At 33.6% G+C, this 72,089-nt stretch overlaps 1 protein-coding gene across 2 annotated transcripts; it reads right to left on the bottom strand.

Moving 5' to 3' along the window:
* Positions 1-19,513: 19,513 nt before the first annotated feature.
* LOC126858207 (Y+L amino acid transporter 2) lies at positions 19,514-48,802 on the bottom strand. Of its 2 annotated transcripts, XM_050608354.1 has the most exons (11): positions 48,714-48,802; positions 48,246-48,442; positions 47,860-48,082; positions 47,675-47,790; positions 33,153-33,278; positions 30,688-30,832; positions 27,957-28,080; positions 27,672-27,872; positions 27,336-27,485; positions 27,078-27,255; positions 19,514-20,085 (listed from the first exon to the last, which is right to left on the bottom strand). In XM_050608354.1, exons 2-11 carry the CDS (start codon positions 48,424-48,426, stop codon positions 20,021-20,023), a joined length of 1,509 nt encoding a protein of 502 aa, XP_050464311.1. In that variant the 5' UTR covers positions 48,427-48,442; positions 48,714-48,802; the 3' UTR covers positions 19,514-20,020. The 2 variants fall into 2 exon arrangements, with proteins under 2 accessions (XP_050464311.1, XP_050464310.1); XM_050608353.1 differs by lacking the exon at positions 48,714-48,802 and having other exon boundaries at positions 48,246-48,673.
* Positions 48,803-72,089: the final 23,287 nt, after the last annotated feature.

The raw sequence follows: 72,089 nt of genomic DNA, 5'->3' as shown, positions 1-72,089 counted from the left end.
TCACAGCTATGTTCCTAGTCAGAACAGCCGAGACGCCTTTGCTATGATGCAGGTTAATCTGGATGAATTTCACCGTCGCCTTGCTCACTTTATTGAGAGATTACGCTGGCTGGGACTCTCCCTGCCCTGTTGCCTCGCTACGAGCCCCAAGCAGATTCATACTGACTTGCTCGAGCCCATAGCTAAGCCTATAGTCTCGTGCCTTCAGCTTGAGGACACTAAACTCCGGGATTCCAAAAATGAAGTTCCTCCCCTCTGGGAAAGCCCCTCAGACTATCATTATTAGTAGAAATATTCATTTTTATCCCACGCGAAGCTAGGAAACGGAGGTCTGCCCGGGCAAAATCCCGCATGCCCGGGTAAGGCTAGATACTTTGGAGTTTCGTCCAAAGCTCCAGAGACATCGTTTAAGACCCCCAGTACCACGCAGCACTCGCTACATTCCCAACTTGGCTTGGGGAGTCTGTCCGCAGTAGTAGCCTTTCTCCCAGACAGGATTTTACGCCCGTGAGGCCAGTTATAGCCACAGCTACACAGGAGTACACTACTCGAGTCATAAAGACCAACTCGGAGGCAACCTGGGCGTCCTCCTATCCGCCGTCCGGAGAAAACTCAATCCACAGGAAAATTAAAAATAACATATCACCGATTTTATCGCCATTTAAATCTGTTATAGGGGAAGTTTTTCTATGTAATTCCTCCCAAGAAAGAAGTGGGGGACAGCATTGGTTTAGAAGATATAACAAATTTAAATTTGACATTAAAGTTTATGCTATAATAATCTGTTATGTTTTTATTTAAAAAAACTGTTTACATTTATATGTGGGAAAATGGTTCGTCCCTTCTCCTGTATCCCCATCCCGAAAGAATTTTAATTTAACCCAAATCTATTTTTAGTTTTAAAAGTTAGATTGGATTAAGTTGAAATTTTTTCGGGGAGGGTGTGCAAAAGGAAGGACGGAGCCCCTCCCGCGCTCACGCATTCAGTGAATAATATTTTTCAAAACAAGACTCAGAAATTCATGTAGTCATATATTAAAAGCTATTAATAAACTACAAGAAGTAGGTGAACAATAATTAACAAAAAATTCGTGTACTTATCTCGTAAATATAAACAAAAACTTTTTCTACGTCTACTCTACAATAAATGCAACGTTCACACACTTCACTTTTCCTAATGTTGTTCTAATATAATAACAGAGAAGAAGCATCAAAACTGTGGAAAAAAAAATTTTATGTTATATATCCTAAACAAAGGCTGTTCTTTACTTCTTACTTGCGGGGAATTACTAAAAAGAATCTCCAACATATTTAAGTGGTAATAGAATTTCTGCTTTACATACAGAAAGTGAAAATCTATATACTCATGGTGTAAGTTTTAAAAATACTTATAATTTTTTATATACTTCATATATTTAAAAAATATACAGCAATACATTTGTTGCATATATTGTGCCCTTGGAAAGGCACGGATAATTTTGGGATCATTATCCGATTGAGAACTAGGAAGTACAAGGATAGTCAGGGTGTCCAGCTGATTTGTTGTAATAATTGTAGCCTCCCTTTAGTTATTTTATATATTTTCACTATTTCACTAAGCAATAACTGTTTAAAATTGAATAAAGATTGAGTAAGTTAGTAAGTTAGTAAACTGCCCAATATTGACCGATGTTCGTGACTAATATAATTCATCCGATATAATTCGATAATAATGACTGCTCGACATCAATCAATGTTAATAACTGCCTGGTATTAATTTATCTTAGTGACTGCCCGATATAAATCGGTAGTAATGTCTGCCCGATATAATACTTGATTAATGGCTGCCCATTGCTTATTAATGATGATTCTTTTTATTGCTTCCCCTTTGATCAATTTTTCAGGAGGGACTCGCTCGGTACCGTGACCATATTTGGTCACAGCATCATTTTGAGCGGCAAGGTCCAAGTGTAAACTAAGGGAGTTCAAAGTCAAACTCCTTTGCTTGCACCTTCGCAATTTCCTTTTGTAAATTTATCGCGTTCTTATCTCCGCATTCTTTTCGCAATCAGATGATTGCGCTGCCGCGATGACTCGGGCTTCGCGTGTGGCTCGCCGTATCAGCGTTTCGCGCGGTCAACGCTCGTAATATGATACGTATTTGCGTTAAGGCTTGAGCAATGATATATTTAATTTAATTGGACTTCCGTTTCCGGTGTCGAGTGGTGTGTGGAGAAGTGGTTGACGTGTGTATCTTGTGGGTAGTAAGGAGTTAGAGTGAGGAGGGAAAGAGGAGTGAGTGTGTTGGTGGGAAAGCGTGTGTGAGAAAGAGCGCGGGGAAGTGAAGAGCAAAAGTGGAGGCGCGGTGTAAGGGCGGATATAAGAGCATAAAGGGAGGCGTGGAGCAGTGGCAATAAGCCATAGAATATAGATATCGGAGAGCGTAGATGGACTCAGTGAGGTGACGGGAGTCGGCATAGAGGGCGGGGAATTAAGATGGCACAGTTCGCTTGTAAAGAAGGTAAAGAAAGAAGAGGGAGCATGGAATGTGGAGGAGCCATGAAAGGAAGAGAGGAGTCGATTATAGGGAAGGAGGAGGAAGAGCTGAAGAAGTAGGAAAGTCAGGATTAATGAAAGATGGATAGGATGGATAGAAGGAGAAGGGAGCTAAAGAAGGATTGGAAGGAAATGAAGAAGGATGGAAGGAGGTGGAAGGGATGGAAGAATGAAGGAGGAAGGAGGGAGGATGGAAAGGATGGAAGGAGAGGAGGTATGGAAGGAGATGGAATGGAAGAGATGGAAGGAAGGAAGGAAGAAGATGGAAAGAGAAATGGAATGGAAGGAGGGGAAATGGAAAGATGGAAAGGAATGGAAGGAAGGAATGGAATGGAATGGAAGGAATGGAAAGGAAGGAGGAAGGAGAAATGGAAGAAGGAAGGAGGAAGGAGGAAGGATGGATGGAAGGAAGAGATTGGAAGGAAGGATGGAGGTGGAGAGGAGGAAGGAATGGAGGAAGATGGAAAATGAGGAGGAAAGATGGAGGTTTGGAATGAAAGAAACTGTTGAAAGTGGAAGGAAAGAATGGAGGATTGGACGTGGAAGGAAAGGAATGGAGATGAGAAAGGATAGTGAAGGAGGAAGAAGGAAGGAAGGAAGGTATGGAAGATAATGATAGATGGAAATGGTGGAGATGGATGGAGGAAGAAGGATGGAAATGGAAATGGAAAGGGGAAGAGATATGGAGGAAAGGATGGAGATATGGATGGATGGAAAGGAATGGAGGGAATGGATGGAATGGATGGAAGGATGGAATGGAATGGAATGGAAGGGAATGGAATGGAAGAGGAGGAGGGAATGGAGGGATGGATAGGAATAAGGAAGGGTGGAAAGGTGAAGGCAAAAGAGATGGGGATTGGATAGAAGAATGAAAAGTGGAGGATAGGAAATGGAATGGATAGGATAGTAGAGGAGATATGAGAGGAATGGAATGGAATGGATGGAGGAATAGGGAGGAAATGATAGAATATGGATTGGGGAATGGAACAGGTGGAAGAGTTGGAAGGGAGGGATTGGGAAGGTGAAGGACAAGAGAATCAAGGAGGAGGGAGTGGAGGATGGAAAGGGTGGACAATGGAATGGATGGAATAGAGGGGGAATGGACGAAGAATGGGGGTGGACTGGATAGACATGGATGGAGACGAAGAGGTGAGGATGGATAAGCAGGTGGATAGGATAATGGACCGGATCACCATCCATAGCATGGATAAAAGGGGAGAAGAGAAAGAAAGAAGGAGGACGGATGGAAAGTGGTGGACGAGAGGAAAGAGGAATTAGGAAATGGATGAAGGGAGGGGGGATGGATGGAAATATGAGACAAGATAAAGGAGGTGGAGGATGGAATGAAGGGAAAGGAAGGGATGGATGGAGAGGAGGAAGATGGAAGGAAGAGGAAGATGGAAAGAAGGAAAGGAAAGAGAAAGGAAAGAAAGAAGAGAGGAATGGAAGGAATGGAAAGAAGGAGAAGGAAGGTGAAGGAAGGAACAATGGAAGAGTGGGATGGATATTTCAGAAGTCTGCTGGGGGGGGTGGATGGCAGAGTGGTGATGGGGCAGAGAGCAGGAATTTGGATGGATGAGGAGATGGACATAGATAGAAATGAGATAAGATCAGCAATAGGAAGATTGAAAGATAATAAAGCGGTGGGTTTGGATGGAATTCGGCGGAGGTGGAAATATGGAGGAGAGGCCTGGAGGAATGGGTATGGAAAATATGCAATAGGGTTTGGAAGGAGAAGGATGGATAGAGAGGAGGAGGGAGCAATGAAGGATATTAAAGAAGGGGAGGGGGAGAGTGGAAGAGTATAGGGGTGGCCAATGGACTTGGACGATGCTGGCAAGGTAGACTAAATGAGAGATGGAGAAGAAGAGTGGAATGCAGAATCAGACCGGATGGAAAGGTTAGGACAATGGACAACATTTTCATACTAAACTATTTAGTGAATAGACAGTTAGGGAAGAAAAAAGGGAAACTAGTGGCATTTTTTATAGATTTGAAAGCAGCGTTCGACTCGGTGGATAGGAGGAAATTGATGGAAGCGATGAGGGAGAGGGGGGTGAGGGAAGGACTGGTCAGAAGGAGCGAGGATGTTTTAAGGGAGACTAGGAACAGAGTGAGGAGGGGAGAGGATTTAGGAACAGGTTTTTGGACAGGGAGAGGAGTAAGGCAAGGATGCCCTCTGAGCCCTCACCTATTCAATTTGGTAACGGCCGATTTGGAGGAGGTAATGAGAAGAGGAGGATGGGGAGGGGTTAATCTAGGAGGGATGAAGATATTTACCTTGGCATACGCGGATGATGTGGTTTTGATAGCGGAGGAGGAGGACGGGATGAGGAGTATGATTGGAAGGTTAGAGGACTATTTGGAGAAGAAAGGATTGGAGCTAAATATAGGAAAGTCAAAAATATTAAGGTTTAGGAAAGGAGGAGGGAGAGTAAGGACGGTAAACTGGAGGTGGAAGGGGAGGAGGATAGAGGAGGTTAAAGAATTCGCTTATCTGGGGTATATAATGCAGAGAAATGGAGGACAGGAGGCGCAGATAAGAGATAGGTTAAGGAAGGGCGCGGCTGTAATGGGTCAGGTATGGGGATTGGGAAAAAGGAAATTTAAGGACGATTGGGGAAGAAGATTATGGCCTCGATAAACTGGTGGACGGTGATGGGCATGGGGTAGAAATTGGAGTGGAAAGAGGAGTCTGAGGGGTTACAGGAAAGGCATTCAAGATGGCGTTAGGAGTGGAATGGGAACGCCGGGATATATGGTGAGGGAGGAGTTGCAGAGAGAAGCAAGAGGAAGGGCAGGGAGAAGGGCGTGGGGGTTGAGAAAAGGTTGGAGGAAGGTAGGGGAGTGGACAGGAGGAGGTGTGGAAGAGTGAGAGAGGAGTACGAAGAAGAGAGATTTATCGAAGTGGGAAGAGGAAAGATGTGGGTACTTCGAAGATAGAGGTATGGGAATGAGGGAGGTGGAGGAGAGAAGGGAGGAAGGAGTGTTAGATTTTGGTTATTTTGTGGAGAAGGATATGGAGAGGGATAGGAAGGAACGATGGGAAAGGATAGATAGGTCGAGATACAATAGGTTCTATGGAAAAATCAAGGGAGGGATCCAGAGAATGGAAGAATGAGTGGGGAAAGTAGGAATGGAATGGAATGGAAGGAATAGGATGGAAGGAATGGAGGAATGAAATGGAAGGAGGATGGAAGTGGAAGGAATGGGAGGAGGAATGGAGAGATGTGAGGAAAGTGAGGAGGGAGATGGAAGGAATGGAGAGGAATGAGATGGAAGGAATGGAGATGGAAGAGAGGAGAGAGAGAGAGAAAGAGAGAGAGAGAGAGAGAGAGGGAGAGAGAGAGAGAGAGAGAGAGAGAGGGAGAGGAGTGTTGTGGATGTGAGATTGAGATGTATGAGAGGAATGGAAACATGAACCGGAAGCGGAGGTCCCAAATAAGAGTAGGATAATAGCGTGTGTGTGTGTAGGTAGGTTAGGAATTGATAGGGATTAAGTTAAGATAAGTTAGAGATAAGTAGTGGTAAGCTAGAGTTAAGATAGTGTAAGTGTTAAATGTAAGAGATTGTAACCCCAAGGGGAACCAATAAATTTCTATCTATCTATCTATCTATCTATCTATCTATTTAATTTAATTAATAATTATTAAATAAAAAGGTATAGCCTTTTGGACTATAACACATGATATATAATGTTGTGCCTCGCGGGGAGGCACTGGAATTTTGGGATTTCGCCATCAAAGGCTTAGGAGCCGAGGACCGGGTCGGGAGCCGGTTTATTGAAAGTTCTATAATTTTCCGTCGGAATAAATCAGTTTTATTCTTATATATTGAGTCACTTTCTTTTCGTTCCCCTTCACAGTTGTGCGGTATAGCGTTACGTCAGCGCGAATCGAATATCGCAGTCACGATCGCAAGATCAGTTGTGGCTTCGTTCGCGTAATAGTTCGAGTCGCGGCTAGACTTGAGTTGATCGCAGTAATTGTTCGATATTAATCGGTGATAATGACTATATAAATTGATAGTGATGGCTGCCCGCCGCGTATTCGCGGTGATATCTTTTTATTGCCTCCTGTTTGATTGATTTTTGGAGGGGATCCCTTAGCGACACGACCACATGTGATTATGTCGCTCGAATCGTTAGGTCGAAATGCAATTTGAGATCGTTCAAAATTCCTTGCATTTCCGGGTGATTCGATTCTTTTCGCAATCGCTTAGTCTCGGCGCGTGGCTTGTTTCGTCAGCGTTTCGTGTAGCGCTGGTAACGTTATACGCCTTTCGCAATATCTCTCTAACTCGTGTTAAGAAATATTTTTTAAGCTATTTAGTAATTATAATTATTCGGTTATAGCTATTTGGGCTATAACAATAATAATAAATACAGTAGTGATATTTCTAATCATTAACTAAATAATATTAATTTAGATATAGATTTGACACTTAAAAGTATTGATAAGAGATGGAATTACATTGAGAAAAATTCTTCTACTTCATCATGAGGAATTTTTGAATATAGTCCGTTTTGTTCTCAACATTTCTTTCGTTTAATATTTCTTACTATAAATAAACTTTTGGCATACCTATGGGTTCCTCACTGTTACCTATCATTGCGGATATCATTGTACAAAATCTGAGCAAGGTAATTAAGATCCTTCCGTTTAAAATGTCGTTTTATGTCAGATATGTTGACGCCATCACCTTGTTGGTTTCTTCTTCCATGCTTCAATTTACTCAATTTACTCGCGTTTAATTTCATCCATCCGAGATTACAATTTACGCTGGAAGAGAGCATCAACCTTCTGAATTTTTTAGATACTATTATTATCATTAAAGATAATTTGATTGAATTTGATTGGTACCCTAAACCCAGTTTTCCGGTAGATACCTCAATTTTGAGTCTCAACATCTTCTTTGCCAACATCCTCTTTAAAAAAGGCACCATTATGGGTTTATAGATACAATCTGTTTTATCTCATTCAAAGTTTCAACAAAAAAATCTTAAGCATATAATTGAAATTTTGCTTCAGAACAGCTTATTCATTGCCTTTGATCTTTGGGGTTCTCCATTCAAGACTAAAAACACTATTTTTTAACAAAAGAACGACAAAGAAAATTATAATTGACTTTAATGATGACATTAAGGAGAACCGGATAACTTTTTTCAATAGTTCATTCATTGCGGAATTGTCAGAACAATTTAAGCACGTAGTCCGTAATCAGATTGTGCTTTCGTACACAGCCTTAAATAAATTACATTCTATTATTAAAATATACAAAGATCCTATAGACAGTCACGTATGAACATCATATATAAAATTTTCTGTAAAAACTGTGACGCATCATATATAAACCAAACGGGGTAGATTATTAAATAACATTAAAACAGCATTAATAATCACATTGCAATCACATTAAAAGAAATACAACGCAAAATTCAGTGATCATAAATTATCATGAATTTGATTGGGAAAATGTCGATATTTAGGACGAAGAATTTTCTTGATAAAAAATTGATATCTGAAAAAGTGTTTATCAGATGTCGAAAAAATAGTCTTAATCAACAAACGAATACGGAATATCTCCATGATGCATATGACTATCATAATCATAGAAAATTTAACAAAAATTAATATAATTTTAAGGTTTAAATAAATCTAGCGCTTCATATATTGTCCCTGCTTCTGCTAAGTATCGTTCTATGTTTGTCTTGTTTATTATTTAAATTGTTTTGTTATTTTTATGTCCCCATATATCATTTGATTCTGACACCGTGTTCTTACGTTCTCGGCTTTCCGTCTGGTTTTCAACTAATTTGGTGAGTCTCTCTCTCTCTCTCTTCGCTAAATTATTCTTTTTTTTCATCTCAGTGAGACTTTTTTATTAATTTGTGTTCCCTCCGATATTGCGGACTTCATGTTTTCTTTTAACGACTGAAACCGATAAAAGACTTACTGCGGAGATAGGAGGTGAAGCCGAATGTCAGGGATATACGATGATCATATATTCTTTTATGCCGACTTGTTGAAGAGGATCCAAAAAAAGGATCGAAACATCCAGTATTTTAAATAAAAGAATATCTTGCGTTTTTTTGTACAATAATTAATGGTGTATTAATTTTGTACTTGACTCTTATTAGCTTTTTATATAATCCTTTTGTAATATTTATTTCAGAATTTAAGAAAGTTTTGTGTATGTGTAATGTTAAAAAAATTAAACAGAATATTATATAAATTGAATACCATTGAAAATAAATTTGAAATACTTCAAGACAAAAGAAAATATTGGAATTAATCTAATTATACAAAACAATCACATACAATTCCTGATATGTATCATTAAAAAATACATATATAATAACCAAAATTACATACATTTACCAGAATTACATATACATTATCAGAATTAACATTGTTTGAAGAACAATTGTAAGGTATCAGATTCAAGAAAAATGTAATGTGTGTGTATGTGTGTGTGTGTGTGCGTGTATGTGTGTGCACGCACGCGCGTGTGCGTGCGCGTGTGTGTGCGTGTGTGTGTATGTTTGTCCCACTTTAATCTATCACCTCTCGTAATTTTGTAGAGAGTGGTCGGAGAGAAAAATGTTTCAGACAAAAGTTGTATGATTTCGAGGGAAAAATAAGATGGTGTCATTGGTTTGACCTTAAGTGAACGTGCCAAGGTTATATGGAGTTCAACAGTAGTATAGGGCAATGATGTCAGAATATCCACGCTTGCAACCGTAGTGGAAGGGATGACGCACACAAGTGCAAACCGCGTGGGCTCGGCGTTTCGGCTGGCTTCGGACAGCAGAAGAGGACAGATATATTATTTTGTCTCTCCTTCTTATCGAGTCAGCAACGAAAACGAATGGTGGGCCGGGCGGGTGGCACGCGATGCGCAACGCTGCTTGCTTCTCGATTTTCGCTTCTTGCTATGCGTTAAATGTTTTTTTTCAGCCTTTTTGTATAAGATATTATCCATTACATATCTTGTATGTAATATAGTTATTTTATATATAATATTATAGTTATTATACATATGTAATATAGTATTATAATAATATTATGATTAAAAATACGTATATAAATTACTTAAAGTTTTTAATTCACGTAAAAGTGCATTTCAAATCGATAATTTAAAAAAAGGAATATCCGTGTGGAAACAACAAAAACAAAAATCACACATTTTATTGTATGAGAAATTACTCACAAACGTATATACGGATCACATACTTTTAATGTACTATAATATATATTATAATATACGTTTGTGTCAACAATAATAAATAAAATAAAACAATAATGAATGTGGTGACTTTTCACACCACCTATATGAGGTACTATCAATGGCGAGTTAGATTTTTTTAACGTGGATCTTCGCTTGTAGCCATATCATACCACATTATATTATATAATATGCTCTATTGAATCTGTCATTTATAGAATATTTTTTGCCCATTTGCTTTTGCAAATGTGATGTCAATTGGTAACAATAATTTTTTTACACACTTGCTTTTGCAAGTGTGATGTCGATTAGTGACAATAATTTTTTTACACACTTTTGCAAGTGTGATATCGATTAGTGACAACAATTTTTTTACACACTTGTTTTTGCAAGTGTGATGTTAATTAGTGACAACATTTGTTTGCACATTTATATTGCTTTTATAAGTATATGATGTCTATTACAGATAAAATTTGTTTTACAAACTTCTCAGGGAAAAAAGCCATATATAAATATATATAAAATATGCCCATAAATATGATTATATATATATAAATTATAAATATGATTATATATATAAATTATATATGATTATATATAATTATGTGTGATATACGATCATACATAATTATATATAATCACATATAATTTATATATATAATCATATTTGTATATGGACATATTTCATATATATTTATATATAGGCTTTTTTTCTCGGATATAACGCGAGGAAAGCTCTTTATTTTATTATATAAATTATAATGCCCATAAATAATACTATTTATTTAATTTTTAACATTATTATTGCATATTAATGGCCGAGGTATTAGTAATATCATTATCAGCAGCATATAATGTTAAACTGTTTTTTTTCTTAGGACAATTAGCATATAATTTTTCCGACGACATGCGAGACAAATGATTTTCATTTACCTCCATATCTAAAATAGTTTCCTTTTTTGTTTTTAATGCTGATTTTAACACACAACTAGCATTTATACATTCAGACGAAAGTTTATTTCTTTTTTTAGGTTTTTAAATCTGTTAGCAAAGAAAAAGTTCTTTCTGGGTCGGCATTTGAATTTGGAAGTGATCTAATAGCATTCAAAAGAGACTTTATATTGGGATATGTACGTTTTAAAATTTCTTTCCACATCTCATCAAAGTTTAATTTTGAAAGATGTTCTTTTTTTACGCGTGCATGCGTACGTGTGGATGTTGGTGTATGGGTATGTGTGTGTGTGTGTGTATATTACATAAACCATAAAATCTAATAACCCAATTGATGAATAACAGTAATATCAGTCGGCATTTGCGTTACTCTATGTGCACCGCAAGGAGATTGCGCGATCGGATTTTGCACATCATTATGGCCCTGAAAAGGACCGATTTTGTTCTGAATTTTTAGGTTTTATGAGTTATGCAATACATACACACACACACACACATAATCATTATTCTAAATGGGTGGAATCATCTGTGATCGCGTGATAAAATATTCATATTTGAGGTTTCCTGGAGCTAAAATACAGCTTTAAAGAGAATTGTTGCTTTGAGAATTTTTGATGACATGAACAACATTTTTCCAAAGTTTCAGACAAATTCGCCAAGAAACCATTTCCATAGGTTTTGTGCGGGGTTTTTTGTAAAAAAAAATACAAGCTGTTCGTAACTTTCTTGTTTAAATAGATATATAAATTTATGAAAAAGTACAAATTGTTGTAATTTTCTTATTTAAATAAATATAAATTGTTTGTAATTTTCTTATTTTATTTCTTTTTAAATTGTTATGCTTTTCTTAACAATTTCTATTGGTTCCGCCATGTTTAAAAAAATATATTTTTACTTTTCAAAATAGAATTATAAAACTTACCTTTCCCGCTTTATTTATACATTCAATGATAAAGTTAAAAAGCAACAACGATTATTTATTAAAGAATTTAAATATATAGATTGTGAATAATGTATATTTCTGACACACTATTTCTAATTATCCGTTATTCTTAGAATAAGAATAACTAAAAAGTTTGAAAAATCTAGATATCTATGAGTGAATCCCGATTGCACACATATTACATGTAACGATGCATCCTCCCATCGTTCCCGACACGTCGCCCGTCGGAAGTCTGCCGCCCGGCGAACACCAGCCGGGCAGGGGCAGAGGCGCTTAGCGTCCTATTTTTAAAGCAATGACAAACACCAACGGTGTTTGTCATAAACAACCGATCGCCGAACGGCGCCGAACGTTTCCGGCGAACGCCGAACGCCGAACGCTTAACGCCGGAGACCCCACGTCGTTTCCCCCACCCCGAGGGGGATGTAAACGGCGCAGGTGTCGCGACCACTCCAAAAGGATATAAAAAGCCCGACCGACCATCAAACCAGACCAGATCGGCAACTGAATCCGCTCGAGCAGTACGCTCGAGACAATACCAGAAACCGCTCCAAACCGTCGAAAGACAGTGAACCGGAGGTTGACGTGTTCGCAGCCTCCGTCGAGAATTCTCGACTATCTGTTCTCGAGACGAATCCCGTCATAACACCTTCGTAAAGGACCGAGAGTGGACGAGTTCGCCGCTTTCCTCGAATATTCTCGAGCCCTTACGATCTGTACACCTGACCGTACGAACTCCGCGCAATGACGCATCCCACGACTATTATCTGGGAACACGCGCCGCGTCACCGACACCGACGCATAATACCAACTGCAGGCCGCTACCCTGCAGTTCGCGCCGAACACCCGGCCACACATACTGTACGCGCCTTACCGCGCGTATCTATCACGATATCACACGGCGAGATATCGGTAGTACTCTGACATACGGTGTCAACGCATCACGCGCCCGTCTCACCGTCCCGCGCCACGAGCCGGGCCATTTAACGAGACGCACAAAAACACTGTCTAGACCGGCATCACAACATCGCGAATATTATTGTATCGACTCATAGAACATTGTAACAGCTGACCATTGTCATCGAGTGGCAAATAAACGACGTACATACCAACTTACGTACAATTGTGTTTCAACCACTTCACAAATCCTGATCTCGATTGCGCTGTCCACGCACGCGAAATCGCTCGTGAAGCGACCCGTTACAACAGATCGGACACGACAATATTTCTCGATCGGACACAGACCCGATTGGACACAGTCTCAATCGGACACAGGCCCAATTGTTTTCGATGTGAAAAATAAATTGGGCGTGAATCCAACTTCGAAAAATAATAAAAAGTTCATATAAAACAGCACTTATCAATACATAGATTTGAGTTAAACCTCGCGTGAAAAATTGTAAATCCATGTGAAACTTCGCTTCGCAAAAGTTGTAAACCCATGTGGAACCACATTTTGCATTGAAAAGTATACCCGGGTACGCAAAGTAGTTTTTATACCTTGTTTTAGTGTAAGTTTGTCTTATGCGATTTAGAGTTTATGAGAAATTTTCCTTCAATAATCATATCCCAAAGCCTTAGATGTGTGTATATTATGCATTTAGTTATTTATAAAAAAACTTTTATTTTAGCTATATTACTACTACTACTTTAATTATAATGCGATTTATTAAATATAATTTTCTTAATATTGAAAATAATAAATAAAATAAAAATATTTTAAAGCATAAATTTTTATGCTTTTGGCGCAATTTTTGATATATTATTTTTGTAAAAAATTTAAATAATTATTTTATACAAAAATATATTTATTTAAAATGTTATTAATTAAACGCCCACACGGAACAACAACCTCTAATAGATGTCCAGTAGAGATCCATCATAGAGATTCAAAACCTCTATTACACATCTATGTAATCTCTTATAGACATCTATTAGACATCCACAGTTCCGCATTTCTTCCTTCCATTCGATATCTATTAGACGTATTTATAGATGTCACATGGACGTCACATGGTATAATCATACTTATTTCATGAAACTTTGCTGAATAAATCCCTCACAACAGATCAACATTTCAATAAGAAGTTAGAGTCATTTTAAATTGTAAGATGGTAACATTCCACGGAGAAACCTGCCATTAACCTCCCAGCAATATGAAAATGTTCATCATCCAAACTTATTCCATTATCATCCCATAGATCTAACGCGTAACGTTGTATTAATATTCATATAATATGTCACAAATCTCCTAATATTATTTTTATTAAAAAACCCTTACAAAAAAATATTGACAAAAATCGATTAAATTGATTTTCAACCAATCAAGTTTTTTCATCAATAATTGAATAATTCGAATTTTCTTTTCTTCAGTATATGGCATTTCACAAAAATACATAAAATTAAATAAAAATCTTTAAAATCTCTTTAATAATGTATTTTTGGAAAAAAAATATATATATATGTATATAATATATATATATATATAATTTTATATCTTAAATAGAGAAAAAATAATAATAATAATTTTATAATTTTATCGGACGTTTATCTGTCCAATTTTTAAGAAACGATCAGTCCAATATCTGAATTTCCTATGGTAAGAATGTATCAGAAATTAGATTGATAGAAATAGTTACATTTTTAATTTTCGGCCAATTGCTCTTTGCAAGCATTATATAATTCTCATGACTGAATCTCAAATGTGAGATAGATGCATCGCACGTCACATAGCGGTGAACAAATGAACTAGCAATTGAATACTACATATTTTTTTGTAAAGTTTTTGAAATGTTACGTGCAGTAACATTTCTCATGAAATATTAAATGAATGATATTTTTGAATCTATAAAAATATGCACATCAATTATTAATATTAAACAATTTTTCATAGTTTGTAATAGTTTTATAATATTTTCAGCATACGCGAAAAGAGAAATGATTGCGCGTAAGTTCGCTGAAATATTAAAATAAGATTCCATTAATTTTCCAACAATATTATAAAGATTTTATTGTAAAGTAAGTGGTAAATATCAGTAATGTGATCATTAAAATGTGTAAGTTTGTAACCTCCCTATAATTTTATTGCAATGTTCAATGCTGTGAGGGACACATTCCTCAGATATAAATGTTCAAAAAAGTAAGAATAATCCGTGGTCTACTTAAAAAAAAATATATACAATGTATACAATATATAGATCTTATATTTTCAAAAATATATAAATATATAAATATAAATACGCTAATAAAGAGCTTGTTTTATTGGATTTTTTGTGAGATTCCATATACATTAAAACAAAAGTTTGAACTATTCAATTGGTGAAAGAACGATTGAAAATAGTGATTAATCGATTTTTGCCAATGCATTTTAATATAAATAATATTTATATTTAAATTTATATTAAAATTTAAATAATATTTTTGTAAGAGTTTCTTAATAAAAATAATCTTAGGAGGCATGTTATATGAATATTAATATAACATTACGTGCAATATTTCTACTAAGAATATATTAATGAAATGAGTTTTGGATGAATATTTTAATGTCGTTGGGAGATTAATGATAGGTTTGTTAATCGCCGTAGAATGTTATCATTTTATGTACAATTTAAAGTGACCGCATCAATCTTATAATTAATTACATAGATTTATTATAGATGTTTTTCTACAAAAATTAAAAATTAAACTATCATTTATAAATTCATTAAATTAATACTATTTTCTTTTTTTTGTGTACGTACCAATTGTATCAAGAAATCTATTTCATAAAATCAAAAATATTAGTTGTTTTTAATGTAATTATTTAAGCAATTGGATATATTTTATTCATCTATTTATCTATTTTTGTGCGTAAAAAAACAACTAAAAATATATTTTATAAAATGTAAATCAATTATATAATTCAGAAATCTGTAATTTTAATTTATAAATTAAAAATTTTCTTTGTTTAATTTTGTTTGTTAAATTGATATATATTATGTGGATTTTGTAAAATATTTTGATATCAAAGAAATCTTTTATCTTTTATTAGTATAAAAATTTTGCTGATTATTAAAGTATAATAAAATTTTTAATAAATTTTAATTGTCTATAAATTAATATATATGTAACGGGCCGCTTCACGTGCGGTTTCGCGTGCGCGGACAGCGCAATCGGGATCAGGATTCTTGAAGGGGTTGAAACACAATTGTACGTAAGTTGGTATATACGTCGTTTATTTGCCACTCGATGGCAATGGTCAGCTGTTACAGTCTTTATACGAGTCAATACAATAATACGAGCGCACTGTTGTGACGCCGGTCTAGACAGTGTTTTTCACGTCTAGTTAAAGGGCCCGACTTGTGGCGCGGGGCGCGTGCGGTGAGACGGGCGCGTGTTGTCGGTGCGAGCCCGTAGGCGCGAGGTGCGCGCGGTAAGGCGGGCGCGTGTTGACAACGTGTGTCAGTGCTTCGATATCTCGCTGAATGATATCGTGTGAGATACGCGAGGTAAGGCGCGTATCGTATGCGACTGGGTGTTCGGCGCGGACTGCAGGGTGTCAGCCTGCAGTCGGTCTTATGCGTCGGTGTCGGTGACGCGGCGCGTGTTCCCAGATAAGATCGTGGGAGTCGTCTTTGCGCGGAGTTCGGATGTGCGGATCGTAAAGGCTCGAGAATACTCGAGGAAAGCGGCGAACTCGTCCACTCTCGGTCCTGTACGGATGTTTTAAGACGGGATTCGTCTCTAGAACAGATAGTCGAGAATGCTCGACGGAGGCTGCGAACTCGTCAACCTCCGGGTCACTGTCTGTCAACGTTTGGAGCGGTTTCTGGATTTGTCTCGAAGCGTACTGCTTGAGCGGATTCAGGTGCCGGTCTAGTACGGTCTGGTGGTCGGTCGGGCTTCTTATACCCTTCCGGAGCGGTCGCGACACCCGCGCCGTTCACATCTCCCTCGGGGTGAGGGAAACGACGCGGGGCCTCCGGCGTTGAGCGTTCGGCGTTCGCCGGAAACGTTCGGTGCCGTTCGGCGATCGGTTGTTTATGACAAACACCAACGGTGGTGTTTGTCATAAACAATGCTTTTTAAAATAGGGCGCTAAGCGCCTCTGCCCCTGCCCGGCTGGTGTTCGCCGGGCGGCAGACTTCCGACGGGCGACGTGTCGGGAACGATGGGGGGATGCATCGTTACATATATATATATATATATATATATATATATATATATATATATAATATTATTAAGTATTTTCTCAAAACATTAGCTGAAAATTTTAAATAACACTTAAATAAAAATATTTTATTTTGTTAGACATATATGTGTATAAATCTATCATACATCCATAACAAATGTCTAATGGACATCTATGATGGATTTATAGACGACATCTCCACTCTCGTGGAGATAATATGAATTTCTGTTAGAAATCTATACAATATCCACTGTGGAAATAGATGTCGCATGGAGCTATGGAGGCTATATGGACGTCCAATGGATGCCATGTTCCGTGTGGGACATAATATTTTTTTACATAGCGTACAGTGCGTGTCAACTTGGTGCCTTTTCTGTACCTTTTTTTTAAAGAGATAATTTTTTTAGGTTAATGAAACAGAACGATGTGAACAGCGCATTGAATCTATGCACTCAATGTGTAGAATGGAACCATAGACAAAGAATATATATATATATATATATATATATATATATATATATATATATACATTATTTACATGTTTCTATGTCTATGAACGGAACCCAAATAATCACTCGCAACTTGACGATTCGCGTGAAAATATCCGAGTGAATTTCGATTGCGCACATTACCGATCGGACACAGGCTCGATCGGACACAGGCTCGATCGGACACAGGCCCGATCGGACACAGGCTCGATTGCACACAAGCCTGATCGGACACAGACGCTATACTAAAGTACATGCATGGACAGGAAGCACGCGCGTGCGTGCGCATACACACGCAGGTGGGGGCGCAAGGGGGGTCTTCGGCCCCCCTCCCGCACCCGCCCGCCGGTAGGCAGGGTGGATCTCGCTTTACAACTTAAGCGGGGAACACACACTTTTGCATAAGCGCATAACTATAAGTATAAGGAAATTGATTGGTCCACAAACATATGCCTAACGAAATGAACCAATCAATTTCCTTATACTTAAAGCCCCCTTATGGTTATGCGCTTATGCAAAAGTGTGTGCTCCCCGCTTTACAATTAAAGTATATGCTACTGTGTCCGATTGGACCCGTGTCCGATTGGGCCTGTGTCCGATCGAGCCGGTATCCGATCGAGTCTGTGTCCGATTGGAAAATTTTGTCGTGTTCAATCCGTAATGTGCGCAAACGGGACAATCTTAGATATTCGGAGTGCCTCGCTGCTTCGCATTGAACTTGGCGTGAGACATTATACCGTGTCTCTTGATTCATAAAATTACATATGTCAAATTTTTATATATATACATATACAAGGTGTCTGATAATAATCACTCCACCCGTAATGTGCAAGTAGAGCAAACATCGCCTCTCATAAAAAGATATTAATTAGATTAAAAGGATATTTATGGTTATATGATAATTATGGAAAAATGGGTTAAGGATTAACAAAATTTTTAATTTATACAAATTTAAAAACTTCTTAAATTGTTGAAAAGAAATTTGACATCAAAATTAAAAAATTTATATATACAAGATGTCTGATAATAATTGCCCCACCCGTAATGTGCAGATAGAACGGATTAAACCAAGCAGGAAAGTCCTTTACCATTTCTTTTTTTTGTATAACGCTTAATAAAAGAATTATTATTGAGTAAAGTTTGGTAATCATCGCTGATCTTTAGCCGGGCGCACGTCAATGAGCCGCGCTGTGTCAGTGAACGCTCACGCATACTACCTTGGTTTAATCCGCTCTATCTGCATATTACGGGTGGGGCGATTATTATCAGACACCTTGTATATGTCAACTTTTTTAATTTTGATGTCAAATTTCTTTTCAACAATTTAAGAAGTTTTTAAATTTGTATAAATTAAAAATTTTTTTAATCCTTAACTCATCATTTTTCTATAATTATCATATAACCATAAATATCCCTTTAATCTAATTAATATCTTCTTATGAGAGTTTAAAAATGCTGATAACATACTTAACTTTGAATGTAGCAAAACTTTTCATAATATATCGCACATATCTTATAGTTATAGTAAAATATATACAAGATATATCATCAATCACGCCCCATCTCTGAATGAATTGACAAAGTTAAAATAATATATGACAAAAATAAAAAAATTAAATTGAAAAAAATTAAATGAAGAAATTAAAATAATGAAATTACGTTTGAGTCTTCATTAAATAATTGAAAGATTTATTTAAATTATTTTTGTTTGAATTTAAAGTTTGTAATTATTTTGATAACAATGACTAACATTAATTAATTAAGAAATAATACATAATAAAATTAAAAGATAATCTGCCATCCACTTGAGTGCACAAATTAGCACGATTTAAAAGAGAACTTCGCTCGATTTAAAAGAGAACTTCACTCGCTGTATCAATGTGACCTGTCTATTAAAGCAATTGCTTCTGGAATTCGGGAAAGCACCTCTGCCTGATTTTCAATTGGTATCTGATATACATGTTCTTTAATGAATCCTCAAAAAAGAAGAGTTAGTGGTGGGTCGAGTGGTGAGTCAAATCAGGCATTATTTTGATTTTAAAAAAGACTCAAAGCTAATTTCGTTATTCTTTATTTTTTACTTTGTCAAATGTTCATTCTCCAGAAATGAGGCGTGACTTATGATACCTATATATTAAAGTAGCGCATTTTTGCAGTTCTAATTGCGTTTCCTCAAAATTTTGATGTGATGCAACAAGAGAAGTTAGAATTATGTTCAACACCAAAAAATATTCAACATTCAAAAAAAATAAAAATGATTGCTTTTATTTTGTTCAAAAAATTTATTATTTATTGAACTATGCAATTAATCGATATAATATAAAGAATATAATATCAATAATATAATGTACACGAAAGACAATCCTTTGGCAATATTAAGAACAGAGATCACTTATTCATAATACAAATCATAATTAGTTATAACTCCTTTTACACTCTTCATCATGATTAATTACTTTTTTTATACTCTTACGCTCAATCTCATTATTAAATATTAATCTCATCTTAAATATAAACTAAAGATTTTCAAATGGCTTGTATCTTATAACTTTAAAAACTGTGTATTTTCGCCTTCTTTTAATTGTTTTTACAATTTTAGAACTCAAGTGGAATTCTACAATCCACAGATCATCTCAGAGAGAGCATTTTGCAGATCTTTAGTTTCATTTATTCCACCGAATTTGGTTCTGGAATCTTGCTGCTTATTTAGTCGGTTTCGCATTCTTCTCTTGCGGATAGGAATAACTTCTGTATAGTATGCGTAGCTTTAACTAAAATGCAATATATATATATATATATATATATATATATATATATATATAATTTTGTTATTGATCTTTTAAGAAGTTAATTAAGAATTAAATATATCGCACTTGAATCACAGCATTTAAAAATTTATGTTGAACTGATTAAGAATAGGACTAAGACCATTAATTAAGAATATTTAAAGAAGCGAAATTTTATTATATGATCTCTCTGTAATCAATTTTAATTTATATATGCAGGGTGTTCTGCAAAGATTGTGCCAACGCTCGTGAGCAGGTAGAGGACAGTAAACTGAACAGAAAAGTCCTTTACCATTTTGCAATTTTCGTAATAATTATTGAAATATTAATTAAAAAGTATTAACGAATGAGCACGTGTTTCGTGTGGCTATCGCGCGGCTAGACCATGGGACGTACGCTTTAAGCGTGACAGCGGCAAGTTTCATAGCACGTTCATTCGCACGTGTCGCACGTGCGATAACCGCGCGAAACACGTGCTCATTTGCTAATATTTTTTAATTAATATTTCAATAATTATTACGAAAATTGCAAAATGGTAAAGGACTTTTCTGTTCAGTTTACTGTCCTCTACCTGCTCACGAGCGTTGGCACAATCTTTGCAGGACACCCTGCATATATAAATTAAAATTGATTACAGAGAGATCATATAATAAAATTTCGCTTCTTTAAATATTCTTAATTAATGGTCTTAGTCCTATTTTTAATCAGTTCAACATAAATTTTTAAATGCTGTGATTCAAGTGCGATAAATTTAATTCTTAATTAACTTGTTAAAAGATCAATAACAAAATTTCAGACTTTCTATTATATTTCTAGATGAAAAAAACTAGCAAATAAGAGACGAAGTGCAAACTTTTTGTTGTTTAATTTCATCGACAAGTACACAAAAATGTGCGTTTTGGATCGTTTTTTAATCTATCTTCAGCATTGATAACAAATTATAAAAATAAATTTCATATTAAAAACTTTAACTTGCGCAATACTGATTATTACAATTTATACTTCAAATTGAAATCGGTAAATGATAAGAATATTAAGAAACAACTCATCAAAATCGAAAGTCCATACAAGCCAGTCAATAACAATCAATAACATCATCATCATGTATATCCGTCCATTGTCCAAATCAAATTAATGTGATGATTTAATGATATAATGTCAAAACCAGCCAACCATAATCATTCAATTCTTCAGAGGAATAGCCGCAATTAACAAGTTCCAAAACCATGAATGCGATAGTTATTTTTTTTTAATTTTCTCCATTATTAAGGCAAATGCGTATTTTAAATCTTCAAAATTATTTTGCAAATTCAGGCTATTGTTTTGTCGCTTAATGAACATTTCAGAAACATTTAAAAGCTTTTTACCGAGAAAAATTTCATTGTTTAAAATTTCGACTCCATTCTAAGTCAAATTTATGATTGGCTTCAAATATGATATCTATTATGATCGAGAGCTGGGATGTATTCATCTATGGATACACTTAGTTCATCGCGAGCGATCACAAGTATCACTAGACCATGAGATTTGCTCTGAAGACGTACTACAGGTGTCATGGATATGTCGTCCCTAGCAGTCGGTGCTGCATCCATTGAGCGAGATTCCAACATTGCTCCGGAGTCATACTAATAATCATCCCTTCCATGGCAGCGGTGCTATCATATCTGTATAAGACATATGCACATCTTTTTAGCCCGACAAATAATTGTTAAAAAACAATATTTGCCGACCTTGAAAAAATATGCAAGACACGAGTGGCTGTATCAAATCCGAGTCTTTCGTCTTCCGCCAACTCCTCTTATCACTGAGTTATTTAAACTTTACGCCTTATGCTACTTTAACACGTTTATACGACTCTACTTGAGCGATGTTGGATCTGACTCAATGGATGTCAACTATCTGAATGGAGGGACGACATATCCAAGATACTTGCAATACATTTCCAGAGCGAATATGTCATGGTCCAGTAGTACTGGTTGTGATCTTTCGCGATGAATTAAATGCATCCATGTATAATTCTCCTTCGGTAGCCCATCCTAAACCATCTCGCCCAAGCAGCCCCCTTTTCGACTCCCAATAAATACAACTATTTTTCACCGACACTGTACGGATTGGGTTGCTGTAACATAGTTTCGGAGTTCGAATATGTTTCTTTAACTGTCTACAAGTTCGACATAAGATGTAATTCTTGCATAAAGTGTTCTACACTAAATCGCAGCACTCGGCACTTGGCGACTGAAACTAATCTTTTCACTTTGCTGCTTTACAAAAATTTTGTTCTGAATTCTGTTATCGTGTGAATTAGAATTAAATCGATGTTAGTTGCAGAATTCAAATTTTACGACTTAAAAAACTAACCAATTTTTTGGAGAACAATAAAACTTTCTGTTTGAAACACTGCCATTTTTTTATTTTTCAATATTTTTTCTAATTCACACGAGCCACACTTATATAGCTTAAGAATCTTTTTTTTTTATTTTAGACGACTATAACGATTGGAATCATTAGCCCAGTCGAAGAAAAAATAAAAAAAATAATTCCAAAAGTTTTGAAAATTTATAGAGATGTTTATTTAGGCTTATTCATAAACGTCTAAAAAGTCCTGAAAGGTTGAAGATAAGCTCTTGCCGCTGTCTTGAAAAATAAGTGAATTTTTTCAGTTTTTTGCATATATCTCGTAAAATATTGACTTAATTAAAAAAACAGTTATTATCAAAATAAGAATTTATTAAATTGTTCGGGACTCCGAAGAATGTTCATCCTTAAGGTCCTCATCGTTATATTATCTGTACAGAACAAAAATGTTTATTGTAAATATATAACCTAGAAAAAGAATATTTAATTTTTATACATTTTTTACTCAGTTTTTGTTATTGACACTCTTGTTAGCACGGCTAGTACAGGGAATTTCCTCATTTGCCATAAAAAAATCTGATCGATTGTGTAGATCTTCGAAATCTTTTACTAGTTCGTCTATTATCCTCTTCAAATTCATATATTTGCAATAAACATTTTTGTTCTGTACGGATAATATAACGATGAAGACTTCAAGGACGAACATTCTGAAGAATCGTATCCCACTATAATACACATATAGGACGTGTCTACTTGTATACAATTCACTGATCGACTCACGCGACATTTGCAGCTTATTTTCTCGCAAACTATTACAATTAAAAAAATTAAATCATACCTTTTTTGACAATTTAATTATCTTTTTAGACAATTTAATGAACTCTCATTTTGACGATACTATTTTTTTCAATTAAGTCAATATTTTACGAAATATATGCAAAAAACCGAAAAAGTGCACCTATTTTTCAAAATGGCAGTGACAGCTTCAATCTTTCAAGACTTTTTAGACGTTCATTCAGTAAGCCTAAATGAACATCTCTATAAATTTTCATTACTTTTGGAATTATTTTTTTTATTTGCTTAAAACGGGTCTTTGTTGACTGGACTACATGTTCATCACGAACAATAATTTTTTTAGCACTCTGATTAAAGTACTATAACTCATAAACAAATTAATATTTTTTGAAAAGAATTAGAAATATATTTAAAATGTTATTCAATAAATACGCTATTGATTACAACCATTCGCTGATGAAAGTAATTACAAATCGATATGTAGTAAACACGGAAACTAATTTTTCTCGCGAATGTTTGAGAATTGCATCGAGTGGTTTTATCAGTGATTTGAGAGGATAATATAATAACATATATAAAGCTCGTCAAAATCGAAGAGAGCAAACCGTGGTTCTTCCCTTGTTAAAATTAGTAATAAAATTTCGTGCAAGGATTGCGATATGTTTTATGTCTGACAAATTTAGACTTGTAGATGAAGAAACAAATTTTTGAAATCATATGTGAAAATATATCACAACCTTCTGTTATAATAAATCATAGAACCAAGGTTAATCGTGAATTTGACTAAGATGGAGACAAAATTTTAGAATTTAGACAATGAAACTTCGCTGGGTAAAAGGCTCGGCTTCAAAATGTTGTTCATTTAGCGGCAAAAGAATGGCTCGTGTGTAAACCTGCAAAATAATGCGGAAGATTTACACCACGTATTTGCGATAAGTGGGAAACTTATAAATTAAAAAAAAACTACCTATCGCATTAATCCCAAATAGCCAAGTCCGTTCAAACAGATATTGTTAAGTGTCTGCTACAAATTTTCAGCAGAAAGACTACATACAGACTGTATAAAATCTTTTATATCAAATAACGATAGCAGAATATCAGCAGAAATATTACAACACCTGTTGACATATTTGACAACAGATCAGTAACAGAAACCAAGCAGAATTTGTACAGAATTATTATAGCAAATTGGCAGCAGAAATTGAGCAGGATCTGCGCAATGCAATTTGATGTCAGATTGGCGGCAGAAACTGAGCAAATCTGCGCGTACGCAGATGGCTTTTGATGGCATATTGGTAACAGAAATCGAGCAGGGTCTACTAACATGACATGATATCAGATTAGCAGCAAAATCCGAGCAAGATCTGCGCACGCGCAATCTGGCAGCAAATTGGCAGCAGAAATCGAGCAGAATCTGCAATAATTTTTTGAAACAGTAGTTTATTTGCTTATCGCTTTGCGACGCAGTATTCACTTTCTATACCTCGTATTCAAGTTCTTGTCATCAGCGCATATGAAGCCTGCAAAATGCGGCTAACAACATATATAATTATTCCTATCGGTTCAATTTTTTATACGTTTCCCATACAGGGAATTCAAATATTGAGCTGATTTTTGAAAAATCGACAGATAAATGTCTGATTTCACTTATTCGGACAATTTCTGTTCGAATAAGCAAAATTATTTAGTTATTATTTATGATATAAAATAAAAATTTAAGATATAAAGTAGAAATTCCTTTAAATAAAATCTTTAATTGTATAAATTAAATTATTTAAATTTTCCTATATTTATTACATTAATATAGGAATTGATGTCAGTTTGCTAATAGATTTTGATTAAATCTGTTGCCAATCTGCCGTCATATTGCTAACAGCTTTTGCTTAAGGAGATGATTTTGGAATTGACCAATAGCAATTATTTCTCCAAAGAATTGAATGACTGTGTTTGGACGGTTTTAAAATTATATAATTACATTATTACATCATCAGTATAGTTTGGATCATCCTTGAATATATGTGTATTATATATGTGTGCGTGCGTGCGTGCGTGTACATATATGTATATGACGATGATGTTATAGACTAACTTGCATAACTCTACTCTAGGTTTAGTGAGTCGTTTATGTCACTTATCACTTATCGATTTCAATTTTGATTTTCGATTATAACAACTAATATTGCGCATGTTAAGATTTAAATACAAATTTTATTTTTAGATATTGTTACCTATGCTAAAAATCAAAAAAAAAGGTCCAAAACATATATTTAATACATATTTGCCAATTGAGCAACAAAAAATTTGCATACTAATAAGTGCCTCGGTTCTTATTTATCAGTTTCCTCACCTGGTATCATTAGTATTTTGAACCTTATTATTATTGTTCTTATTATGTATGCAATAATTATATCATTAAAAATTTTGACATTAATTTTGCAAATTTTATCAACAATTAAGTTAATCAAAATAGCACTAAGGTCTTTCTGTGTTTCTTCCACTCTCTCCATTTCATATTTATTACTTGCACACATAAAATATAAGCACAAAATAAAAATGTCTATCACATATACATAAAATAAAAATGGTCACATAATTAAAACGGGAGCCAATTAAAGCCTAGACGTAATAAGTATTGCGTAATAAAATAATATTTTCATTTCAATTAAATGTCATTTGCCAAATGTTTTAATCCCCTTCGGATCTTTCTCAATGATGACAAATAATAAAGTCAAATATAAAAAAAATTCATAACAATAGTTATCAGTAGTATTTAAGTTATTATGTATATTAGATGTTGAATGTATCACAAAGCAGATGATGCGCACACATGAACTCATTCATATAATGAAATCAATGATAAAACAAATAAATTAAATAAAGATAGACGCAGCTGCAAAAATCATCTTTATTAGAGTCTTTGAAATATCGAACTAACACCGCATTCCTGTATCAAACAAAGTCTCATAATAATCTGATGTGTCCTTACAAAACAAAAGATGAAGCAAACTTGAAAACATAACAATCGTTCAAATGATTGTTGGTGTATGCCGTAAGCTCAACATGTAATGCAAAAAAAATATCCTCTATATTTTTTATCACAATTTTTATTTTATTTATCTAACTTTATTATTTGTCACTATTGAGAAAGATCCGAAGAGGATCGAAACGTTTGGCAAATGACATTTATTTGAAATAAAAATGTTATTTTATTATGCACCATTTACAGCGTCTAAATTCTAATTGATCTTTCTTTATTATTTGATTTGTATCATTTGAATCTTTTTTATATTAACTTCTATTATTTTAAAACAGGAACGTTTGATTATGTTATAATTAATAACATCACTCACAGCAATCGATATTTGGAGTTTTTTTCATTATGATACAATTAATCAAAAAACTCGGTATTGAAATAATTAATTCTAAATGTGAACAATCGGGTGCCACACATTAAAAGATATTTTTATTCCATACATATAATTGAAATGAAAATGAAAATTGAATAAAAAATTTAAAATAAAGCTCTTCTAATCAAGCTTTCAATAACAATTTTTCATCAATAAATAAAAAAGAGAGAGAGAGAGAGAGGGAGAGATGAGAAAAAAAAGGAGTGAGAAGAGAATGAAAGAGAAAGGAATGAGGAAAAGAAGGAAAAAAGGGAAAAAAAGGTGAGTAGAAGAAAAAAGAAAAAAGAAAGTGCAAAAGAAAACAAATAAAGAAGGGAGGGAAAAACAAAAAAAAAGGGAGAGAAAGAGAGAAAATAAAGAAAATATAGTTTAAATATCACATACAACTTATTTTTAGTCATATTTGTGGAAATTACGTACTGTTAATTTTCTGAAACCATATCGGTTTGTTTTTCCAAGCGACACCAAAGAAATATGCCGGTATACCAGACATGGTGATAAGAATGCCCATGCCGAGTTCATATGGTCTTTCGTAACACGGTACGATAACCAGAAAGGCACATAATGCTACGAATACTATAGGTATCCATAATGGTACCTAAACAGATTTTTATTAAACATATAGATACACAAAACTCGTATTTCATATCTGTAAAATAATACATGTGAAGTAATTACTTTGATTGGTCGTTCCATATTAGGTCTTTTATAACGCAACCACAAAATTCCAGCCACCGAGATCATAATAAAAAATGATTCTACTATGCTGCAATATGGAATCAGTACAAATATATCACTCGTACATAACATTATAAGGGATAAAATGCACTGTAAATATAAAAAGAATTAAGTTACAATATGAAAAACAAAAACTTAATTTATCTAGTTATTTAACATAAAAAATATTTTATTTTTTGCTTCTAACGTCATATTCAGAAAAATAATTGCTTTAAGTCATAGCTATAAAGCGAGAATTTTAAAATTTTAACAGATTTAATTAGAAAATGTATATACCAGAAATATTAAGGCAGGTGTAGGTGTGAGTCTAGACATGTTAATATGACTCAGCATTGAGGGAAAATGGCCATTTCTGGCGCCGACAAAGCACATCCTAGATGATGTCATAATATGAACGCTCAATCCTCCAAAAGCGGATACAGCCACCATTACAGGTATCGTCCATGCCATATATCCAAGAAGTTGATTGCCGAAAGTCTAATGTAAATACTGAATTCTATAAAGTATCTGATAATGCAGCTCTAACTCATATATTGTCATATGTATAAAAATATTGCTTACCACTGCGATGGCATTAGAAGCAATCATAGCAGTTGGTGTTACAACTGTTAAATAAGCAACATTCGCCATAACATATATCAAGGTCACTAATGGTAGTGATATATATATAGCGCGAGGTAGATTCCTAACAATACGAAATCATTCAATTGTTAACTTTTACAAGAATACAATTAATAGTATGTAAGTTAAAAAGGAATAGGGCTAATAGAAGCCGAGCGCAATAAATATATGCACTATTGTGTATATATGTATCTGACACTACAGCTCGTGGTGAGCATGGGCCTCGCTCAAAATTCTTCTCCATTTCTTTCATTTCTCGCACGCCCTCTCCCTCCAATCTCTAAAGCTTAGCGTCTTCTCAAGTTCTTCTCTACTTCATCTTTCCATCTCAGATTCGGCCTCACAGCATATGGTGGGTTGTTTTCAAAAAATTTTTTTGTGGGATTATTGTTTACCATTCGATTGATGTCCCGTCCAGTGCAGCTTTTGAAGTTTGATTCTTTGCATTATATTAACATCCTAAAGATGATATGTTAATGCTTGAAAAAGATTATATGATTTTTAAAAACCATTTTTATCTATTAATAACGATAAAATAACATGTATCTCAATCAAAGGCCGTTGCTGTCCAACTTTTTGCCACTTTTGGATAATAGTTTAATTCCACATCGATAAAATGACACATCTTTTGAAGCAATTCATTCATTGATTTATTTTTACATTCCAGCATTTCAGAACCGAATATCTCGGATAGATCGTGCTGCATCAGTAGCTAAAAATCAGATGAGGTGATGTCTGGAGAATATACTGAGTGCGGCAGGACTTTCCAATCCAATATCTTTTTCATTGCAATAGCAATATGCGGCTTGGCATTATGGCGTGAAGCAGGATAACTTTGCATTCTTTTCGGATCTTTTCCATTGTTTTCAAATAACGAAATACTGTTCATCAACTTTAAGCTGCCTTGCAAGCTCTTTTAACTGACTGGACTGACTCTCTGGACTGACAATGAGTTTTTATTGAGCAATCTAATTCTTCCAATTCGTTATTCTGCATTTCGTTTGGATCAAAACATGATTTGTCATCGTAATCTTCATTTCTAAATCTCTTAAAGAGATAAACTTCTCAAAGACAAATACAATTCTCCCCATAAATCTCATAAATTAATCTTTTGATTGTTGCAGCGGTTTCATCTCGATTAAAATGGTAAAATATACAGAGACAAAGATGAATTTTATTTGATTCATCGATATATTCCATTGGTATATTCAATTGCATTAAATATGAAATTATATTCCAAATTACGATTTGTCAACCATCAATTCTGATCGAGTTTGATCAACATTTAAAAACTAAAAAATAATTTAAATAAAAACAATTATTAAGTGACTGCTATAGTCATCTATTTGTGACATTATGTATTTTTGCAAGCACCTAATAATTCATGATTGTACTTTGTTCTCCATATGTCCCCTATTCATACAAATCCATATATCCTTTCTAAAAATCTGTCTTTCAAAAGCTCTCAGGATTACTGAATTTCTGTCGCTCAATCCACTCACATCTATATAGTAATATCAAAATAATGAGCGTTATATAGAGTATCATTTTGTTCTTTTATTCCTTATCTTGGAACCAAATATTTTGCCAAATGCAAAATATATTTTATCGGTTAGTATAATTCTTCTTTTTATCTCCAAGCTGATATTAATATGAGAGCTGATTATTGTCCCTAAATATATAAAATGCTTAACAACCTCATAATTGGGTGTTGCCTTCATACTTTTTCTTGGATATCTAGACTGGTTACTTTTTTGTTGAGAAGATTATCTTGATTTTATCTTTATTTATCATTAAACTCATGACATAGACATAGACAATTTCCTCTAATCACTTAAGGGATTCGCTGATTGCATGCTGATTTCTCCCAATAAGAACAACGGTGTATGCTAGTATTCGTGTATGCTAGTATTTGCAATGACTTTTGTTGAATATGTGCAATTGTATTAATACCTACATTTCTTATTATCTTCTCCAGAAATAAATTAAAACAGTTACAAGATAGCCCATCATCCTATTGGAAGCTAATCTTCATTCTAAGTTTCAGATGTTTCGTCTTCAATTTTCACATTCCAAATTCTTCAATATCATCCTGTAACTTAATCTATTGTTGAGGAACCTTATGCACTTATGCTCTTACTAATTGCACTATTATATTGTATAAAAATTCTCTTTAATAATAATAAAGATTTTTTTTATCCTCTGCTGTAGACTGTTTTCAGCATACAAAGGTACAAATAACATACTGACGTTGATGTTAAATACGAACAAACTAAGATGAGTAATCATTAAATCGCATATGGGCTGAGGGGAAGGGGGAGGAGAAAAAAATAAATATTTAAAAATGGAGAATATTTAAAGTTTCGGTAACTTTTCAATAACCGTTGCACATGGTAAAAATATTTGGTACCTGTTTGTTGATTGTAACTATTTTTCTGACGATTAATAAATAATGAAAATGGTTCAAAGAAAGGACCAAAATGTTTAATATTATTAAAGAGAACTTTTAACAATATGCATTTATTTACACTCGGCTCTTATTAACTTTATTCCATCTTGATATTTTATATACAATATATCAAAGCTTTATTGATTTGAAATCAATATATTTCAACTTTTTTTTATAGTATAGGAAAAAACTATCTATTTTTTCATAAAAAAAATAGCTTACACATAAGGTTCTCTCAATTCCTCTGTCATAAAATTCAAATAATTCCATCCCGAGTAAGAAAATATTCCAGAATAAAAGGCCACAGCAATTTTACCAGGATCGGTATTTGTATTTTCAAAAGTATTTTCAAAATTTTTTGTATGTCCTAATATAATAAACTTTAATTAACAAAAGATGTCAGAATATAAATTATGTATTTTTGACACTTTATATAGGGTATCCGAAAACTTTTGACACACCCAAAGTATAAAGGTAGATTGGACCAAACTGAGTCGAAAAGTCCTGTACCATTTTGCAAAATTCGCAATAGTTATTGAGCAATCTGCCTTCACACTTCGGGTGTATCAAAGTTTCCGAATATCCTGTATACAGGGTGAATCATTTTAATCAATACATGCAAATATCTCGTAAAATAGGCAAGATAAAAAAAATGTTTTAATTCTATTTCTACTTTTAGCACTACCCAGGAACAATGACGTGGATGTAGTAGTTTTCTATTCCCTTTGAGGTGCTTGATTAGCGTGAGTTCCCTTCCTAGCATCTCACGTCTGCAGTTATTTACGCAGCATACTATTTTTCAAATCTCATAACTCAAAAAGTACTTTATGAGAAAATATTTTATTATAGTGTTTTGAAAAGGTCTTGACGCCAGCTACAAGAATATGATATGAGAAATTGATAGTTCTATTTGAGAAAATCAAGTTGATTTTAAAATGACCCCTAAACTTGACTCCAAGGTCAGGATGAAAGTCACCATCAGGTGTTCTCCTCTGAACTCTACAGCTTTTGTATAAAACATTTTTTTCCCTCTCGCTTACTTTACGAGATATTTGCGTGTATTGATTAAAATGACATCCAGCATATATATATATATATATACAGGGTGTCCTAGACCACCCGTACACCCCTTTTCTTTCAAAAACTAAGCATTTTAGAGAAAAACGTTTTTAACAAAAATTGTATGGTATTGAGGAGAACATAAGATGGTGTCATTGGTTTGACCTTGGATGGCATCGTTAAGGTTAAGTCAAGGACACCTTTAATTTCTTAAATGGAATTCCCTATTTTTGAATGCATATTTTTATAGCTTATGTCGAGAGCTTTCCAAAACTATAATAAACTATTTTTTTATTAAGAATTTTTTGAATTATTTTGTATCTTATTCTGACATATTTTAGTATAAAATATAAAATATCTCGAAAATTATTTAGTGTTCGATAATTGTATCGTAATACTTTTATGTACAGAATAATAAGATGAATCGAAGGTATAAAGAAAAAATAAATAATTGTTATAAAAAAATATATTGCAAATAATTGCATACTTTTTTTAAAAACAATTATTTTCTGTACACCATTTGATTCATCTTATTATTCTGTACATAAAAGTATTACGAATTATCGAACACTAAATAATTTTCGAGATATTTTATATTTTATACTAAAATATGACAGATTAAGATACAAAATAACTCAAAAAATTCTTAATGAAAAATAGTTTATTATAGTGTTTTGGAAAGCTCTCGACATAAGCTATAAGAATATGCAATAAAAAATAGGAGATTCCATTTAAGAAATTAAAGGTGTCTTTGACTAGACCTTAACGATGCCATGCACAAGGTCAAACCAATAACACCATCTTATGTTTCTCTCACAACCATACAATTTTGTTCAAAACGTTTTTCTCTAAAATACTTAGTTTTTGAAAGAAAAGGGGTGTACGGGTGATCTAGGACACCCTGTATATATATATATATATATATATATATATATATATATATATACACAGGGTGTCCTGCAAAGTTGTGTCAACGCTCGTGAGCGGGTAAAGGACAGTAAACTGAACAGAAAAGTCCTGTATCATTTTGCAATTTTTCCAATAATTATTGAAATATTAATTTAAAAGTATTGGCGAATGAGTGCGCGTTTCGTGCAGCTATCGCGCGACTAGACCATGGGACGTACGCTTTAAGGTGCGAATTCATGAGACGCTCGTTGCATGTGGTCACATGACTTCGACTCGACGCTAGCCGCGCTAGCGTCAAGAAAAAAAGAAGTTGGATTATCTCAACTTCAACATCAAGCGTCAAGCCATACTGTTGGCCAGATATTGACGCTATAAATTGACTCTTTTCATGCGTTTTTCACAATATAGCGTTAATTTTAATGATATGATTTTGACGCTAAAAATGAGCGTCGAGCGTTAGCGTGAAAAGGCACCTTTAGGCGTGACAGCGGCGAGTTTCATAGTGTTACATGCCAACGAAAAGTTTGGCATCGCGACATGAGCGATACGCGAGACAATCTTTGCAGGGCACCTGTATACCGTTTTATATATACCGACACACACCACACACACCACCCACCCACACACACACACACACGCACACACACACACACATATATATATCGTTTGCATATATAATATAAATATAATATATGCCAACAATTTATTTAAAAACTTACCCATGCAAAGCCAAATTAACCCAGCTATAATAATAATCGCCAGTGCCCCAATTTTAGCAAACATAAATATATTCTGCATTTTAGAAGTTTCTTTTACATCGTAACAATTGATGAATGTAAGGAAGCCTAAAAAAAATATATAACATTACTAAAAAAAATAAGGAACCCTTTTCATATCTTAAAAATTGGAGTGAGTTTCAATTGCAGACATTACAGATTGGACACGACAATATTTCCCGATTGGACACAGGCATGATCGGACGTAGTCCCGATTGGACACAGGCCTAGTTGTTTTCGATGTGAGAAATAAATTGCGCGTGAACCCAATTTCGGGAAATAAAAGAAAAGTTCATATAAGACAGCACTTATCAATACATAGATTTGAGTTGAATCTCGCGTGAAAAATTGTAAACCTACGTGGAATCTCATTTCGCATTAAAGTGGAAACAGCGTATTCCGCCCCTGCCTGCAGGAGGAGCTCCACTATCAGAAAACTAGATACATAGGTTTGAGTTCAACTATCGGCCTGTGTCCGGTAAGGTTTGCGTCCGATCGGGTCTGTGTCAGATCGGGTCTATGTCCGATCGGATCGTGTCCGATCTGTAATGTGCGCAAACGGGACGATCCCAAAAATTGTACTATTTGCAAATCGCTGAAACTCGGTAAAAAATCATCGCAGATGAGAAATTGGAAAAGCATTTTGAAGCTTGAAATTTTAATTGTAATGTGATATCAACAGTTTAAAAAATTTTTTTGTTTTCTTATTTCCAGAAAATACAGGTTTAGTTTCAAAATCATGTAATTAGATAAAAAAAAAAATTGTAGGAAAATTTGACAAAATGTTTGTACTTTGTGGAACTTAAGTTGAATTTTTCGAGAAATTTTTTTATTAAAAAGAAAATTACAACGTGTCAAAAATACATCATTTTAAAAAATAAACAATTTTTTTTTAAACAGAACAAAGAAAATAAAAAATTTTTTTTAGATCACTGATAGCGTGTTAAAGTTGAAACTTGAAGCTTCAAAATGCTTTTTTAGTTTTGGTAAATGTTCAAATTAACTTACACCTCAAATCCTCTTTTTCATTTTGACGTATATTGTAGAGGATACATTCCTAAATAATATACACTTTGAATTCTGAGATGCTCTCTTCTGGTTCCACAGATTTTAAAGTTTCACATATTCATTTTAATGCATTTCTATTATAAAATAAGAAAAAATAAAATTTGTTTACGTTCTATTTGTGTAAAGCAGATATGAAAAAAGTGTTTACATTTACAAAGATGGAACCTCTCCTATTTCTAATTTAAAACTAAAATTTGGATAGGGTTAGGTTATACAGGATGTATGAAAACAAGATAGTGTCCTTAAAGGATCGAATTTCTGAATGAAATCTAAAACGATTTTTCTTTTACGAAAATTTGATCTGAAGCTTAGTTTTTAAATTATAAAAGGAAATAGTGAGCGAATTACGGGACGGATACATATGGTAGGCAGAGGCAGCGCAACTTACCATTCGATGCAGACGCTTACGCGAGGCGCTCGCTACAGCTGACTCGAGCGCTACAGCGTACTCATCCCGTAAATCGCTCACTATTTCCTTTTATAATTTAAAAACTAAGCTTCAGACAAAATTTTCGTAAAGGAAAAATGATCTTAGAAATCATTCAAGAATACGATCCTTTAAAAACGAATGATTGTTCTAAATCACCCAGCACTCGATCAGCTGTTTGCTATACGCGATGAGTGTGTGTGTGCGTGCGTGTGCGTGCGTGTGCGTGCATGTGCGTGCGTGCGCGTGCGTGTGCGCGTGTGTGCGCGTGTGGGTGCCTATGTATGAGAACGTGTACGCGTATTACATACATACATACACGTTTACACACACAACACACACACACTCTCTCTCTCTCTCTCTCTCCCTTTCTCTCTTACTCACTCACTCTTTCACGATCTCTAATGCTGTTTGCTTGCTCGCTCGCTCGCTCGCTCACTCACTCATTCGCCCTCCCACTCGTTCACTCACACACTTATTCTTACCTTGTAGAGATTCTTCATAAATAAAATAATTAAACAAATAATTATTGCACAGTCGCGTATAGCACGAGTTTTTTATTGATTATTTTGTATCGATACTTTTACACTCACGCACTGAATCGATAAATTAATTAACGATTATAACGATTATGACGATCGCGATTATTCACAATGAAAATCGGCAGTGGGCAGCGCTAGTATCGACATAACCCGCTTGTGTCGTCGCGCGCTTTCTGTGTCAAATAATACGTACATGTATAACGCGTTTTTTCACGCGATTAAGTGAATCGGTAGTGATCTATTGTGAATTAACGCGATCGTTATAATCGTTATAATCGTTAATCAATTTATCGATTCAGTGCGTGAGTATAAAAGTGTAAAAGTACAAAATAATCGATACAAAATAATCGATAAAAAACTCATGCTATCCGCGACCGTGCAGCAATTATTTGTTTAATTATTTTATTTAGGAAGAATCTCTACAAGGTAAGAATAAGTGAGTGAGTGAATGAGTGAGAGGGTGACTGAGTGAGTCACCCTTTCACTCATTCGCTCTCTCTCTCTCTCTCTCTCTCTCTTACTCACACAAGGTGAGAGAGAGAGAGAGAGAGAGAGAGTTGTGTGTGTATGTGTGTGTAAACGCGGATGTATGTATGTAATACGCGTACACGTTCTCATACATACACACACACACACACATACACACTCATCGCGTATAGCAAACAGCTGATCGAGCGCTGTAGCGGAGTGATTTAGAACAATCGTTCGTCTTTAAAGGATCGTATTTTTGAATGATTTCTAAGATCATTTTTCCTTTACGAAAATTTCGTCTAAAGTTTAGTTTGTAAGTTATAAATGGAAATAGTGATCGAATTACGGGACGGATACGCTGTTGCGCTCGATCAGCTATAGCGAGCGCCTCGTGTAAGCGCCTGCATCGGATGGTGAGTTGCGCCGCCCCTGCCTACCATATGTATCCATCCCGTAATTCGCTCACTATTTCCTTTTATAATTAAAAAACTAAAACTAAGCTTCAAATCAAATTTTCGTAAAGGAAAAATCGTCTTAGAAATCATTCAGGAATATGACCCTTTAAGGACACTATACTTGTTTTGATACACCCTGTATCTTCGGGGGCAGTAAAGTTCCCCCGTAGAGGAGGGGAGACAAAACTCACATGTGCTCATGCGTAGACTTTTCCATCTATACAATAATTGTGGGATGGACCTCGCTTCACGTTGTAAAGTATATGCGTGAACACAGTGGGTTCCGACCTTCCTCCTCTACGGAGGAGCTCCACTTCCAAAAGATATAAACTAACTCAAATCTATTTCTGATTTAAAACTAAAATTTATGCTTCTATTTTCCTTAGTAAATTTTTAGCAAAACAATACAGTAATTTAGAAGCGTATTACATTGACGCAATAAGGAGCGAATATAAACAAAAAAATATAAACACGCAAGTGGGATATAACAAAAAAATAATACAAGTAAATACAAAAATTATGATAATTTAAAATCGTAAATCTCTGACTAGAAACTACTAAGAACTAGAAAAGAACGTCACAAAATTCAAAGCGTATATTACTTAAAAATGCACCCTCTACAATATATGTAAAAATGAAAATAATCCGTGGGATGTACGCTAATTCGATCATTTATCTTAATTTTTTCTTACTCTTATTTTTTTCGTCAAGGTAAATATGCTGATAAAGGGAGACAGTCCCGATGACCTTGACCTTGATATATGTTGTCAAGGACATTATTCTGAGTAACTTTTTCTTCTAATTTAATCGTCGTTCGTTGCTTATTAAAAAGTTATTAGCAAAAAAATTTGAAATATACCGAAGTATATGCATAGACAGGAAGCACGCGCGCGCGCGCGCGCGCACACACACACACACACACACACGTGGCGAGTCGTGCAAGAGGGAGCCATCGGCACTCTCCCTGTCTACCGGCGGGGTGGACCTTGCTTTAAAATGTAGCATGTATTTTGTAAGTTGTAAAGCAAGGTTCACCCTGTCTATCTGAGAGCGGGCCTTCGGCCCCCTTGCATCCATCCATATGTGTGTGTGTGTGTGTGTGTGTGTGTGTGTGCGTGTGAGTGCGCGTGTGAATGTGCGTATGCGTGCGTATGTGCGTGCGCACGAGCGCGTGCTTCCTGTCCATGCATATACTTTGATATATTTCAAACTTTCTTTGTTAATAACTTTTTAATAAGCAACGAGCGACGATTAAATTAGAAGGAAAAGTTACTCAGAATAATGTCTTTGGCAACATATATCAAGGTCAAGGTCATCGAGATTGCCTCCCTTCATCGACATATTTACCTTCATCGAGTTTCAGTAGTTTGAAAATAGTCCAATTTTTAGAATATGAAAGGAACGATTACGATAACTACAGTCTCTTATTTGAAAGGTTGTTGCTGAAGGCATTTTTGACGAGGAAAAATAGTAAAAAAATTTTCGACCAATAGTTTCCGACATATGCGATTTTAAAGTTTCACAGTCTTAATGCATTTTCTGTTATAAAATAAGGAAAAATAAAGTTTGTTTATATTGTATTTGTGTAAAGCAGAGGTGGAAAAAGTATTCGTTTACATTTCCAGAAAACTCTTTAGGTTTTTCCACTTTCCACGCAAAGCAAGGTTCAACCTATGTGTCTAATTTTTTGATAGTGGAACCTTTCCCGTAGGGGGGCGGAACATACTGCTTTCACACATATACTTTTTAATGCTAAATGAGGTTCCACATGGGTTTACAACTTTCCACGCAAAGCGAGGTTCAATCCAAACTAATGTATCTAATATTAATGATAGTGGAACACTCTTTCGAAACACACTGTTTCCATGTATATATTTTTTAATGCAAAATAAGATTCCACATGAGTTTCACAACTTTTCACTTTATATTTACTAAAAAATTATATAAATAACACTTATCAATACAAAGATTTGAGTAGAACTTCATTTGTGTAGAAAGTAAAAAAACACAAGGAGTTTCGTTCTTGGAAATGTAAACAGACATTTTTTTTTACATCTGCTTTACACAAATGCAACAAAATTTTTAACAAACTTTATTTTATAAAAGAAAAAGCGTTAAAACTGTGAAATTTTAAAATCACATATCTCGGAAACTATTGGTCAAAAATTTTTTTACTATTTTCCCATGTGCATCGTCAAAAATGCCTTCAGAAACGACCGCTCAAATAGAGGGCCGTAGTTATCATAATCGAATATGAAAAGTGTTCCTATTTTTTTTAGTAGTATATTTTTTTGTAGTATATTTGTAGTATATTTATAGTATATTTACAGGGTGTCCTAGATCACACGTATACCTTTTTTTTCAAAAACTAAGCATTTTAAAGAAAAATGTTGTGAACAAAAATTGTATGGTTTAGAGGGGAATGTATAAATATATATATATACATACATATATATATATATATATATATATATATATATATATATATATATAGATTAGCTCTGAACATTTCAGCCAGACTTTGAGATTTTATAAAAAATTTAATTTTGAACAAAAAATTTCCTATAAACATGAATCGAAAAATGCTTCCTTAAGCAGTTAACGCTCAAAAACCTCTGATAAAGGAAGAGAAAAAGTGAAAAGTAAATGAAATAAAAGAAAATGAAACTTAATAAATTTCTTAAAAAACCGATTTTGTACGTTTGAAACTGGTTATATCAAAATCTATGGAACGTATAACAATCATTTTATCTCATTTGAAAGATAATTTAATTTTCTACAACTTTTGTTTCAGTACTTTTTGTTTAAAGACGCACATTTTCCATGATATTTAAAAAAATGTGTAAAATAATCACAATTTCAGGGATATTTGAGCGATAACTTCTTAAGAAAGCTTTTTTCGACCCATGTTTATAGGAAATTTTTTGTTCAGAATTAAATTTCCTATAAGATTTCAAAGTCTGGCTGGAATGTTCGGGGCCACCTTGTATATGTATGTGTATATATATATATATATATATATATATATATATATATATATATATATATATGAGACAAATCAATTGGTATAAAAAACATTGATAATTGTAAATAATTGTTTAAAAAAAATACATTGTAGATAATTACACCGTTTAAAAAAAAATAATTTCTTATATCAATTGATTTGTCTTATTATTCTGTACATAAAAGTATTATGGTAATATTATCAAAAATTAAATATTAAGGGATACTTTATATTTTATCAAAATATATCAAATTAAGATGAAAAATACTTAATAACAAAATACTTTATTATAATGTTTTGAAAAAGATAAGTTACATGAGAATGTAATAAAAAATAAAAGTTCCTATTTTAAAATATAAATGTGATTTTTACCTTGACAACGCTATTCAAGATCATACTAATGATGCTGTGTAATGAGTTTTAAAATCTTACAAATTTGAAACATTTTCCTATAGAACCACTGATTTCAGGGATAATTGGCCGTTTCTAAATTTTTAAACCAACCCTGTGTATATTGTATATACAGTGTGTAATTAAATAAACGCATATGAACAATACTATCAGATATAGAACAAGAACCTAAATCGAAAAGTCCTGAACCATTTTTTTATCTGAGCTTTCTGTTCGTTGTTATACGATATTAAAGTTAGCTATTCAGCGCCTGTCTACAACGGAAAACAGGGGACAACGGGGATAGTGAGATGGCTTTCTGCTGTATAGACAAGCATTGATTATCTAACTTTAACATCATCTAACAACGGAAAAAAAGCTTAGATCAAAAAAATAAGTCCAGGACTTTTCGTTCAGTTTATATTTTTTATAATATTGTTATATTATTATTATGTATTCTTAAAATATTATGTTGAAAATAGTTATATTATTGTTATATTTAAATTAATTTTTTTATTCTTTAATTTAAAAATTAAAAAAAAGTACAAGCTGATCGTAATTTTCTTATTCAAATAAATATAAATTATTTGTAATTTTCTTATTTTATTTCTTTTTAAATTATTATACTTTTTCTAACAATTTGTATTGCTTCCGCTATGTTTAAAAAAATATACCTTTATAATTCAAAATAGAATTACAGAACTCACCGTTCTCGTTTTATTTATACATTCAATGATAAAGCTAGAAAGCAACAATTATTTATTAAAGAATTTAAATATATAGATTGTGAATAATGTATATTTCTGACACACTACTTTGTAATTATTCTTAGAATAAAAAGCTAAGAGATTTAAAGAATCTGGATATCTATAGTAAGCAAAGAGGACTATCATATTGATAAAAAAAAGAATGATATAATCCCTAAAAAAATTACCTTTTTAAAAAAAAGGTAAAAAGAAGGCGCCAAGCACATGCATTATGTAAAAAAATATTATATTTAAATAAAAATATTTTTGTATAAAATAATGATTTGAATTTCCTACAAAAATAATGATATCAAAAAATTTTCATAAAAAATAAAAATTTATGCTATAAAATGGATTTTTATGCTATAAAATTAATTTTTTTTATTATTATTAAAAAAAAACAATTTAATCAAATATTTTTGTGTAAAATTATTTAAATTTTCTAAAATAATGATATTGAAAAATTGTGTCAACTGAATAAAAATGTATGTTGTAAAATATTTTTATTTTATCATTTTCAATATTAAGAAAAATTATATTTGTTATAGCTCAAAATTAGCTATAACTATTATTATTATCGTTAATCTTAAATATTATTAACTTAAAGTATTTTTTAATACGCCTTCCGACTATAGCGAGATATCGTGAAAAGCGTATAATGTTACGAGCGCAAAACGCTGACGAAGCGAGCCACGCGCGGAGGCCATGCGAGTGCGAAGAATATCGAACCACCGGAAATGCAAGGAATTTCAATCGAACCATACCTTAGCTTGCATTTTGGCCTAACCATTCGAAATGAGTGACACAACCATATATGATCATGTCGCTAAGGGATCCCCTCCAAAAAATCAATCGAAAAGGAGATAATAAAACCGCGAATACACGGCGGACAGTCATCACTATCAATTTATATCGGGCAAACATTATTACCGATTTACATCGAGCAGTGACTAATCTAATATTATATCGGGTAGCCATTAACATTGATTTGTATCGAGTCTTTAACAGTTATTGTGTAGTGAACAGTGAAAATATGTACCTTTGTATAAAATAATTAAAGGAAAGTTATATTTACTACAACAAACCTGCCGGACATCCTGACCATCTTTGAATTTCCTAGTTCTCAATTGGCTAACGATCCCAAAATTACCCGTGCCTTTCCAAAGGGCACAGCATATTTAATAAATCGTATTATAATTAAAGTAGTGGTACAGTTAAAATAGAATTATTTTATAAATAACTAAATGCACAACTACATACATCTAAGGCTTTGTAATATAATTATTGAAGGAAAATTTCTCATAAACTTATTTAAATCGCATAAGACAAACTTATACCAAAACAAGGTATAAAAACTTGGCGTGCCCGGGTCGCATTAAAACATATTGTCTCAAATTTATTTGTATTGTACATCTTATATTATGTAAAAATTAATTGCAGCAATCATTCAAATAAAAATATTATTATATTAAATATTTATATTAAATATTTATATAGTATATTAAGTTTCATTGAGTTTTATGCAAATAGCATATATACAAATCTATTAAAATTTCAATAATATATTATAATGTAAAATTTAAATTTAAAAAAAAATTAAGAAAGGATGCCAAGTAGATTATAAATTACAATTCTTTTAAAAGTGGCTCTAACTCGGAAATGACATTTCCGGACCTTTATATAACAGGATTTTGATATAAATTTTGTCCTTCTTTTTCCCAAATCATCTCCCAAAATATTGCAGGTAATTTTCCGGACATTCTGTATATACGCATTAAATATTAATTATGCATTGATAGCATATACATAGTTTTTTATATATAATAATTTTTAAACGGGAAGCAATTATATTTTATGAATGAAAAAGCTGAGATTTCACGTGCTCAGGCATGGCAAAATAACTGAAATAAAAAAGTGCTCTATAAATAGGATGATCTTTTTATAATATTATGATTATAGTTTAAATTTACAATAGCATTATAATTATATGTTCCCACTTTTCTATGCATTGCATTAATATATTCTTTTTACGAATAATGAATGCGAGAACTAAAGGCATCTAAAAAATGATTCAAGTAAAATTTTGCGACATGTTTCAACCTCAGCTGTCAAAGTGATCGATCAATGTTACCATGGAAGTGTTTGCTATGATATGTTATGCAAGATAAATAAATTGTAATAGAATTAGATTTGACTTTATTTATTTTGCATTTTGAAATATTTTAGAATCTTTGTAATGAAATACAAATTATTTTCATAACATATCATAGCAGATACCTTCAATGTAATATTGATCGATCATTGTGACAGCTGAAGTTGGAACATGTCGCAAATTTTTGAATCATTTTTGAGATGCCTTTAATTCTCGCATTCATTATTCGTAAAAAAAATGCATTGCATAGAAAAGCGAAAAAACATGTAATGACAATGTTATTGTAAATTTATACGATAATCATAATCTCATAAAAAGGGCATCGCATTTATAAAGCACTTTTTTTCACTTGTTATTTCGCCGTACCTGAGCGCGCGAAATCTCAGCCCTCTCATTTGTAAAATATAATCGCTTCCCGTTTAAAAACTATTATAGCCTCGACATTTTTGTATTAGGAATTTCGTCTTGAAATGTTCTAAGGAATCTGCCATTAAGAGGAAGTCCGATATTTGGGATACCTTGTAGCATATGTACAGGGTGTCCGGCGTCAATCGCATCACCGGTCGTGTGCAGGTAGAGTAGGTAAAACTGAAGAGAAAAGTCCTGCATCACTTTGCTATTTTTACAATAATTTTCGAGAAATTAATTAAAAAAGATCGACCAATTCGCATGAGTATAAGCGCGCGGCAAGAAAGGACAGCCCAAAGACAACCCAAAAGTTTGTGGTCGCTAGGCGCGCAACAAAATTTTGGGAGCTCTCTAGAAGTGACAACGGTTACATACGAGCGATAACATATACATAATGAATTCTCGCGTCCTAGCAACCACACATCAATGGATTGTGCCTTTTTACTGCGCGCTTATACTCACGCGGATTGGTCGATCTTTTTTAATTAATTTCTCGAAAAAATTTGCAGTATTATTTTAAATAGCAGCACTTATAAGCTTTAAGTAGAAATGTAAATATAAACATTGAGTATTGAACATTGAACCACAAAATTGTTTTATCGCACATGATAGCTTGCGTAAACTCAGAACGTCTCAAAATTCGTACGAACCGTTACGCTAAACACCCTGTATGTTTATAAAATGTACTCGTTTTAATGCGACCCGGGCAAGGTTTTCCGCCATGATAATTTAGAGTTATTGAGTTTCAAATCGAACTTGAGATCCGACTCGATTCGATCCAGAGTCGGGTAGAGTCAACAAATCGAATACGCTATTAGAGTATTGTGTGTATATGTGCATTTAGTTATTTATAAAATAACTCTATTTTACCTATATTACTACTTTAATTATAATTTATTAAATATAATTTTTCTTAATATTGAAAATAAACATATTTTACAACACAAATTTTTATTCAGTTGGCACGTTTTTTCAATATCATTATTTTTGTAGTAAATTTGTAGTAAACTTAAATAACTATTTTATACAAAAATATTTGATTAAATTGTTTTTATTTAAATAATAATAAAAAAAATAAATTTTGTAGCATAAATTTTTATTCTTTTGGCGCAATTTTTTGATATCATTATTTTTGTAGAAAATTTAAATAATTATTTTATATAAAAAATTTTTATTTAAATATAATATTTCTTCACATAGCGGGTGTACTTGGCGCCTTGTTTTTACTTTTCTTTTAAAAAGTTTATTTTTTATTTTTTATATACACACGATGTCCTATTTTGAATAGAATATTTCGAAAACTGAGTCTGATAAACAAAAATGTTTCAGACAAAAGTTACATGATTTCGAGGGGATTACATGATGAAAATATGATCTTAATCTTAAGTGACTTTTTCAAGGCCAGGTCAATGTGATCAATATTTTCTCAAACAGAACCTCCCATTTTTTATTTCATATTTTTGTAGTTCTTGTCGAAATGTTTTCAGAACATTATAATAAAGTATTTTTTATTAATTATTTTTTTAAGTTATTTTATATCTTAATCTGACACATTTTGATATAAAATATTTCGTAAAATATTTAACCATATACCGTAATTATAATTTGACATAATATATTAAATAGTTATTTCTTGCAATTTTAACTGCAAATTTTTCAAACTTGTAAAAAGAAATATTTTAAAAGTGTAATCCTATTCAACATAAAAAGACAATAGAAAGTAATTAATCTTTTTTCTGTGTTGAAAATTTTCTTTTGTTCAACTGTGTAATAAACACAATAAAAGTAAGATAAAACTGCATAAAAGATAACATCCCTCCGATTTTATCGCCACTTGAATATGTTGTTAGAAAGGTTCTCTTGAGTAATTCCCTGCAATAAATAAGTGGGAGATGGCATTGATTTAGAAGATATAACAAATTGAAGTTTGACATTAAAATATATGTACCTGTGCTGTACGATTCATTTTTTCATTGAAAAAAAAAAAACTGATATTTACGCATAGGCAAGAGAGAAGCTCCACGCATTCAATAAGTAATATTTTTCAAGATGAGACTCACAAATTCGTGTAGTTGCTTGTAGAAAGCTGAAATAAACTGCGAGAAATAGATGAAACACATTATTGACAAAATATCTATGTGTACTTATCCCATAAATGTAAACAAACATTTTTTCCACGTCTATTCTACAATAAATATAACATACATAAACTTCATTTTTTTTAATATTACTTTATAATATCTAAGAAAAAGCATAAAACTGTGAAACTTTAATTTGTTATCTCTTAAACTAATGCCATCTCCCATTTATTTCTTGTAAGGAATTATTCAGAAGAACCTTCTCTACAACATGTTTAAGTGACGATAAGATCGGAAGTGTTACCTTTTATACAGTTTTATTAAGTTTTATTTAAGATTTTTCTTTATGAGATTCCCGATTTTTCTTTATGAGATCTCCGTATTTTATTTTCTTTTTTTCAATAAAGAAAGAATGTCCACATTTGATTATTGTAGCTCGCAAAATGATTCTAAAACAAAATTGAGAAATCAAAAATAACACATATAACTCAAGTTGCAACTTTATGACACAATGTGAAGTATATCACAAAAAGATTCTTAGTAATCTAACAATATAATGATAGTACCAATTGCAACATTTCTAATAATATCACGAATAATATCACTTCCATTTAATTAAAGTAATAAATAAGACTCAGAATGACTGGGTGATGATTACTTCCTGTATTAATAATATAGGAGCACATATTAACTAGTGTAACATAAGATTTTTAACCTCGTTTTTTTATTTGCATTTAAATTACATCTTTTTTTATTAACATTTCACACAATTTTATTTCTTTTAAAATGTAAATACTTGAGAAGTAATAATAATAAATTCATTTCTACACAACCAAATACTTTTATCACTTTTTAAAATAAAAACAAATATTATTTTTTCAAATAATTATTCAAATAATTGTTAAATTTAATAATTACTTTTAAATTAAAAAAATTGATTATGTTTTCAAACTTTTTTCAAAACAAAGTATTAAATAATTATAAGAATTAAATCATTTAATCCTTTAAATTTTTTAATAAAAATTTGTTTTATCAATTACTCTGTTTTAAAATAATTAATTTAAACATTAATTTAAAAAAGTTTTATTAAAAATAGAAAAAATATACGAAAAGGATACCGCAAATTTCTTATGGAAAATGGTTTTCAGTAGATTTGCCTGAAGTTGAAGTATGTTACTGTTCATGACCTACTGATGAAATGTTCTCATGAACGTAAATCAAAATAATGGACCAATTTCGAGAAAACGCCGAAGGTGTCAACATATGTAATTTGTTAAGGATTTGTATAAATAATATTGTTAGCGTTTGAGTGCGTGTGTTTATTTACGCACACATTTAGATTACTGAGTTCTGTTTTCGAATGCCGAAAAGTCAAAATTCACCCTCTTTTTTTGCTACAAATAGATACTTTGTTCATTTGGGAATATTATTATTTTTTATATTTCATTCTAGTGACATAAAAGTTATCCATCTATTTTCTCAATATTAGCGTTAACTAGGATCAACGACGTTTTGAGAATGACTTCTCGCACTTCTTGCGCATTACTAGTGTGACGTTCTCTGCTTGTACCACGTGGTATCATCCTAGCGCTATTAAGTAAGTGAACCGCCATCTTGTACGCAGATTTGCAAGACAAGTCAAATATCAAGAATATCAAGCAAAAATAACACTGTTATATCAAATACTTGACACTGCTGAAAGGCAACTACCGAATAACTTTGAATAACTTATCTGAAATCATTAATTAATAATATTCCTATTAAATTAATTAAGAATAGTCCTATATCCTAATACTATACTAATAATATACTAATACTAATAAACCTATACTAATATATTCTATTTCAATGATAGAATGCAAGAGAACTCATCTTATAATTAAACATTCCAAAGATATTATATTTCTCAAAACGTCGTTGATCCTGGTTAACGTTATTAGTGAGAAAATAGATGAATAACTTATGTCACTAGAGTGAAATATGAGAAATAATATTCTCAAATGAAATGGTTGTTTGTAGCAGAAAAAAGAATAAATTTTGACCTTTCGGCACTCGAGAACAGGATCTACAACAGCAATCTAAATGTGCGCGTAAATATACAAACACAGACACATGCACTTACAATATTATTGATATAAATTCTTAACATATTACATATGTTGACAACTTCGGCGCTCTCTAACTCGGAACTGGCCCATTATTTCGAATTGTGCCCATGAGAACATTTCATCAGTAGGTCATGAACAACATATTTCAATTTCAGGCAAATCAACTGAGAGCCATTTCCCATAAAAAATTTGCGGGGTCCTTATTATCATTATTTTTCGAATTCTTATACCTTTTGAAAAAAACAAAATTGTAATGTTAATAAAAAATGAGATGTAATTTAAATTATTTTAAATTATGAATAAAATATTCTTCTAGTACTATATTTAAACTATGAAATGTAATTATACATATATCTAGATGTATTCGTAAATATTGGTTTTTGCATGCATATTTGCAACTAAATATAATGACCATGTTTCAAAATTTATTACCAGTATTGAAAATCTATAGTTTGCGTAATGTTTATTATAGATTTTTAGTCTGGCAGTAAATTTTGGAATATGGCTAATATATCACAAGTACATAAGTATTTAATATGTAAATATATTTTACATAAGCTAATGTATTTACATCTAGATATAATATTGTATATATTTGATAATGCTAAAGTCTCACATATACTCAGTGCAGCAATTAGTCGTACACCATAGTCTGGAGTGGCACAATTAGGAAAAAATGGTTGTAAGACATATTGAGCAAAAGTCAGTCCCATGATAGCATTTGTTGTAGGTCTGTAAATGACAAATATATTTCTACAATAGTTATTTCCTGTTAACATGATTAAATAAATATTTACTTACACAAAAATTAAATTAGCAGCCCATAAGTACAAAAATGAAGGTAGCGCACCAAATGCTTCATAAATATAAGCATAATCTCCTCCACTGCGAGGTATACTGGTACCTAATTCTGCATAGCATAGAGCACCAACCATAGAGAGCAAACCACATAATATCCATATGATTAGAGACAATCCTACACTGCCCACCTCTTGTATCACTCCCTTTGGTGAGATAAAAATGCCTACGAATATATATAGCTTATTAAAAACATTTAATATATATATATATATATATATATATATATATATATATATATATGTATATATACAGAAGTACAAAGTATGTCAAAATACATTAATTTAGAAAATGAATTTTTTGTTCATAAAAGAATAGTTTTAATATACCTGAGCCAAATATAATTCCTAATATAATGGCTACTCCTTCTAAAAGGCCTAACTGCTTTCTCATCTGTATCTTGTTCACAAGTTTTTGCCCTTTACCAAATGGCGATTGAATAGATCCTTCATCATCAGAGCTTATTAATTGCATTTCTCTGAATGTTTCATCAAATACTTCATTCACCATTGTTATGAAGCAGTACCTTAGAAGATATTCAATATACTCCTCAATAGTAAAATAATTTAAGATTTTTTTAATTAATTTTATTAAATAAAATAGTGAACATATGCCATTATAAAAATGGAAATATAAGACATATAATAGACATATAATTTAAATAATATCTCTTATTCACACATATTATCTAAAAGTATAATAAAAACTATTTTGTAAATCTTGAAAAACAATATGATAAATGAAAATTTAGAATACTTTAGAATACTTAATTTAGAATATTTTAAATACTCTCATACTTATCCGGTCTTTTTTTGTACACAAAATGATTTGAAAAAAATAATTGTTTCACAGTGTAAAATAACCTAACCAGACTTCTATGTGCTTCTATCATAGACGTAGAAATATAGGGACCGAAATATCATTGCGTGGGGCAAGCCATGCGACGAGGTAAATTGTGTCTAAATTTGATTGGCTGTTATATCGCATAATTTCACGTCGATGATACTCGTGTTGGCGACTGTCAAATTGTCACGTGTATTTTGACAGTATTTGTCTATATATTAAGAATAAATAAAAGAAATTTGTCAGAAATAAGCTATATAAATATTTAAATATATAATTTATATATATATGTATATATATATATATATATATATATATATATATATATATATATATAAGGAGATTGATCATGGGAGCTATTACGGTTCTCGAAACGAGATGAAAATTACAAAAGTGAACAGATTTACTAGATTTCAATAAATATAATTGTAGATATCTAGTAAATTTCTTCACTTTTGCATTTTTTACTTCGTTTCGAAAACCATTAGAGGCCTCCATGTATTTTTTCCCTAGGGCAGAAACGTGAAAAGTGAAAAGTTTAAGGGTGACATTCCTTTACGCGAATCGCAATACGCGTATCAAGCGTATCAAGCTCCGACCAATGACAGACTATCCGCTGTTTTTGATACGTCAACGATCTATTCAATTCATTATTCGAACGGATCGCACTCATACATATGTATAGTTGTATATCGTTACATGTATGTGTAAAAAAATTAAAAATACTGATTAATTGCAGCTAATATACTAAATATTTATGATAAGTAAATAAATTTAACAATAATTAAGATGACTTTAAAAATTATTATTAATAGAAATTAAATTTAATCCAAAAATAAAATGATATAACATCGTCGCGATAAGATGATACAAAATCTAATATAATTTATATGATTAAGAAAAAAAGATTATTAAAATAAAAACATATAATGTGCATTAAGAATAAAAATAAACATCCAAAAAATAATATTCACACTAATCTAATTTAATATAACAAAAAATTTATTTATTTCTATTTACTGCAAACTATTTTTCATTATTTTTTTTATTAAATTTTTTAAAAGTAACGGCAAAATGTGTAACATGAACAGCAGTTTTAAAACTAATTTAGCAGTTTTATACTTTATTATTATTTGTAAACGACTAGCTTTTGAAAATTTCACTTTGCGCATATGTGCTTGTATTCAAGTGTCGATGACCTTTATATGTTATTATTATATGATTTCTGTTATAAATTTTTCGATTGTCTGTATTTTAAAACCAGTTTTATATTATTGTACCAATTTTTCTTAGCAAAGTTTAAATAACTTTGACTAGAGATTTTATACTAACGTTCTTTATAACAATTAACATTATACGATATGGAATTCCTAATTTTTTCAGCTCGTAATACAGTCTATCCATATTTTTATCTGTTTCAAAGTTTGAAATTATAATGTTTAGCAATTTGTCATGTATGCAATGCTGTACTATTATTAATAATAATCTTCTGTAATTATAAAATCTAGAAAGCCATGTATAATGATTTCACTTTTCATGCAAGGTACATACATAATCGTTATGCGTGAAAAGTTTCTCGTGAAATTTGAATGAGTGAAAAGTGAAAAGTGAAAAATGAAAAGTGAAAAGTTTCACAAATTGAAATTACATGATCGACCCCCAGTTGTAATAGCGCTAACCTGCTGATGAAAAGGGGTAGGCTTACAAATCTGGTTTTAAAAACATGTGTAAACAGCTCCATAAAGTTAGCCGGTCAAAATTCATTTTTATAATTTTTTTTTACGAATTGTTTGTTGGTGATTGTTGGCTTAATTACAACGTTTGTTTGTTAATATTTTTTTTTTTTAATATGAAAATAAAATTTTCTGAATTAGATTGAAACAAAAATAATATCTTTCCGGCTAACTTCACACAAAATTTTATTTTTGTATTTAAAAAAAAATATTAACCAACAAACTTTGTAATTAAGTCAACAATCACCAACACACGACCAACAAACAATTTGTAAAAAAAAATTATAAAAGTGAATGTTGACTAGCAAACTTTATGGAGCTCGTGTAAACGCCATGAGAATTATAATGATCGTATTGCCAACCTAAAGTAGAATATCAACAAGTGACGTGTGAATATATATTACTATATATAATAATTGCTTTATAGCGAATTCGGTCATTGCATTATATCATGATACTAGTGCACATTAAAAGCTGCTATTTATGAAGTATCTAAATTAATTAATTAATTAATTTTTATTGCTTTAAATTGGTAACAGTGGTACAACTTACGATTTACTTCACTAGGAAAACTGATAAAATAAATCCTTGCATGTAAACGCACATCACTTTTAAGGAGTTATAACTACAATTGTTATTAAACCAGATTAACGTTGCCGTGCAAACGTACTTAATACTGACCAACTGTACGGCTTGATGCTTGATGCCGAAGTTGAGAAAATCCAACTTCTTTTTTCTTGACACTAGCGCAGATAGCGTCGAGTCGAAGTCACGTGATCACATGCAACGCTGAAACGAGCATCTCAGGAATTCGCACCTATTGTAAAACGGGTTTGAGACTTGAAGTTTACTCATCGACATATAGAATAGACTGTTGATGATCAGTGGAAGAGGAAATGTACGAGTAGAGTGAAAGATAATACGGAATCTTTTTTTAATAAAGCCTGATTAATTGACATTTTTTGTCAACCAATCAAGCTTTATTAGAAAGTGATGAACATGACCCCGTATTAGAAATCCTTAAACAGAGATCGGCCAAACCGTTAATCGATATCTCATTGGCTCCATTGCCTGGAGTTAAATCGGAAGTGTGAGAAAGAAGATATATATAGTACGAGAGAGAAAGGTATATAGCTAACCTAACCGACCTAGCCATAACTTCGTTAAAAACACATAAAAACGTCGTATCCTGTTTTACTCCACGACGGCACATTGGCCGATCTCTGATTAAGGATCTTTATCCCGAATTATCTGCCTTTCACTCATACGTTTGCACTTCCACTGGTCATCAGCAGTCCATTCTATACATAGAGCTTATACTAATAGAGAGGCCATGGTGCGCGCGAGGAAGATCGACAAAGAGAGATATATTTTTTTGTTTCAACTGTGACCGTAGCGCACATACAAGCGAGGAGCACACACTTTTGCATAAGCGCATAACCATAAACATAAAAAAATTGATTGGTCCACAAATATATGCATAAGAAAATGAACCAATCAATTTCCTTATGCTTATAGTTATGCACTTATGCAAAAGTGTGTGCTTCCGGCTATACGCTGTTCGAGCTTATGTGCGTTATCCCCTCCACTGCCGGAGTCGGTGCGCGGCCACAGTTGAGACAGACAAATATATCTCTCAGGTCGTTCTCAGTATTCCAAACATAGTGGTTGACACAATGTCAGTTTGACATTTCGATTTTTCTCTTTCTACTTTTTAATTATAATTTTCACTTGATAAGGACCAAAACCATATGGTCGAAACGTTGTGATAGAACAATCAAACAATAAATTGCCAGTTTGGTCGTATAAACACGTGTCTATTAATTTATCTACTGGCGATATTTTAAAATTAAACATAAGGAAATATATCTCTCTTTGTCGATTCTCCTTGCGCGCTTGGTCTCTCCATTAGTATAAGCTCTATGAGTTAACCTGTTCATTCGAAAACGCCATTAGATTGTAGACTAATTAAAACCGAATTATATATAGTTTAGAAATCATATAGTTCATCAATTAGAAATCGCGACGCCGTAGTCACTTCTCTATATATTTATGACTTGCATGATTCCGCTCACACTTTCGTTGTTTGTACATAGGCATTAATTTAGCGTCCAATTGATAGAAACGAGAAACGAGCAGTTATACCCATTGTGCTTTGATATAATATGGTAGCGGTTAGCACCGGTTGATCTCCGTATACTTAGCAGACAAATTTAATATTTCTTATTTTTTATTGCAATCATTTGGGAATCATTTGGGCAAATTTAGGAATATATTCTCATAGTTTAGGAAATAATAATTTATTTATAATAAATAAAAATTAATTCAGCATATAGTTAGCAGACATAATTAAATTTTTTTTTTATTTTAATCAACGTAAAATCATTTGGAAAAAAAACGTCTATAATGTTTTTAACGTTTAGGAAATTATAGTTTATTTTATTACTAATTTTCTATCAGGGGGTCGATCATGTAACTTTTTCCCTAGCAAACGTGAAAAATAAAAAAGTTTATCATTGAAATTAATGGCAAAATTTTTCACTTTTTACGTTTCCGCCCTAGGGAAAAAGTTACATGATCAACCTCCTGATAATAATCCGGAATCGAATACATAGGGTCTGTTCTTTAAAGTTGAACTAACTGTACTAGTTCAGGGGGTTGATAGAAGAAGATATAGTCCATATTGCTAATTGGCCAGTTGTTGCACTAAGACTTTGATTGGTCAATTGTACTAGATTGATTCATTTTTTTAATGTATACTTATATGGACTAATTAAGTTTCTTGCATATTTATCTGCGCTTATTTAGTCTGAATATACCTTTACGGTTATTATACTACGTTACGACTAAAAATTTTTCATGCGGCAGACGTGGTCTACAATAGAGTCGTAATTCGTAAGAAATTGAACAATCGCAGATTATGTTTACATGTCACCCCTAATCGGTTTTAATAACTTGTAGTTCTAAGGCTGCCAATCATAGTCATTCCATTCTTCAAAGAAATAGCTGTGATTTTTTACTGGCCATTTTTACAACAACGGACATTATTAAATTCGATTAAAGATGATATATAAACGTAGTCACTATAGTATAGACTGTATATAGTCTATATTGCTGATTAGACTGTTGCACTAGAATTCTCAGATTGATCAATTGTATTAGATTGATTGATAGGAGAATATCGACTGTAATTGCTCATTCTTTGCGAATTACGACTTTATTGTAGACTATGCCTGCCGCATGAAAAATTTTTAGTCGTAACCGTAAAGGTATATTCAGACAAAATAAGCGCAGATAAATATGCAAGAAAATTAATTAGTCCATATAAGTATGCATTAAACAAATAGACCAATTTAGTATGATAAGAATCCTAGTGCAACAACTGGCCAATTAGCAATGAGAATTATATCAAATACCATCCTTTTAGCTTTGCATATTTGACCTTATATATCCGGTTCTAGATTATTAGCTGAGAAAATTAATTATTATAAAATAAACTATTATTTCCTAAATGTTAGAAACATTACAGATATGTTTCCCAAATAATTTCACGTTGATTAAAATAAAAAAGAATTTTTTAAAAATTATGTCTGCTAATTATACGCTCAATTAATTTTCATTTTTTATAAACAAATTATTATTTCCTAAACTATGAGAATATATTTCCAAATTTGCCAAAACGATTGCATTAATAAAAAATAAAAAATACCAAATTAGTCTGCTAAGTATATGGAGGTCACCGATTGCAACTTGTCTGAATATCATAAAATGAGGTCATCGAGATGCGTCGACTCATGCAATATAAAATAGGTTATTATCAGAGCATATCACAGTGAGTATTAATTACTTGCAGATAATTTAATATTTCTGACAATTATGTAGCAATACATTAGTTTGCCATCTGTCAATGTACACACATACACACATCCACTCCCAGACGCACACGCACACGCACATGCACACGCACATGCACACGTATACGCACATGTTTTCCAATTCAATATTTTGCTAATAAACACAGTTTTGATCTAATGATTTCTAAGGATAATGGAATATTAAGTTTATGATTTTCAATTTATCTCGAATTTTATTTATTTGTAAATATAAATAAATAAATTGTATAATAATTAACAATGTAATCGTATAATGTAATTATTAATCTCGTTATTTGAAAAATATTCCAATTACATTTTCATGTTACATATTTACTTTTAGGTCATAATTTAGTTTTTGAAATTTTTATGCGAATGATATTAATATAGTGCTTACAACATGATTCTTTTCTTTTTAATAGTTTTGGCTTGTATTTAAAAAAAACACATTTAAAACAGATTTTATATACAAGTTATAGTTTCTTATGAATTACAGTTTTTTCGCCCATTTTTATAATATAAATATTTTATATATAAACTTCATATTTTTTTATCTCTGTAAACATATCCTATATAATTTTAATAATAATTTTAATAACAATTTTATATGTCATATATATATATATATATATATATATATATATATACAAATTCACTTTTCAACTATCAACAAATTCATATATACAACTATCAACAAATTTATATATATTACAAATTCATTTTTCATTAATATTGTCACGGGCCACTTCACGTGCGGTTTCGCGTGCGCGGACAGCGCAATCGGGATCAGGATTCGTGAAAGGGTTGAAACGCAACGGACGTGAGTTGGTATATACGTCGTTTATTCGCCACTCGAGGCAATGGTCAGCTTACAATCGTTATATGAGTCAATACAATAATACGAGTTAATACAAGAATACGAGCGCACCGTTGTGACGCCGGTCTAGACAATGTTTTTCGCGTCTAGTTAAAGGCCCGGCTTGTGGCGCGGGGCGCGTGCGGTGAGACGGGCGCGTGTTGTCGGCTCGCGTTTGTAGGCGCGAGGTGTGCGCGGTAAGGCGCGTGTTGACAACGCGTGTCAGTACTTCGATATCTCGCAAAATGATATCGTGCGAGATACGCGAAGTAAGGCGCGTATTGTATGCGGCTGGGTGTTCGGTGCGGACTGCAGGGTGTCAGGCCTGCAGTCGGTCTTATGCGTCGGTGTCGGTGACGCGGCGCGTGTTCCCAGATAAAGATCGTGGGATGCGTCTGTGCGCGGAGTTCGGACGGTCGGATGTGCGGATCGTAAAGGCTCGAGAATCCTCGAGGAAAGCGGCGAACTCGTCCACTCTCTGTCTTGTACGGATGTTTTAAGATGGGATGCGTCTCTCGAACAGCTAGTCGAGAATGTTCGACGGAGGCTGCGAACTCGTCAACCTCCGGGTAACTGTCTATGAACGTGTTGGAACGGTTTCTGGATTTGTCTCGGAGCGTACTGCTCGAGCGGATTCAGGTGCCGGTCTGGTACGGTCTGGTGGTCGGTAGGGCTTTTTATACCCTATCGGAGCGGTCGCGACACCCGCGCCGTTCACATCCCCCTTGGGGTGGGGGAAACGACGCGGGGCCTCCGGCGTTGAACGTTCGGCGATTGGCATTCGCCGGAAACGTTCGGTGCCGTTCGGCGTTCGGTTGTTTATGACAAACACCGCCGTTGGTGTTTGTCATAAACATTGCTTTCGCATTGTTTTAAAATAGGGCACTAAGCGCCTCTGCCCCTGCCCGGCTGGTGTTCGCCGAGCGGCAGACTTCCGACGGGCGACGTGTCGGAAACGATGGGGGATGCATCGTTACAATATTAAGTTAAGAGATAGTAATATAAAAGTAGGAATGTGTTAATTTGGAGATAATTTTAATTTACCAAGTAATCAAGAATATGTTTTGTGTGTATGTGTGCGTGCGTGCGTGCATGCGTGCGTGCAAACACTGTGCTATCAGTCTATATATCAGTCTATATATATATATATATATATATGTTGTATTATTGAATTCAAAATTATAAAGTGTGAAAGTAATCAGTTACTATTCACGGAAGATACATTTATATATATTGTAGAGAAATTAATATAAAACAGTACAGAGACAAAATTTTGATGTAAATTGTTGCTAATATATAGTACGCAAAACAATAAAGGATTACTTTTTTCAAAAGTAACTGGATTATTTTATTTGAAACTATACTACTATTATAATCCTTTTTATAATGCTTTCTTATTGATCTTATTTTAATAAATTTGGCAAAGGTACTTACATTAAATTCTGAAAATTTTCCTCACTTTTTAAAAAAAAATAAAAAATTTCTTTTGCCATGTGTATTATGACTGTAACATTATGTGTATATTCATTATTGCTGTTTTTGTGACAAAGAATATATAAATGTTTACATATAGAGACAAAATGTATATATACAGGGTATCTCACAACTTCCATACAATACTTTATTAGCGTGTTCTAGAGGTAAAATAGAGTAAAAAATTCTAATACAAAAATTTTGAGGCTGCAATAATTTTTGAGTTATAAACGATCAAAATTTGCCAATGATATTTCGTAAAACTCGCGCGCTGAGGCCCGTAATTACATTTACACGTGTACCGATCTGTCATTTGTTATTGACTTTTTTTCAAGCCAGGTGATATTTAATTGATTTAATTGCACAGCTTTTATTAAACGTTATCTTTATGTATGTATGTACTACACCTACATCGTACATTATAGCCATAGGTGAATATTAATAAATTATAAATCTTATACGGAAAACATTTAATTCTTGAATAATTTAATTAAATAATTAAATAATAATTAATTATTAAAAATAAATGTTGCTAATAATAAATAAAACTATTAATAACGAGGTGGTCTAATTTATTGGCCAGCAAGATCCCCAGATTTGACTCCGATGGATTTTTTCTTTTGGGGACATCTTAAACGGGATCGTCCGGTTTGCGCACATTACGGATCGGACACGACAAAATTTCTCGATCGGACACAGACCCGATTGGACACAGGCTCGATCGGACACCGGCCCAATCGGATACAGGTCCGATCGGACACCGGCTCGATCGAACACATATGGTTGCAATTGGACACAGGCCCGATCGGACACAGACGCTATACCAAAGTACATGCATGGACAGGAAGCACGCGCGCGCGCACACATACATACACACACCCACATACACATACGGGGGGTACAAGGGGCACTTTCAGCCCCTCTCCTGTACCTCACCCCGCCGGTAGGCAGGGTGGACTTCGCTTTACAACTTACGAAGTACATGCTACAGTGTCCGATCGGGCCTGTGTCCGATCGGGCCGGTGTCCGATCGAGCCTGTGTCCAATTGCAACCATATGTGTCTGATCAAACCGGTGTTCGATTGAGCCTGTGTCTGATCGAGCCTGTGTCCGATCGAACCTGTGTCCGATCGGGCCTGTGTCCGATCGGGTCTGTGTCCGATCGGGTCTGTGTCCGATCGGTAATGTGCGCAATCGAGACTCACTCTCTTAAACAATATGTTTATCAATAAGAAGAAATCCGAAATGAAGAGAATTACATAATCGTATCATTGAACGATTAGCAACAATCACGGAAGAAATAATAAGTGTAAAGTAGCTATAAATTTATTCACTTTTGTATTACTGTAATATGATACTTCAATGTAGAAAATTCTTTAACTGAAATAAAAAACTTGACGTGCCTAAAATATAAATTTGTAAAAGATTATTAAAAATCATTATCAATATAATAAAAATATATGATTTATATTGCGACTCGGCACACCAAGTTTTTATGTCACTTTAACCCTTTTATTCCGGGCTTCTGCTAAGATTATGATTTTATTTTAAAATTTTAAAACAAATCGATCTATATTTGGCATGGACTTTTAAATTCAAAATTGGTGATCGATGTGATCAACATTATCGCAGTAAGCGATATATTATACAAAATATTATACAAAATATTATATATCTATATTATACAAAATATTTATTTGAAACATAAATGTAATTTTTTAATAAAAATAAAATGCGGTTTAATTTTTTTGAGAATCCATAATATTTCTATAAATGCAAGATTGATTTTATGACAAATATTATTTCAAATTATAATATAAATTTTCACAAATTAAATTCCTTCTACTTGGCTTAATTATTGATTTCCTATTTAGTTTTTATTTTTTAGGGAACAATTTTTTTATAAGTTATTTTTTAGAGAAATATTTTTTCAATTTTCATTTTTCAATTTTTTGTTGCGTACAAGGAATATTTTTTATGTACTTGGCGTACTTTTTTTACCTTTGTGAGGTTTTTTTAGTGTGATCTCATTGCTTTTTGTAAAAATTTATTAGAGGTAAACATTTTTTCAACTTCAATATTTTTTCAACTTTCTGGTACGTATAAGGGATATTTTTTATGTAAACTTGGCATACTTTGTGAGGTTCTTTTAGTGTGAATAAATTGTAGACATTTTTTAAGAACTTTTGCGATCGCGCATAATGAGGTACATACTACGATGAACATACGGAATTATTGCCTATTTGCTCTCATTGTACAAAATGAGACATTCCATATACAAATATACAGACATTCTATATACAAAACAATAACTATATACATGATGTCCTGCAAAGATTGTGCCAATCTTCGTGAGCGAGTAAAGCACAGTAAACTGAAAAGAAAAGTCCTTTACCATTTTGATCTATAATCCTTAATAAAAGAGTTATTATTGAGTAAATCTGACCAATCAGCGCCGATCTTTAGCTGCACGTACGTCGGTGAGCCGCACGCCTAGTAGTGATGCGCCGCCGTAGTAGTGGAGCGCTCACGCAGTAAATTTATCTCCCGCTCTCTCTCTCTTTCTCCTCCTCTCCCTACTCTCTCTCTTATTCAGCTCTTCCGCTATCCTCCACTTACTTTCCTCCCTTCTGACACTCCTAACCTAACTCTATATCATAGCGTTCACTACACACTATTCTTTCGGTTCCGTAACCATGCTGAATTCCCATTGATTCCATGCTCGATCCTTGCCACAATCGTACGTAATTTCTAGCATAATTCTTCTTCTCCGCCACGTCCTGTATTACCTCATTCCTTTTCTCTCTTATCGACTCCTCTCACCTTTCTTAATCCTATCGCCATTTCTCAACCATCACCTCCTTATTTGACCCTTCCCAAGCTGTGCTTGTGTTGCTCCAGACGTCTTCTCTCTCGTTAACCTCCTTCCTCTCTCTCTCTCATCAATTCTTTCCATCCTAACCTCCAACTGCCAATATATCTTTCGATCCTTCCAATTTCTTCATCTCCTGTCCGTCTTACTTCCCTCCATTCTCCTCAGATCTCTGCTCTTCCTTCTTCTCTCCTCTAATCCTCTAATCCCTTGCCTTCCATCCCACCTGCCCTCCAAGCCTTTTTTCCTCGAGCACTCTTATGACCAACCTCCTCCGCCGTCCATACCAGGCCGCTCCCCCAATTTTTGAGTTATAAGCGATCACTTTTCCAATGATATCGCATAGAACTCATGCGCTCAAATTCATAATTATATATATGAGCATACCATCATTAATTATCATTTGTCATTAATTATCTGTCATCTGTTTTTGATTTTTACTGCATAATTGATTTTATTATTTTTTATGTGTATGTATAGGTACTATGTACGGCTTAATGAGCTATTGAACGTAAAATATTTAATCCTTTCTTAATTAAAATATTAAATGGTTGAAAAATTATCATATTTAAATCGAAGTATATACCTAATATTTTCACATATTTAAGAAACAAAATTTATTTTTGTTTTGATTGCGCGAAGAGAATTATTTGTGAAAATCAATTGATTTGTTGTGCCTCGCGGGAGGCACTGGATTTTTCGGGATTCACCACTGAGGCTTAGGAGCCGAGGACCGGGTTGGCAGCCGTTTGATTGGGGAACTATATGTTTTTGTTTTGTATAAATTATTTTTATTCTTCTATATTGAGTCGCTTCCTTTTGCCTGTCTTTCCCCTTCACAGCTATGCCTATCACAATATAGGGTTACGTCGGCGCGAGCCTGATATCTCGGTCACGGTTGCGAGATCAGCTGTGACTTCGCTCAGGTAACAATTCGTGTCGCGGCTAGACTAGCGATTCCTTGAGTTAGGTTGATCGCGGTAACTCCGATATTAATGGTTAATAATCACTGTTCGGTACAAATTGATAATTATAACTATATATAATAATAATTATAAAACGCCCGCCGCGTATTCGCGGTGGTATCTTTTATTGCCTCCTGTTTGGTTGATTTTTTGAAGGGGATCTCTTAGCGACATGACCATATATGGTTGTGTCGCTTGTTTCGAATTGTTAGGCCGAAATGCAAGTTAAGATCGTTCGATCGAAATTCCTTGCATTTCCAGTAGTTCGATCCTTTCGCAATCGCTTAGCCTCGGCGCGTGGTTCGCTTCATCAGCGTTTCATACAGCGCTACGGTAACATTATACGCCTTTCGCAATATCTCGCTAACACGTGTTAAGAAATATTTCTTTAAGCTATTTAATATTAATAATAATTCGGTTATAGCTATTTGTGCCACAATATCCCTCCCCCGTTGAAAAAAGAAAAACGGGAGTACAACGTTTTTCTTACAATTAGTTATACCCTTTCTTATTCTAATGATTACAATTATTTTCCGTTTATAATGTTTGATATAATCGTTTTTTATTATCTAAAATCGCGTGTTAGACTACGCTTTAATATCGATCTTGAAAATTCATAAGATATACGTGGTTCTTCTTCACATATCTTAGCGATGGTTGTTTTATTTTCTTCTTTTTGTTTTTTATAATTGTATATGTTATAATCGCTATTATAATTATTGTTATTAGTCCGCTCGTTGCTATTGGATAAACAAATTGTTTTTGAGCAAAGAACTTTTGTTCGTTATCTTGTACATTATCGTTTAATTTTTTTAATTCAGTTTTTAATTTTATTAATTCTGCTCGGTGTACTGTCACGTCTTTTAAAGTATCGTTGTCATATGTCTTTTTTTCGTCTTGTAGGAGCGTAATATTTAATTCCGGTAAATAGGTTTCTGTATTTACTTCGTAAGCTCCATAAAGTTAGCCGGTCAACATTCACTTTCATAATTTTTTTTTTCGAATCGTTTGTTGATTGTTGGCCTAATTACAATGTTTATTGGTTAATTTTATTTTTGAAAATACAAAAATAAAAAATTTTATGTTAGCCGAAAAGATATTATTTTTATTTCAATCTTAGTTTACTTGATGCACAATCGTTTGCTGGTCATGGAAAAACTAATTAAAACATTTGTTGGTTCATATTTGCCTTGAAAAACGAAAAAAACTAATGCAATAATGATGGCGGGAGAGGGATTGGTAAAACTTAAGATTAAGGGCGACCTCACCGATTTCAATGACCTCAATATATGTTAAGGATATAATTCTCAATAACTTTTTCTCCTAATTTAATCGTCGCTCGTTGCTTGTTAAAAAGTTATTAACAAAAAAAATTTGAAATATATCAAAGTACATGCATGGACAGGAAGCACGCACGCGCGCGAGTACACATACACACACTTAGGGGGGCCTTCGGCTTCCCTCCCGCACCCACCCCGCCGGCTGGACCTTGTTTTACAATATAGCATGTAGTTTGTAAGTTGTAAAGGGAGGTCCACTCAGCCTATCGGCGGGGAGGGTGCCGAAGGCCCACCTTGCACCCCTCCGTGTATGTGTGTGTGTGTGCGCGTACGCGTGTGTATCTTAAAGTCAATCTTAATTTTACCCAACCTCTCCCGCCACCATTATTGCATAGTTTTTTTCATTTTTCAAGGTAAATATGAACCAACAATCATTTTAATTAGTTTTTCCGTAACTAACAAACGATTGTGCATCGATTGAACTAAGATTGAAACAAAAATAATATCTTTCCGGCTAATTTCACACAAAATTTTATTTTCGTATTTTCAAAAAAAATATTAACCAACAAACGTTGTAATTAGGCCAACAATCACTAACAAATGATTTATAAAAAAAAAAATTATAAAAGTGAATGTTGATCGGCTAACTTTATGGAGCTTACTTCGTATGCGGTTTTTGTCGATTGAATCGTCATGTCTGGCGTTGTGAATTTACATTTTTCTCTTAATAAAATTTTTCCTGTATTTTTAATAATTCTTTTGCGTTCGGTTTGCTTATCGCATTGTATATTTATTTGCTGGTCTGTGCTAATTGCGTATAGCCAAGTATGTGGCTGTTGTAATCTAGTCCAAATCGCGTTTATTGAGTTTATTGTTTTTGTTTCGCAATTGTGTTGTTGTGACTGTGTATACAGTTGTATTTCGCACGGCGCGTTCCGACTCGTGCGATAAATCGATATAGCATTTTCGCATGTATAGTGTCTCTTTTTAAACAATTTCTTAAGTCGTTTTCGGTTACTCTAAGATAGGTTAGTTTTTCTTTATCTACGGCAATTATATTATTATTTATTTGTGTTACAATAAATGTATTATTATGTATAGGTACGGGAAGTGTAATTACTTTTATAATTTCGTAACTTGGTTGTGTAATTAACGGAAATTGTAATATAGTGTAAACATTTCTTTTATCGTAAAACGCGTTTATTGTGGTATGTTCCTTTATTGCTAGCCAATCTTCGGCGTGTATTTTAAAGGGGAAGTACAATCCCTGTTGCAATTGTTGCTGCGCTTCTTTTATATTTGTAATAATTGCTTCTATTGGCATTAATTTCGGATGCATTGTTCCTTTTCGTGTGTACGTTAGATATTCGATTATATTTTCCGCGTTGCGTATAAGTTCTGTAATAACTGCGGTAATTATTATGAAATGTTCGTTTATTTCGGCGCGTTCCGTGTATATTGTTACCCGTTGTTGCAGAAGTTTTTCGTTCCGATCTATTATATCTTCTGTCTTTTCAATGTGAGCTATAATATTTTTATTTAATTTTTTGCTACGTGTTGTATTATTTGTTGCCTATTTTCTAATAGATCTAATTGTTCATTGATACGTTTTTCGTCATTTGCGTCCATCGTTCCGAATAATGATTTCGCTATCAAGCCTATTCCGTTTATCAGTCATCTACGTCGGTTAGTCGATGGTTTATAGATTGTTTGAATTTGTGTCATTATATTTTTAAGATATCTGGCTTCCCTTTTTGCTATTATATCGAGTGCACTACATGTATCCCGATGGTAGTGATTTTGTAATCTCATGGTGTCTCGCACATTTTTTCGGTTTCTTTTAAATAGTTAGATATTTGTTCATATCTTTTGTTTAATGTGGTTAGGTCCAATTTAATGATTAACGTCCATGTTTCCTTAATAAAATAATGTTTCCTTCATAGTTCTCCGGTTTTTTCAAGGTATAGGCCCGGATTATGTCGAAATTCTTGAATTTCGCATGATGAATTTATTTCATCAGACTCCGTGAGACTCTTGGATTGTTGGCTATTCCAGCTGACGAGTATCTTGTAATATTATATTTATATATTATATTTCGCTATGGTGTCGTATTGTTATCGGTTAGTTGTGCTTCTCCGGGATGGATCTCGTGTGCGCTTTCCGGCGGGTCGTCGCGTTTTCGCTTAGTCTTCTCATAGCGTTGGCTTCTTTAAAACGAGTTAGAATTTTTGAATGGGAGAAAAATAGCTTTTTTTTTTGTTGAATAAGTCATGATTTCGTTTTATGTTCGTTGTTCGGAGGTGCTGGATAACGCTGACTTAGTTATGTGTCGGGCTTGCGGGAGCGGCCCTTTGGGTGGCCCCTCGCTGCTGCTCGATTCTTTTGAGTGGGCCTGTGCGGCCGTGTACAGGAGCGCAGAGCCTTTTCGCTTCGCGTTTTCGTGGATTGCGTGACGGGTGCACGGGAAGTTGTGGAAGTGGTGCCACATCTGCGGTGTGATTTGCCGCGTGTGTACGCCTTGTTGCGGGCGCAAAATTTGTGTGATGCCCAGCGTTTTGTGATGATGCGCATCGCGTGTGTGTCATCATCTTCTTTATCCTCGGATGACCTCCGTTTTCAGGAGCCCTGGGCTCTGCCTCGCGGGGATGTGCCCATCAGTTTCTGGGGGCGTCGACACCCGGTGAGGAGTCGCGGCATCCCGCTCCAAGCGCCTGGCCGTTTCCGTAATAATTAAGGTAAGTGTTTTAATTTTCAATGAATTGTTTAAGTCTATTTGTATGCATGCGCATGGTTTTTCTCCCCTTTTTTATCGTATATAATTTACGTCGGAATTCTTTTCAATTATTGTATACGGTCCGGTCCATAGCGATTCGTGTTTTTTTTTGGATCGTCTGCGTCGGAGTGTTTCGTCGTACATTAATATCTTGTCGCCTACTTTAAATTTTATTTCTCTAGTATTTTTATATTGTTCATTCATATTGTTTCTTAGCTTTTATTTTTTCGCTTCATATTGTTAGCTTCATATTGTTTTTTAGCTTTTATTTTTTCTTCTTTTATACGTTCTTTTGCGAACTGATTCGTGGCTCGTAGCCTTTCTTTTAGTTCTTGTGCATAATCGTCGTAATTATACGTTGGTTTCGGCGGTTTCGTTAGTGACGTAGGTAACTCCGCTTGATGTCCGTAAACTAGTTCGAAGGGTGTGTATCCCGTGGCTGTATGTGGTATTGTCTTGTATGTAAACATCGCGAATGGTATCCATTCGTCCCAGTCTGTCTGATCTTCGTTTATATAGTGTCGCAAATATTCGGCTAATGTTAGATGCGATCTTTCTAACGCGCCATTACTTTCCGGGTAATAGGCGGTTGTTTGTATTTTATTTATTTTTAATAATTTGCACGTATTTTTAAATATTTCGTTTAAGAAGTTTGTGCCTTGATCAGTTAAGATTTTTTCCGGAATTCCGTGTTCTAATACAATTTTTGTAATAAATTCCTTGCTAATCATGTTCGCTTCTTGGTTAGGAATCGGTATCGCTTTGCTAAATTTCGTTAAATTATCTTGGAAGGTTAATAAATATTTATTTCCATTTGTTGTGACGGTTAATGGTCTTACAATATCTAGGGCGCATTTTTCAAACGGTTTAGTGCGCGTATCCGTAATTATTAACGGTATTTATTTTTTCGCGATAATTTATTTTTTTGGCAATATTCGCATTTGGCTATATATCTCTCAACATCTTTTGTTAATTCTGACCAATTATGAATTAAGCGAATTCTTCGTATAGTTCGCTCGATTCCTTGATGTCCTTCTGTGAGTGTATCATGATATTCATATAATATCTGTTTCCTTTCTTCCTCTGTATATGTTTTATCTTTGTCGGAGTGTGTCTCTTCTTCTATCGCGAGGATTTCTCGCTCTTCCTCCTTTACCTCGTTCGTATCTCGGATTATGTTGCGGCTCAGTGCATCGGCGTTAGCGTTCGCTCGTTCGGCCTTGTGTATGATTTTATAATCATATTCTTCTAATTTAAGTCTTCAGCAGATTAATCTTGATCCGGGATCATTGACATTAAAATGTCATATTAATGGTTTATGGTCGGTTATAATTTTAAATTTTGTGCCGTATACGTATGGCCTAAAATATTTTACAATTTTACAAATTAGCAATTCTTTCTCTGTGGTATTATAGTTTTGCTTCGCGCGAGATAATACTCTGCTTGCGTAAGCAATAGGCGGGTCACCGCCCACCTTTCCTTGTGGCAACACTGCTCCGATTGCATAGTCGGATGCATCGGTGGTCACTGTAAATTCTTGATTAAAGTCTGGAAATCTTAGCATTGGCGCCGTCATTAGTTTTTCTTTTAGTATTTCAAAGGCGTTTTGTTGCTCCGTTAACTTTGACGGGTCCGGAGATATTCCGTTCTCCGAAATAATATAACCTAAATAAATTACTTCTTTGCGCAAAAATTCGCATTTATCCGGTTGTAATTTCAAATTATTCTCTCGGAGTCTCTGCAATACTTCCTTGAGTCGTTTGTTGTGGTCCTCTAGGCTTGATCCGTAAATCACAATGTCGTCTAAATAAACCAGACATTTAAGTCCTTGCATTCCTATTAGCACTGAATTCATCAGACGTTGGAATTTTGCTGGCACATTTTTTAGTCCAAACGGCATTCTATTAAATTCATAATGTCCGTAGGGTGTTGAAAATGCAGTTTTATTTTTATCTTTTTCGGTCATCGGTATCTGGTGATAACCTGATGCCAAATCTAGAGTAGTAAAATATTTAGAGTTTCCTAATTGGTCCAATATATCCGTAATGTTGGACAGTGGAAATGAATCGCCTATTGTCAGGTCGTTCAGCTTTCGGAAGTCTATTACTACTCGGACCTTAGTTCTTCCCGTCGCATCTGCCTTTTTCGGTACCACTAATAATGGTGCATTCCATTGACTTGTCCGTATAATTCGATCCTTTAGCATTTGTTGCACTTGTTTGTTTACTTCCGTCTTGTGCTTCTCCGGAAGGCGATACAGTCTCACGTTCACCGGCGAGATATTGGCGCGCGTGTTTATCTCGTGTTCGACTGTCGCGGTGCATGTTAGTGGTTCTCCGTCCACATAAAATATATCACAAAAATCTTCGCATATCCGTAAGAGTGCCTGTTTTTCTTCGATATTTAGGTGCTGGGTGCGCAACAATTGTCAAATATGTGCGTTTCGCGAGGTTTTAGGTTTTGAATTATTTCTTGTGTGTATCGTATACTTTTCAGACGTCGTGTCGCTCTCTATTTCTTCGAGTGCGATAAGAGGCGTTTGCATCTCGACTTCTCTGTCTGTAGTGTTAATGACGCTAGCGGGGCACGTGTAGTCCGTGGCGTTTATTATACAGTTCCCGATGTATACTCCGGATGCTTTTTCTTCTGCGACAATTTCTATTCGGTTCTGCTCCGTTCTTGCCTTTATTATCGTTTAACTGCGCGGCTTTAAAATTATTTTGTTAAATAGAAATTTAGCACGGTATTTCCTATTTTTAATTGGTTGTGTTTATAGTCACAGGTTACAGAATGTTGACGAAGGAAATCGATTCCTAAAATCCCTTCATATTCGATTGAAATATCGTCTCTTACCACGTAAAATGCATGTTTTACTTTTTGATTATTTATTTTAATTGTTTCGTACATCTTTCCGATGGTGTATATTTTGTGTCCGGTTACTCTGGTGAGCGCAATTTTTTTTTCTTGGATGGGCGTGTCGTCTTTCAAATGCTTTAATTTTATTAATGATATAGTAGAGCCTGAATCGTATAATATTTGTATTTCCTCATTTTTTATTTGTCGCATGGGAATAGTTACTAACAATAATTCGTTTTTTGTTCGATTACGCGGTGCTTCTTTTATGTGTGTAACCCGATATTCTGCTGCGGGTCGCGTTTTTTTCCTAGAGTTATCCTTTTCTTCTCCGCTGCTGCTATCGTCGGATTCCGAATTTCGTTTAAATTGACGCGGTAGTCTTTTCGACTTGGGAATTTTTTTGTTTGATTTTTTATTATTTTCCTTTGATTTATCCGCGTGTGTTCTTGGTCATCCGTTTAAGCTCCAATATTCTTCACGATTTGCCCGGATTTTTTGCAGTGTTTATAATATTTATTTATTCGTGGGGATCTCTCCGGTTTTGGGAGCACGTATTGGTTTCGACAGTCGCGTCCGTAATGGCCGTTTTTTCCGTATTTAAAGCATTGAGGGGTCAAACTTCGATTTTGTCGCGAATTAGTTGATTCGAATTTATTCTTCTTATACAAGTAATTGGATTTTGTCGGTCCAAGTAATTTTTCTTCGGCGCTGGCATCCGTTATCGCCTCTTAGAGCGTCGTATATTTTTGGGTGCGTACGAGCACCTTGAGTTCGTCGCGAAGTCCGATTTGAAAATTTATTAATGCTTATTTCTTAATTGTTTCGTGAATCGTGCGCTTTGAGTGTGCGGGATATTCTTCCCCTTCGATCATAGAATCATATAATTTCATTGCTAGTAGATCAACTCGTTGTCCAAACGTGTGCGCGGTTTCATTTAATTTTTGCTTTTATGAATTAAATTCGATTTGTAAATATGTGGTACTTTGTTTAGTCTGGTAACAAGTCTCAAGTTGATGCTTTAATTCTTCGAACATTTGTATATCTCGCGTGTCGAAATCCTGCATGGCTTTTCCTTTTAGTTTGATATATAAAATTGCTTGCATTAACGATTCTTCGTCTGCGGGATTTATGTTTCGGACGGCGTACGTGCAAACATTTAAAAATTCTTGTAATTTATGTCGTGACGTTCCATCAAATTCGGGGATCATCGTCCTTGCTTCTTTTAGCGGTACGTAATGTAGTGCGATGCTTCTTCTGTTTCGAATGTCGCGATTAGTCCGTCCATATGTTTCATCAAACGCGTCGTTATCTCGTTCTCTATCGCGATAATCTTGGCGGGGCATTTTTCTCGATGTGTGTTTCGCGGTCATTCGCCGGTTTAGAGTTGATATTTGCACGTAGGTCGTTTAGAACATCAAGTAAATGCGCGTATTCTATCTTTTCTTCGCGATTTACGGACGGGGTATTATCCGCCTCCACTATAGTTTGGCCCATCTGTCGGATGGATCGACGCATGTTTTCGATCTCGACGTCTACTGCGCTTTGCAGGATGTTCACGGGAGTGTGATCTTGCGGGAATCGACATATTATTTGCCTGAGCAATATAAATTTCTTCCGGATCAAATTGATTGCTTTCGTATGAGGTTAACGAAAATTCGCGTCATAAGGATACTCTACTCATAGTCCTGCTAGTGTACGGTCTCGTGCGTCTAGTCTCGCGTTGAGTGTTGTCAGAGGGGTCAGTCGTGTTATTCGGGAATAGGCTTTCGTCGAAACTATTAAACGAAAATTCGCGTTCGGTGACGACGATTTTCTTGTAGTTCGTAGGATTTGCTTTCGCTCGAGTATTGTGTTCTAAATTTCTTCGCGCGCTATCTAAATTGTCTCACGGCGATAAACATAAACTAATTGCTCGTCGAGCCGGTTCGCTATGTAACCACGATTCGCAATTGGTCGCTTCGGTACGTTAGAACCTTTCGACATTCACGCAATTCTTCGGACTTACAGTAATAAGATGGCTTGCATGGTCGCTCGCAGGTACTGCTATCCTTCGCTCGGCGGCTAGTACGATTGACGGCTCGGGGCTCGTTGTGCGGAGTCGTTGCTCGGGAACAATGCGTTGTTTGTTGAGGTGTTGTGGATCTGCGCTGGTCCTTGGATGCTGTAGATCCTATTCGGGTTTCAGCTACTTGATTCTCGTCTGACAGCTTATCGTCTTTCTATGTTGCTTCCACTGTTGTCCGTCAGCTTTATTTTATGGTTTACTGACGTGCCTGTTTTAACCCTTTCGCTTTGGAATTTTTCAGGTCTTTCTCGGCTGTTCTTGACGGTCCTGTAGCGATCCCACCGCTGCCACTAATTGTTGTGCCTCACAGGGAGGCATTGGAATTTTCGAGATTCACCACTAAGGCTTAGGAGCCGAGGACCGGGTTGAAGGCCATTTGATTGGGAAACTAAGCTCTAGTTTTGAATAAATTATTTTTATTCTTTTATTCTTTATATTGAGTCGCTTCTTTTTGCCTGTCGTTCCCCTTAACAGCTGTGCGTATCACAATATAGGGTTACGTCGGTTCGAGCCTTATATCACGGTCACGGACACGAAATCAGCTGTAACTTTGCTCGAGTAACAATTCGTGTCGCGGCTAGACTAGCGATTCCTTGAGTTAGGTTGATTGCGGTAACTGTTCAATATCACTCGTTAATAATGACTGCCCGCCGCGTATTCGCGGTGGTATCTTTTATTGCCTCTTGTTTGGTTGATTTTTTGAAGGGGATCCCTTAGCGACATGACCATATATGGTTGTGTCGCTTGTTTTGAATTGTTAGGCCGAAATGCAAGTTAAGATCGTTTGATCGAAATTCCTTGCATTTCCGGTGGTTCGATTCTTTCGCAATCGCTTAGCCTCGGCGCGTGGCTCGCTTCGTCAGCGTTTTATACAGCGCTGATAACCTTACGCCTTTCGCAATATCTCGCTACTCGTGTTAAGAAATATCTCTTTAAGCTATTTAATATTAATAATAATTCGGTTATAGCTATTTGGGCTATAACATCTGTAATTATTTTATACACAAAAAATAATTTTATACATAAAATCATTTACAATTATACGTAAAAAATATTAATTAAATAAAAAATATAAAAAGCGTAAATAATAAGGGTTCTACTCTTTACCAACATGTATGCCTTTCTAAAAAATTAATTATTATTAAGAAAAATGAATTGACACTAAAAATTTAAATAAAAAATTAAATTATATTTCGTGTGTTTTAAGCAATATTTATATTTTTTATAAATAGTCAACATACATTTTGTTGCTTAACGGAAATTGCGGGAACGTGGTAGTCTCTCTCGTCAACACAAAATGCAAAAAAATATTTTTTTACATTTGGGAAATGCTGTCTTGACGGAAGAAATTACTACCTTTCGGCGGTTTCCGTTAAGGAAAAACATAAGTTGACTATTTATAAAAAATATAAATAATAGAATAAATTATTTAAAAAACATATATATATATATATATATATACAATATACATATATATATATATATATATATATATATATATATATATATATACACAATATATATATACATACAGATTTGAATTTTCTACATATAAAATATAAACCAAGAATATATAAAACTCATTTTAAAAAAATATTAAATATAATAAATAAAAAGAAAAGGGTTAGGATTTTTGCAACATATTTCCTAAGTAGTGCTTTAATTTTATAATTGACACCTCAAAACATGTTTTACAATTTTTTTAAAGTAGCATTGTAAGCTTCTGTTTTAATCAGCTGCTAAATTATTATAAACTTTTATACGATTCTCTAATCGATTTCTCTAAAAAAAATCTGTAATTCAGCATCAATCATTGATGCTTCCTCCTCATTTTGATTTCTCCAAATTTGAATTACTTTTTATTAATAATAGATATTCTGATGCTCTCCGATAACATTATATTGCATGAAGCAGCTCTCTATCTGAATAAACCATTAATTTTCATATTCACATTTCTCATTGCTTTAAAAAAAAATAAGATCAACTATTATGTCAAAAAGTTAAATAAACTAAATCTTGTCTTCAAAATATTTAATCCAAAAAAATAAATACCATTTATTATGTAGTTTACAAACAAAATTGGTATCTTATTTCTCTTTTTTGACTAATGCTTAACATTTCTATTTCAGATTCTGATGCTTTTAATTCAACTATATATGTAATATTTTTGATAGATTTCCCACAAGATTTTGTTATAATAACATAAACATGCAATTCATTATTTAGCCATTTGTAAGTGACTTTAAAATATGAATTATACATTTATACATTTATACAATTATACATTAATTTCATTTATTTAGATAAAACATAAATAAATTCTCATTTCCAGAACTAAAAGTTGTGAGTAATTACAAATACAGAAAATGTTTATGGACACTGTAGAAGTGCTTCAATATAATTTTATCATTTCATTACTTTTATTATATAAAGCTAATTAATAAAAACATGTATTTAGTGTGGTTATATGCTATTTTTGATGCAATTCCCACAAGACTTATTTTGATATATTAATGTAAATTCATTGCTTAGCCATTTGTAAGTTAATCTAAAAATATTAATTGTACATTAATTTCATTTATATA

The sequence above is a fragment of the Cataglyphis hispanica genome, chromosome 24 (assembly GCF_021464435.1).
Source record: "Cataglyphis hispanica isolate Lineage 1 chromosome 24, ULB_Chis1_1.0, whole genome shotgun sequence".
NCBI lineage: Eukaryota > Metazoa > Arthropoda > Insecta > Hymenoptera > Formicidae > Cataglyphis > Cataglyphis hispanica.
This window is presented reverse-complemented; position numbering and strand designations above follow the sequence as displayed.

Excerpts from the sequence above, each read along its gene's own strand:
- LOC126858207 (XM_050608354.1), bottom strand. The coding sequence starts at position 48,426 with ATGGTGAATGAAGTATTTGATGAAACATTCAGAGAAATGCAATTAATA. Across the intron at positions 30,833-33,152 it reads GTTAATTTGGCTTTGCATGG|GACATACAAAAAATTTTGAA; the intron begins GTAAGTTTTTAA and ends TTATTATATTAG. Across the intron at positions 27,486-27,671 it reads CACCTGCCTTAATATTTCTG|TGCATTTTATCCCTTATAAT; the intron begins GTATATACATTT and ends TTATATTTACAG.